Here is a 72,089-nt window from a genome sequence, read left to right on the forward strand (position 1 = left end):
TGTAGAAGAGCAAGGAGGACCAACAAAGGGAAGAAAACCAATAAATGTTCCAAGTACAAGATTCTATATAAAACCCAGAAATACCCTGGAATAAAACATGCACTTGAATATCGTAAGGTATTTAAGCTGCCAGCTAGTGTTGCAGGGCAGCATGTATAACCCTTGCTTTTAAGGGCTTGACAAACAGTACCAAGGTTCTGACCTTAACCTGAAATTCCTTAAACTCTCTGCACCTGTGATCACACACCCAACATTCCTGCCCCCAGTATGCACTTTACCAGTCACAAGAAGCCATCATTAATGATTGTTCTGGTAGGAAGCATAACTTACAGGGAAGTTAACAACTTCTGAGAAAGAGGGAAATAAACACAGACAGCAAACCACTATCTTTGAGCAGTTCATTCTGTAAATATGTTCAGATCCAGACCTTTTAGTTTCACTTCAGTGATCTGCAAAACAGGAACCTTGTGTTGGCCACTATTCCAGGTAACCGTCTCTCTTTCTGGGAAAAGATTTTCAGAGGCACTCTAAGGACCTGATTTGTTATTGATTTGTTCTTTAGGTAACTTAACTCATGCGTTGGAAAGATTTTCTTTAAGGGAGTGTTACCAAAATCTTGAGTACTTATAGTTATTGGTCAGAGATACAGAAGTAATCCATTTTATTAGTCTTATTTCTTCTTTACTTAGTTCTGTTGTTACTGAAGTACTATGATGCAATGTAATCTTTGCTTAACTTTGCTATGCTGTAAACTTTTTAAAAATACAAAAATGTCATTGGCAGCAAAATGCTGACAGGATTAATTTAACACATTTCTTTACTCTTATCTGCAATGACACTTGACACTTGACGGTTTTCCATTGCTGAACAATGTAGACAGACCATCTTAGAGTTTATTTTGGTTCCTCTGCTGTAACATCTTACTCAGACTAATACCTACATCTCTGTATCTGTGTTACTTGAATGAAATGTATCTGAAAGATTTAGGTCTGGAATATATTAAGACTTTGCTCCCTATTTGCTGATAACCTGGAGTCTGACAGCTAACGCACTTGTAGTGAGGTGGTAATAATGAAATACTGTGTCCTCGCTCCTTGCTGAAGTAAACCACACCAGAAGAGTAGGAAGTGATTGGAAAGTGAAATAGTGGCTTTCTTTGTTTATCTTTTAAACTGGATCCTACATCATTTCATCTATTCGTGCATAATCTCTCTTTATGGACAAAATTTGAATGTTCATTTTTCTCTCAGTTAATATCCGAATCTATTTGCAACATTTGAGCAGAAGAGAATGCAACTCACATGCTCAGTGTTTATAAATTGTTCATCACCACACTCTCTGATGGCCAGTTCATGGCTCCATCTGCAGCTTCACAAATCACTTTGCTCAGATAAACATGGTGGAGTAAATATAGGTGCTGATTAAGATGTATTTGCGATTAAGGAAAAAAAAGAAGACATTTCACACAAAATTTTCATGTGTATCATTTTAAATTTTGTAATTATTTACCTGCCTTTGTATTCCTGTGTTAGATCCCAGGAAAATAAATGACTTCACTCATCTCATCACATCAACCCATATGTAGGAGTATATATAAATGACATTTAAAATTTTTCTTACTGAACACAGGAGGAGTCTCATTTCAAGAAAACAGACAAACAAAACCTCTAGGAAGGAGAACTTCCTTCCCTCTGTGATGTGAGTTACTGTGACCTGTTAGGCTCAATGCAAAGAACTAAGATCTGTTGGATTGCTTATAGCTTGGATGTTTTAAAACAAAGCCATCAAAACTATTACTTTTTTCTTCTTCTTTGATAAAGAAAGAAATGTAAATCTCAGTAGGAATGCCATGTGCTTTAAAATCAACCTTCGCCAGAGAGTAGGTTAAAGTCAGTCCTTCATGCAGACATTAATACCTGTGAATGCTAATAACATGAACTTCTGTTTTCATGCAGGGAAGTTGAATTCTTTGTTTGAAAAAAGAACAAATAATTAACCTCTTTCCTTTAGCTAAAATATGAAAATAAAGAAAAAATACAAGGTATATAAAAGCTCTTTAGAGCAAGCAAAATCTACTAATAAGAACAAAAAGCATTTTATATCCATCTATAATAGTGTGTAGGTAGGATTCTGGCTTGTAATATATGTCTCCTGTCACTGCTGAGCTGGAAAATCTACTGATTTTCTTTTTCTTTTTTTCAATTAAAATTCTCTGTACCTTACAAGACTCTGCTATGAAGCTTTTAATAAAAAGAAAAATTATATTAACCCACATTGTCTCTAGGTGCTGTTGTATTAAAGTATTAGACTGGTGAGTTATTTGGATTTTATTGTTTTAAACATGTGTTTCAGTTGGTGCTCTCGGACCCCCAATGTGAAGAATATGAAATGTAAGTAAACACCAAAGGGCATTTTCAAAATTCAAAGAATAAGAAAAGGGCTTAAGTCATTTAAGAAACCCCAACTGAGTTTCAAATGACCAGTGTAACTATGTAAGAAAAGAAAATTGTTCTAAATGCCAATGGCTCAACTTTTCTAAAAGCAGAAAAATACACTTTTATTTTGATTAGCTTTGTTAAATAAATAAGGGATTTAGTTGAGTTTTAGGTGTTTTTGCTCACTGCCTTCCCACCATTTAGATTTTAAGGTTCTTTACATTCATGAAAGAACCATTACATCGTCCATGGCTGTATCTACACCTATAAATCACATCGGTGGATAATCTTTATGGATAACCTAGCTTCAAATATAAACAAACTAATGAAATTTCTAACCTGTATTATGTGTATATTTCAAAGTGCTTTTGATATACAGTTGTGGGTACTAAAAATATATATAAGATGTTTCCTCCCACCTTCTAAGTTTTTCTAGCTGGGCTAATAATTAAATTAACAGAGAAAGATTAAAAGGAAAAAATAAAAATTTTAATATATGTGCATGGGGAATTAACATAGCATAAAAATATTCCAAATTAATTGGGGCAAAATAGGGATGTATGTTATTTTGGACAAAGGAGAAAAGGATGGGGTTTTATTTTATTTTATTTTTTTAATAAATTTTTATTAATGTTAATGGGGTGACATTAATAAATCAGGGTACATATATTCAAAGAAAACATGTCCAGGTTATCTTGTCATTAAATTACGTTGCATACCCATCGCCCAGAATCAGATTGTCCTCCGTCACCCTCTATCTAGTTTTCTTTGTGCCTCTCCCCCATCCCTCCCCCTCTCCCTCCTTCCCTCCTGTGTCCTCCCTTCTCCCCACCCCTAGTAACCACCACACTCTTGTCCATGTCTCTTAGTCTCGTTTTTATGTCCCACCAATGTATGGAATCATGTAGTTCTTGGTTTTTCCTGATTTACTTATTTCACTCCGTATAATGTTATCAAGATCCCACCATTTTGTTGTAAATGATCCAATGTCATCATTTCTTATGGCTGAGTAGTATTCCATAGTGTATATGTGCCACATCTTCTTTATCCAGTCTTCTATTGAAGGGCTTTTTGGTTGTTTCCATGTCTTGGCCACTGTGAACAATGCTGCAATGAACATGGGGCTACATGTGTCTTTACGTATCAATGTTTCTGAGTTTTGGGGGTATAAGGATGGGATTTTAGATTTAAAAAATGAGACTGGACTAATCACAAGTAGTTGAGCAAGAGTATAACACACAAGGCAGGTAAATATTTGCTAGTTAACTCAGAAACAATGTGACCCAGAGTATCTAGCTAACTGGCCTTTGACTGAAGCCCTCCTATTTACCTTACCTAATTCAAATTAAACTAAAGTTAACATCCTATGGTCCCCTTCCTTGAATAGGCTTTTTCATCTGAATCTCTTTGACAGGAAGGGGTAGGATCAAAAGATCTTTCTGAGTTTTTTGTTTTCTAATAAATAGCTTAAAATCAATATCCCAAATGGCAAAAATGGGATACATTCTTGAATTTATAAAGGTAATGAGTTTGTAGTTAATCTTAGGTTCACAGATTCTCAGCATTGAGAACAGTAATAAAGATCAGCTCCTCTAACCATTTTCATAGAGCAGAAATCATCTTCACAACATCCAAGTAAAGTAGAGCCCTAGTTATTTCAACGGGGATAAAAATGATCTCCTTCAACAACTACTTCTAGAAAAGGCTGATACTGGAAATATCTTCTGAAACATATGGTCAGATCATACTTTTCCCAGATTTTTTTTTTTTTTTTTTTTTTTTTTGCTTTTTGGCACCATTATCCCAATTTGACCAAGTGTATACAAATCTCTGAGTGATAACTTCATCTTTAAAAAAATAAATAAATAAAACTTTTTCTACACTGAAAATCTTACATGTAAAAATTTGGGTAATTAGATTATTGTTACAGTTCAGATACTTTTTTTAAATAACTCAGAAAATTTCTGTTTAAAAATTGAACTTGAGAAAGACATGGAAATAATGGTGGGGAGGGAGGGAAGTACACAGGATCAGAAGACCTATAAGCTAGTTTGAGTTCTCTGTGCATCCAGACTATCAGTGGTAGAGTGTGTAAAATCCTAAGAGGGAAGTAAATGATCCCAAAGGTGCCTGCAATTCCTAAAATAGATGATCACTTTGCATTTCTGCAGCTAACTACTTCTTGACTTTTTTTTTTTGCATATCAGAAAATTCACCAGTAGTTGCACAGGGTCAGAAAGTGACATCCTGGCTGGGTAGCTCAGTTGGTTAGAGCATCATCCCGATATGCCAAGGTTGAGAGTTTGATCCCCGGTCAGAGCACATTCAAGAATTCAACCAATGAATGCATAAATAAGTGGAACAACAAACACATGTTTCATTCTCTCTCTCTCTCTCTCTCTTTCTCCCTCTTCCTTCTCTCTCTGATCAATAAGTAATTGTTTTTTTTAAAAAAGACAGAGAAAGTGAAATTAGTTTGCCTAATTGTTAGCACAGGAAAAAATATCGAGTGGCTCAAAAGTTAAAGCTAGGAAATAAAATGAGAAAGTTAAATTTAGAATTGACATTAAAATATGTATATGCTCTATCTTTAAATGTAAAGAAGAGAAGCAGAGATTTGTATATGGGGGAAATGAAGCAATCCATACCCCTGGTCATGAGCTTAAATTTTAAGACTCATAACAAGCACCTTCTTCTTCTTTTATTTAGCTAAGTCACCTAGAAAAGTTTTTTACATCCATCTCTAAAGTGAGATACTACATTTTAAAACACTTTTATATTTTTAGTGTAATATTTTAAAATTTTATGACTACAAAAGTAATGCATGTGCATTATAAAAATGTAAACAAACCTGACCTGTGATGGCGCAGTGGATAAAGCGTCGACCTGGAAATGCTGAGGTTGCCGGTTCAAAACCCTGGGCTTGCCTGGTCAAGGCACATATGGGAGTTGATGCTTCCAGCTCCTCCCCACCTTCTCTCTCTGTCTCTCTCTCCTCTCTCTTCCCCTCTCTGTCTCTCTCTCTCTCCCTTTCTCTCTCCTCTCTAAAATGAATAAATAAAAATTTTTTAAAAAATGTAAACAATATAGAAATGTTGAAAAGATAATGTGCTTCATGACACCAGCTGCAAGAGAAGCAAGCATTGTTAGTAACTTGATGTAAATGTACATATAATTCTATAGTGCCTGTTTAGTGAAATCATCACATATGTATAAAAGAAAATGTATGAACAGTATAAATGAGCACTCTGTATTATTTTTCTTATCAAGGTTTTTAATTAGAAATATAAATCTATATATTTTTTGATGAATGGATAATAGTCCTTTAAAAGAATGTGATGTTATTTTTAGAATCCTTTATTGATGATCACTTATCTGAAAGTGCTTTTTTAAAATCATACTTCAGCTGCCTTTTTTTTCCTTAGCCATCTGTACCTCTGTATTTGACTAACCACTTTAGGTGCAAAAACAAACACCCCAAAAACTTGTCCGGGTAACTGAGTTTTGTCTTAAATATTTGGAATAAAATTAGGTTGATTTAAAAGTCATTTCTGGAGAGAAAAGCAATAAACAGGACACAATTTCTCCTTAGATTTGCTGGGACCAATAAATTAGCTGACATTTATGAATGCTTTCAAGCTGAAAAATACCGAATATTATTTTAAAAATGGCTGAAGAACACATGATTAAGTGCTGCTACATCTCAGAAGCTTATCAGGTCATGATGAAGAGGTTTCCACTCTTTAATCCCAAGATACTTTCACAACAGTCCATCTACTGTGGTATGAAAAAAGTCCATCAGCAAACATACAGTCAAAGCATTCTGTTTGGCACAGTGAGGAACTCTGGGATGAATAGCACATAAGTGTCTAACACTGAATTTTGTTTCTATATGATCTTTTAAACTTAGGAACAACTAAGTTATGTTGAGGCACACAAATATTGTAGTTTGACCCTCTCAACTGAACAAACCAACTTCTAACTTCTTGGTAAATGGTATGTATGGCCACACTCATTCATTTTCCTTTTATCCTAACTTCTTTTCCAAACAGGATTGTAGGGCTGCTATTCCCTACCAAGATATCAAAGATTAATAGATACTATAACCTTCCCTGGAGAATTTTCATTTTAAAGAACTCTAGGTCTCTAAGTAAGGTGGAATGATTAACTCCTAATACCTATGACCTAATACCTATGACACTAACCCTGAAAAGTTAGTTATTATCTCCTTCCTCAATGTACAACAGTATTTGTAACTCCATCATCAAACCTAATATTGTGAAATTATCTGTTTAAATATCTGAAGGTTTACACTTACATGTATCCTCAGTGCCTTGAATAAAGTTGGTATTTGGTAAACATTTGCATAATTGTGTTGGGGGAACTTACAGTGGATAAGTGATTGCTGGGGAAATAGGTACAGATATAGTCAGAACAAATATTATGGTCCAAAAGAATAGTTTTGGATCACTTAGAGGTCAAACACTAATTGTTCTTTTTTTTTTATCACCAGGTGCATAAACTATAAAGATCAATACCCTGATGACTGGTATATTTGGTAAGGACATCTTCATTCTGTTTTATAACTTTTGGTAGTACATACATACTATTTTTCCTAAATAACTGATATAGCACATGAAATCATATACGGTATACTAAGAAAATAATAAAGATCATGTGAATCAATATACATATAAACGTCACTTTTAGGTTGTTATCCAGTGTTTACTTACATACTTTCTATAACAAGGAATCTTAACTATTTTTCAAAATAGTAGTTTATTCCCTAGTTGGAAATCTTCAAAGGTAAAATTATTGTTCCTTCTCTTGATATCTCCTGAAATGCCTCCTCCACTGATTTTAATTCTGTCCTTTAAAGCCAGAACAAATAAGAGTGCTGCCTCTTTTACAGGCTGGTCTTTTAGAAATTTTTTTTAAAAGCTAGAGAGAGGGACAGACAGGAACAAACAGACAAGAAGAAAGAGAGATGAAAAGCATCAATTCTTTGTTGCGGCACTTTAGTTGTTCATTGATTGTTTTCTCACATTGCCTTGATTGAGAGGCTACAGCAGAGCAAGTGATCCCTTGTTCAAGCCAACAACCTTGGGCTTCAATCCAGTGACCTTTGGGCTAAAGCCAATGACCATGGGGTCATGTCTATGACCCCACACTCAAGCTGGCAACCCCATGCTCAAGCAGGTGAGCCTGTGCTCAAGCCCGCAACCTTGGGGTTTTGAACCTGGGTCCTCAGCAACTCAAGTAAGACATTCTATCCCCTGCCTTTAGAAATTTTGAGTTATGATAACCTCCTAAATGTTGACTTCCATATTTTCCAAACAAAATATTACCAATTTCTTCATTTATACAGCTCCTCAAAGACAGAGACTAGGTCTTCTTTTGTCAACTTTTGAATTCCCAACCCCAACATCTAAAATCTTCCCAGGTGCTTAAATACTAGTTGAATGAATGGATTTATGGATGAATGAAAAGAATAGTAAATAAATGAATTAAAGATCAAAGATACTGCTCCTTAGAACAACCTTCCAATTCTCAAAGAGAAAACAATATGATCACCTGGCAAGATCAACCCATTCTGAGAGCTCAGCAAACATTCCAGGTTCAGTGAAAATGTGCCAGTGGTGGTGGTGGCATGAGTAGCTGCTGAAGGAAGTCAGCCTCCCAGATTGCTCACAGTCTAGCTGAGTTCTTGTCCCCTTTTCAGGAAGTAATGGGAGCGCTTAAGTTCCCTGCATGCTCCACCTCACTCCTCTCCTGATTCTTCTGGCATCAGGTTCTTGCTGCTCGTTGTCCTGGTGGCTCTGCTGTGTGGGGCAGTGCTCTTCTGCCTCCACTGCTGGCTGAGGAGTCGCAGAATTGGTTCCTCAAGACGCACTGTGGCTGTTTTTGCTATTGGAGATGTGGACTCTGTTTATGGTAAGCTGTCTGCACATTTCTGGACTTGCTTTTCAAAAACTTTTGGTTTCCTGGTGAATTAAAAAACTAATCTCTGAAAAGCAGATTTGTGAACTGACAGCAAGACACTGTTTATTGAAGATTCAAACGCATACACTGGGAAGGAAGTATAAGTGAGAAAAACTCAGAAGAAAGGAGACCCCAAAAGAAAAAAGTGTGTCTTGGGGAAATGATTTATAGTTGAGTATGGGGCTAGAACCTAAACAGTTGCTCAGTTTGAAAAGCATAAAATAAGAGATATACAATGCTGGTCACTTCAAGTGAGAGCTAGGGTTTAAGGTACAGAAAAGTATTTCTGAGACTTCGTTATCAGTCTACACTACCCTGGGTTCGTAGCCTAATTTGCTAAACTCTCTATGCCTCACTTATCTACAGTAACATTGAACCACACTTTCCAGATTGTCTGCTACCAATGCAGAGTCTGAAAACCTTGGAATCATTTCAGGGGAGTATCAATAATCATATTTTTTCTCCCTAAACACATTGGCGGCATTCTGATCCTGCCCTGCTGCCACCCCCATACCCTAAAACAATCCCTTCTTATTACTTTCTAGTCTGCACTGCACTGGGAAGTAGGGAATGGAGGGAATTGAGGTCTTTGTGTTTTTATTCATTCTAAGCATTGTCTCATCCAGAACACTATTATGAGACATTCCCTCTAAGTCACTTCACTGTATACCAAATTTACCTCAAGAGTGCTTCATAGAAATTAATAGCTGCACTTCAGAAACTTGAGCCAGAAAGATTTCCAATAGATTGTGTAAGGCATTTCTTGGGAATACTAACAGCTAAATAAATTAAAAGCGGGATAAAAATAAACTAAAATGTTTTAATATCAAAATTCATTATTTTAAAGTTTAGTGATTATATTCACTATTGGCTTTTTAAAGGCATTATTTACCAAGGGAAACATTGTCAATTTGAGAAATGGTTGTTTTGGAGAAAATAATTAAAATCTCCAAATGAAAATAGTTATTCATCAGCCTGACTGGTGGTGGCACAGTGGATAGAATGTTGACCTGGGACACTGAGGTCCCATGTTCAAAACTTCAAGGTCACTGGCTTCAGCACACGCTATTCTGGCTTGAGTGCAGGCTCACCAGCTTGAGCACAGGTTCCCTGAAATGACCCCAAGGTCACTGGCTTGAGCAAGGGGTCACTGGCAGGGCTGGACTCCCCCACCCTCTGTCAAGGCACAAATGAGAAACAATCAATGAACACAACTAAAGTGATGCAACTATAAGTTGATGCTTCTCATCTCTCTCCCTTACTCTCTCTCTCAAAAAAAAAAGATTATTTCTCTTAAAGTCAAAATTACTTTTCTCTAAACACAGAGAAAAATAGAGTCACAAATGTTTTAATAAAATACATGAATCAAGGGGGTCAATATGGTCACATTTATTTTTCTTTATTTAACTAGAGGTAATTAAATAAACAAAAGCAATCATATTCTTTTAAACTTACTTGAGTTTCTAAGTAGGAGACTTCATGTGTCCTCTTAGCCTTTTTCTTACTCTAAGAAAGACTTTTTTAAACTTCCTTCCCAGAATCTTAAAAAAATATATTTTAATGTAATTTTTACCCAATGCTATAATTTTAAGGCAATTTATCTGCTTGATTATATCCCCATTTATCTAATATTTTTACATTTCCTGGATGGTGGTTTATAGATGCTTTTGAATTTGCCCGAATTTGCCTGAGTGGGTATGACTGAGAGAAGGGGTCAAGGCTGACATGTTACTTCTAATACATATCTGCATGTCATGGCACTGAGTTAGAATCACATTCTCTATATTTTCCTGAAGTCATTGTGGACAAGAAAACACTTGAGAAAAATATTTTTCTTAAAAAAATGACACAATCACAATTTACTTTACTTTACCAAGTGCTACACAGTAGGTCAAGGGCTTCTTAGATATTATCTCTAGTTTCTAAATATCAGCTTGGAAAATGACTCTTCTCTTAGAGGATGTTATCTACTTTTCTCACTCTACTGAATAAATGCACCACATATATTTTTTGCTGTAAATCAATTAATATACTTCATATTGTCCAGAATGAAGGGCAGGAAGCCAAAGAAAAGTTGAGCAGAGCACTAATTGCTTAGCCACCTACACTAAGTATCCTGAATTTCCAGATATCCTGAATTCTTAGCTATTTCCATATTGCAGTTTCTTAATGGCAGAGATTGCTCTCCAAGATCCTCATGCCTTTCCCCCACTCCTCCTTAACTCCACTGGTACAGCTCTAGATCTCACTTTGGTCAAGGAACAATGAAACTGTCCCCAAGCTTAAGTTACATGATGAAGTTCACTTGTATTGGTTTCCATCTTAGAAACCACAGGTTCAGTTTCCCTTTCCTATAACTTTTTCCTTCACTTACAGTGCACTGAGTGTTAGGTTATCCCATCATGGAACGTCTCCCACCCTGCCCCTGGATGTTTAGGATGGCCACACAGACAGTGAACACTCATTCACGTAGCCTTAGATGTAGATGTAGTTTCCTGAGTTGTGCTTCTTGACTTTTTTTTTGCTCCTTTCTAAAACAAAATATAAAAAACTAATTTAGAAAGTAGTATTCCCTGTGATCTCCAGTCTTTCCTTCTTAACCAGTAATTTTTGCCTATAAATTGCAGAGAGTAAATATATTTCTTAATCTTTTTTTATTCATTTATTTTTAGAGAAACAAGAAGGGGGGGAGAGAGAGAGAGAGAGAGAGAAACTGATTTGTTGCTTGACTCATTCATGCCATCATTAATTGAATGTTTTATGTGCCCAGACTGGGAATTGAACCTGCAACCTTGGAATGTTGGGAGCACACTCTAACCAACTGAGCTACCCAGCCAGGGAGGAGTCAGTATTTTAAAGAAGTCTGAACCCTAGATCCACACTGGTTTCCTTTCTCCACTGGCTCCACAGTATGCTTTCACTTCTCTGGACAAATGATTTTTCCTACCCAGTATTTCTACAGAAGGAGCTGCTTGTCTCAAAAGGGAAGTGAAGAAACCACTACCAGGATCTTTTTATGGCTAAAGAGGGAGGGAAGGGTCAAAACCACAGCCTCTACCTTCACAACTGTCACGAACTATGTGCTCACGGCTTGGAGCTGAGTGTGGTGACTGTCGGCGTCATAGGCTACATTGCAGGTTTGGGGTACACCTCCGAGCCTTCCTCATGGCCACTGTTCCAAAAAGGGAAAAATGAGAACTCACTTGGGGACACTGGTAACATATTAATCTATGAATTAAGGTTTCTGCATTCCCTTTGAGCACAAAGGGGATGATGGGTTGTTTCATCCTGAATATAGACTGTAAGAAATGGGTCATTTAAAACATTTTTATGGAGGGACTAGATTTGCTATATTAAATTTAAATTAAAGGTTCTTCTTAGACCTTTATTTTATTTTTTTCAGAGCATATTTCATGTTATTACCACTATTCACTGGATACCACCATTAGCTGAAAGAGTGCTGCTCTTTTGATCTGTGGTTGGGAGGTTTCACTCTTAGGATTCTTTTTTTTTTTTTGCTGCAGTACTTTATATTCCTCACACTGACATCTTGCTTGGGCCTAATATTCTCACATGACAGTAGAAAACTGAAATTTTTGTCATCTCTTAAAGAATTAAGAATTCTGTACAAAAACCTCACATAAATTTAAAATAATAAATAAATTTACAGGTGTAAATGGAAACCATTTTCTAACCCAAGACAAGTAACAATCCAAGAGTTATGACAGGAAACATCAGCTAGAAAAAGAAAATGGGTCCTAATGCTCAGACCCTCCTAACCCTGTCAGACCCAAGAGGAGAATTTTGACTGAGTCTTAGAGACTGGAGTGAATTGAATTTTACTGATGTTAAAATATACAAAATGGGAGCTTTCTCTCCCTAGAAATTCCTGACAATATTACATGGCTTGGGTTGTCAATTATCTCAATTAGAAATATTAAAGAGAGCCCTGGTCGGTTTGCCCAGTGGTAGAGCATTGGCTCGGGTATGTATGTCCCAGGTGCAATATCTGGTCAGAGCACACAGAAGAAGTAACCATCTGCTTCTCCTCCCCTCCCCTTCCCTTCTCTGCCTTCCCCTCCCACAGCTATGGCTTGATTTGTTTGAGTGAGTTGGCCTTGGGCACTGAGGCCGGCTCTGGGGTTTCCACTTCAGGCACTAAAAGGGTGGCTCGGTTGTTGAGCAACTGCCCCAGATGGGCAGAGCATCCCCTTGTAGTGGGCTTGCCAGGTGGATCCCAGTCAGGGCACATGCGGGAGTCTGTCTCTCTGACTCCCCTCCTCTCACTAAAAAAATAAATATAAAATAAATATTAGAGAAAGAAAAAAATTGGGGGCTTGGGAACTTTGTCAAAGGTGTTTAAGGAAGGCCTTATCAGCCTAGCCCATCTGAATGTCCAATGATATTTTTGTCTAGGAAAGGTACTTGGAAATTTCAGCCAACCACCTGGCCCCCAATAGCATCTCCTGGGTCAGTAATCATATCTTTTCACAGTTTTCTGCTCATGCGGTGCTCAGATTGCTGGGTTTTTTTTTCCCCCTTTCAAAGGATCTATGTTTCAAAGTACATAAATGTATGACTAAGCTCTTTATGCACCCAAAAGGGAGAATTAATATCTCTGATACCTCATGGAAGGTAAGAAGAAAAAAGAGGGATTGCTAGAGAAAACAGAGGAGGAGAAAGATCCGAAGAAAGTCAAGAAAGAGGAGGAGAAGGGAAAGATAAAGATTTGGAGAAGGAATTTATAGTTTGAAGTTGAAGATACTAAAAGGACTGAGACTAAAACCTATTTATTTTATGCAATTCCTAAAGTCATGTTATTTTTCTCTGCTTCATCCCCAACTCCTCTTCCTGGACCCAACCCCAGGATCTGCTAGATAGTTCCTTCTTCCCCTGTTATCCTGCCTCCATCCTCAATGCATCTGACCCTCCTCTCTACACCATCTCTGCTATAACCTAAGAGAGGACCCACTCACTGCTCTTGTGTCTTCTTGGCTGGAATGATCCATGAAGTAGTCTCTGACACCTTCTTGCTTTCCTCTTTGAACCATAAGAAACTAAAAATTCTAGTACAATTCAGGTTTGAGTTTTTTGTTTTGTTTTGTTTTGATTTTAGCATTTGTGTCAGGAGTAAAAATAATATAGTGTTCCAGTTTTTTTTTTATTATCTTTTTAACCTCATTATTTTACCTATGTTAGTAAAGCTTCTAAAATCCCTCCTTTCTGAAAATTCAACAGAAAATACAGATTTACAACCTGTTTTTTTTCCCCCTTCAGATGTGTAATTGGAGAATGAGAACACATTGGGCCACAGAGAGCGATTTTTTTAAAGAAATTTATTATTTTTTTTAATAAAGATGGGATGGAAGAAGAGAGGATCTTTCAAATTCTCACATAACCATTTGTTTCACAAATCTCTATCATCTGTGATCAGTGCACCCCAATTTGTAAGACCAAGGGTTACACAACAAGGAGAATAGGTAGAGAATACACCTCATTGAATGAAGAGGAAAACAAAAACGTTTGGAATTCGTTAGATTAATTATTTTTGTTTAGTTTTTAAATTAGTGTTTGAAGAAATAAGTAATGACAAGTCATTAAAAAGAGTTTGAAAGTTTATTATTAATTAGTTTTTTCATAATTCACTGAAAATGTGAATGATTATAAGTTTTCTTTGAATATAAGGTTCTTATTAGAGATAATAAAGACAAATTTGGGGTTCGGGAAGTGAGAGAAGAATGAAAGGCTAAAGGCAGAAAACAATTCAGTGTCTATCAGAAAAGAGAACATTTCAGAGCCTAAGAAAGGGATTCCTGCCATTATCTCTCCAAAATTAATAAATTACTATACAATCTATACTGAACATTTTCTATTCCATGGGTACCAGAGCTGGGTCCCCACAGCCCTGACAAAGCAGCAAGCAGGTCCCCTCTCAGCCTCTGAGGAGGTGAGACAGCGCGCCTGGAGGACCACCCCTTCTGTCTTAGCTCCTCCTAGGGGCTGGTCTCCATGGTAATACTGCCTTTCAACTCTCCAGTCTCTCTGACCCCATTTCTCCTGCTATTTCAGATAACAATCTTTCTTTTTTTCCTATTTCAGGACAAATAGAAATATCAGTCCTCTAGCAGTGATTAAACACAGTTGCTCCAAGTCTAGGAGGAGAAAGGGGTCTGGAGAGAGACTGACAGGAGCAGCCTCTCACTCTCTCCTCCTTTCTCTCCCCACCATATCCAGGGTCACATCTTGTGTTAGGATCCTGTTTTAAATGTCACTTCCCTAGACTTTATGTTCTGTATGTAAACATTCTGTGATTCATTTAAGTACAGAAAGACTATTTTATTCACACACTTTCGTGGGAGGGCATGATAATTGCAATTCCTTACATTTATTGAGCAGTTACCATGTGTCATGCTCTGTGTTAACAATTAACAGCTCCAATTTTATTTATTTTACCCTATACCACTTTCATTCTGGACATTTTAATGATGGAACAAAGACACTTAGAGATTAAGCAACACAGTTAGTAAGTGAAAGAACTGTGACTCAAATTTAGGCATTCTTAGCCACCCTCATATAAAAGAAAATTATGAGATAGAGAAGGAAAAGATCAAAAGGAGGCAGAAAAAACACATTAAAATAAGCCAAGTTCATCAGAGTGATTCTTAATTGTGTGGGAAATCTGAAGTCTGCTTACATAAAAACTTAGCAGTGAGTGTATTGGTTTTACACAATTAAACAAAAGACTTTAATACCTTCACCAAAAGTTCTGTGAAATCACAAGACTTTTGCCTGGCTAGTAGTGGTGCAGTGGATAAAGTGTCTGCCTGAGATGCTGAGGTACCAAGTTTGAAACCCCAATGTTACTGGCTTGAGCACAGGGTCATCGACATGATTCCAAGGTTGCTGGCTTGAGCCCAAAGTTTGTGGCTTGAGAAAGAGGTTACTGGCTCAGTTTGAGACCTCCAGTCAAGGCATGTATGAGAAGCAATCAATGAACAACTAGAAGTGATGAAACTATGAGTTGATGCTTCTCATCTCTCTCCTTCCTGCCTGTCTCTTTATATCTTTAAAAAAAAGGATTTTTGCAGGGACTTTTACTGAGGTCTCTCAGATTCATAATTTGTGAAGAGATAAAAATAATGCTTACTTCCTTCCAAAGACACAATATTATACATAAACATGATTTGAAAAAATTTAAAATTGATATGTGTTTGATTTTACAAAAGCTTTCTGAACACATTGTCTTATTTATGTTTATCAAATGAATGCCTTGTAATTTCATAGTAAGTTTAAGAGCAATAGCCAAATCTGTAGTAAGGAGGTAACAAAAAAACTTTCCTACCACAGAGGGCAATTGTCAATATCTTATTGCCTGGAGCACAGTATTGATAATGGCAGTTTGAACTAATAATTGAGTCAAGTCAACCTGGTTGACTGACTTTAGACAGAGTGATAGCTAAATGACCATTGACTTTGTATTAAACACTCCAGGAGCAATTCACCTGGAAAATGGGGATGCTTAGTACAAACACCTGTCATGGAAGGAAGTGCTGGGGCAAGTACACTTGATCAGTGTTAACTCTGTTTTATCAAATCCTTCAGACTTAGCTTACATCATCCTAAATTCCCTAACCACAAAAGACTAACACCACAAAATTTTTCACTTAATAGTGACAATGATTAAAAGATTATTTGACCATTAAAATAGTATAGGTTAGGAAATAATATTATAAATAGAATAAAATATCCGTATTTTTAGAATAGTAGACTTTTTTTTTAGGTGAGAGGAGGGAAGCTAGTGAGGCAGATTCCCACGTGCCCTCCAACCAAGATCCACTCAGGATCCCCATCTGGGGCCGATGCTTGAGTACTGAGCTATTTTTAGCATCTGAGACTGATGCACACCAATTGCGCTACCATCATTGCCCAGGGTCATACTTGAATCAGTTGAGCCACTGGCTGAGGGAGGGGAAAAGAGAGAGATAGAGGAAAGGAGAGGAGAGGAGAGGGAGAAATAGATGGTCACTTCTTATATGTGCCCTGACATCCATATGCTGGGCCAACATTCTATCCACTGAGCCACTGGCCAGGGCCAGTATAGTTCTTGATACGTACTAATAATACTAATATTTATACTGATAATAATGATAATTAACCATAATGAATAATTACTGTATGCCAGGCTTTATTTTAAGAACTTTACATCTATTTTGTCTTGCTTTTATAGATGTAGATATGATCATTATCCTTTTAATACCTGAAAGAAAACTGAGGCACAGAAAGCTTATGTAATAGTCTTGGAGTAGATTATTCAATTAAATAAATAACTCTTTTTTAAAAAAAGTGCTGAACTAGGAGGCCAGACTTATTCCAAAAATAATTCTACCCTTCACATATTATATTAATATTTGAGTTATTATGCTTTGCAAACCAGTAAGACACAAAAATACAAAAATCCATGATTCTAAATAATCATTATCCACTCCAAAGTAGTTATTTTGAGCAGTTTACATATGAATGCCGTTATTGCCTGATACAAAACTATTCTAAATTGTTTTGATAACTGGCATAATAAAAGGAATCTCCTTGGTAGTACCAAATCTTAATCCTTTAAAGAGGTGTTGGCAAATTTTTTCTACTAAAGGACAGATAGAGAATATGTTTGGTTTTGCAGGTCATAGAGTTGCTGTGGGACTACTTACCTCTGCCACTATAATGCAAAACACAATATATAAATGAACAGGCATGGCTATATTACAATTAAATTTAATACACAAAAGCAGTCAAAGAATTTGACTGTTTAGGTTAAGAACCTATTTTCTTCTTTAAAGGTGAATCTATAGTTGTTACTATTGTTTTGGGAAGAAGTCATCAAACCATTTCTAGACAAAGAAAGACCCATGTAAAAAAAGAGAAAAATATAAAGAAATGGTTATAAAATATTACTATTGATTTCTTGTGATTTCAAAATAGTTTTTCAATAAAATACTAATAGAATATTTCCAAAAGAGCTACTGTAATAAATGCATAGCCTCTTGAGGTGATCAGTTTGAAGAAAAAGAAATGCTTGTTTTGATATTTAATGGCTTGTAGTATGCATAATCTAAAAGTCAAGAACTTGATTTCAAAATTTAAATTTAAGAAAGGTTTTTCTTTATTGTGTGTGTATACTTTAATTATAAACTTTTCACAAATTAACATTTTTACTATTCGTTATAAAATATTTTACTTTATCATTACATTAGTTGCATTTTTCAGAGCATAAATATAAAATAATGAAGTTTAGATGTAATATTTTAATTTTTCTAGTGAGTCTTGAATTTCCCATAATGGGAGCATTAGCTAAAGTGCCCTTAGTGTATACAGGAATCTTGTTTTCCAATCTACCCAAAATGGTGTTTCTTCTAGCTTTGGATGTTAAATTATAAATGCTTCTTGATGGGTTAGTCAATCACGATATTCAGTAGTCTCTACTTTTCCACAAGAGATACGTTTTAGGACCCCTGTTGGATGTTGGAAGCTGTGGATAGTAGTGAATATCTATACTATGTATACTGTGTTTATTCCTTATGCGTATATACTTAAAATAAAGTTTAATTTATAAATTAGACATAATAATAAGAGATTAACAGCATAGCAATAAAATAGGACAATGATAACAATATACTCTAATAAAAGTTATGTGAATGACTTTGGGGACATTATTAAGTAAAACAAAAGTTACTTGAGCACAGCACTGCAGTAGCTCAGTATCAGTCTGATAACCAAGATGGCTACTGAGCGACTAGTGGGCAGGTAGCAGTACAGCATGAATATGCTGGACAAAGGGATGAGTTACATCCTGGGCAGGACTGGGCATGACGGCTCGAGATTTGAGCACACTACTCAGAACAGCATGCAATTTAAAACTTACGAATGATTTATTTCTGAAATTTTCTATTTAATACTTTTGAACCAGGTTGACCTCAAGTAACTGAAACTGTGGAAAATAAAACCAAAAATAAGGGACAGCTAATATAACCATTTCTTGAGAGCAAATTTTCTTGCTATGGTGACTAAGATTATTGCAATTTTTTTCTCCAAGTGTACAAATAATTTTCTTTTGTTCCAGTGACTCAAGAAATGTTCAATTTTACTAGGCACTTTACATATACCTCTTTTATGCTGAGTAGGAAGATTACAAACTCCCATCGTTCTCTTTCCAGGGACAGAAGCAGGTGTGAACCCAACTGTTGGAATTCACCTTCAAACTCAAAACCCTGACCTGTATCCTGTTCCGTGTTTCAACACTTCAAGACCCCCTCCTCCATATGAAGAAATTTCAAAAACAAGTTGATTTTAGATCTGGAGCATCAGTTGAAAATATTAGAAATATTTTAAAGCCTAGAACATTAAATTTAGGAACATCTTTTTTTTATTTAGTGGGAATTTCCAGAGATCAATTAACATAGCCTGAATTTTGGTCAGGAAGATGTTTCAGTAGGAAATTAGTGAATTCCGTGTATCACTGCTGTGTTATACTTTTTCTTATACAACTAAATGTTTCCTCATTAATACTTATAGATAGTAATTAATGCTCAGAGTGGTCTTAATTAAGTTTAGGATTTCACTCTAGGACACATCATAGCTTCTTCTGCCTTAATTTCTTCATTTTTATCTGACTTTTCCCCTGGTATGGAGTCAATAAAAATTATTATAATTTAACAATAACTCAAAGCAGAGATTTAAATCTGCCCAGGGGCAGAATTAGAAAGAGAAAAACAAAGAGTTGGATTAATTCCTCATAAATAAACTATAAATAATGCAAATAATTAATATTGAGGTTTAAAATGGGTATTATTCATATTGATCAGCTGGGCAGATGAAGAAGTCTGTGTGAAGAAAGGTGGTAAGATATAATAAGAAAGCTATATCTTAATCGCAGATTGTGGAAAGTCAATGAATAATATCTAAAATTAAAAGAAAAACCAAGAAATAATGGTAAATTACATCATTTGGAAATTAGGTCACAGATATCTGAAGCAAAACACTCAAGAGTTGAAAATGATTGCCCAAAGAAGTAAGAGTTAGAGATAATGCTATGTGAGATTGGGTAGAGGAGAATAATGTGCTGCCCTCTTCAATAAACATATAGTATGAATGCATGCATTACTTTAATTAAAAAGAATTATAAAGTTAAACACACTTTGGCAAAGTTATAGCTTGAAATTGCAAACAAAAAGAAAGTCATCCTGTATAGAAAAATAAAATGTAAAACATGAATGTGTTTGTAATAAATCTACAAGTGATTTTATTATTTATTCATGTTTCTGAAGTTTTGTTCATATCCCATAAGTTATGTGCATTAAAACCTGTTCCAGTTACAAGACAGTCAGTGGTTATATATAACACCTAGGTAAATTGTAAGCACATCTGGCAATGAAGCTACTAACTCAGCAGCTGGAGTAGTTGTTAGAAGTTAATGAAAGTCCAGTTTAAGTGATCAGAATTTATTTATTTATTTTACAATTTTTTTTTTCAGTGAGATAGTGAAACAGACTCCCACATGCACTCCTACCTGTATCTACCTGGCAACCCCTGTCTGGGGCTGATGCTCGAATCATTCCAACTATTTTTAACACCTGAGACCAAGTTTTGGACCAACTGGGCTAGTCTCAGGGCCCAGGGCTGCCATTTGAACCAATCAAGAAGGAGGGAGAGAGAAGCAGATTGTCCTTTCTCTTGTGTGCCTTGCAAACCAGGAATCAAACCTGGGACGTCCATACGCCCGCCAGGCCAACCAACGCTCTATCCACTGAGCCAAATGGCCAGGGCCAGAGTTTATTTTTAAGAGAGTTGCATTTATATCTCAGAGCAAGTCTAAGCAAACCACATACTTGGCTTTTGGTTGCTTGGTTTGTTTATCTGGCTGGGGGAGAAAATGTGGGGATGGAGTTTAAGTAAGTGTATAGGACTGGTAGCAAATGTATTGGTTTGCATAGAAACTTTTCTGAAAAAGATCTCTTATCAAACATTACAAGCTTTATTTTTATTTTTTGGCTGAGAAATACTTACTGAATTACTATTATATGTTAGTTATTATTGTACAAGATCTGAATATATTTCTCCAACAAACTTAGTATTGCTTTTAATGGTACTACAGTTTCCACAACTTGGCTCTGACCTTCAGACAGAGACTTGGAAGTCCCACAGCAGATGTTGTTTATGGTGCACTGAAAACTATTGCAAACAATACAGTCACAAAAGTAATTTGGATTATAGAATTATCACATTAAAAATTTTTAAAAAGATAAACCTGGGTTCCTTTTTCTGTCACCTCATCTCTGTAAATCTTTGCCAGGATTTTATTTCATCAATAAACTTATAATTTTCTATTCAACCCGGTGTCTCAGATTTTAATCCTGACAGGACTGGATTGTTTTTCTTTCCATGTTAAAGAGCATTCATATTTTCAAATGAGGTTTTCTTACTGCTAAAGGTGTGGTGTTTTCTTTGAACAACCAGCAGAGGGCATGAAAGCCTACCTGTGATTCCAGCCCATTAGCTGGATTTAATTTAGTGGTTAAATGAAACCATACAGCCATATTACTATTGATATCAGATACTTAACTGACCCTAGAGGAATCATGGCGTTCACATTTGCAAAGAAGAACATAGGACTTCAGTTCAACTTGCTCACAATGAAGCTGAGCATCAAGAGAGACACCCGTCAACAGAAAGTCTAGTAAATTTGAAATCTACTCCACCTTCTGAGGGTGAGACCCGTGAGTTTGAGGTGCCTGCAAAAGCAGGGTAATTTGTATATAAAATGCACACATGGTGTGTAATCTCTGCAGCACCGATCCTGTGGGTCTAGCCTATTTCTTTTTGTCTGGTCACAACTTCCAATTTAATTTTCAGTTTGTTGTTTCAATTTCTTTTCCCTTTGTGCTAAGGACACAATGTTATAAAAGACAACTTTAAAATTCAATATCTTTCACAAAAATGAAACAGAACTGAGATAGTACTGAAAAGCTTTCGTGTGGACAATGAAATGAAACTCAATCAGAAGATTAGGTTAAAGCTAGAATGTGAAATATTTCAGGATGGAACAGGAGAAAATGGGACAATGAACGTGTGCTGGTTATGAGATCTCACTTGCAATAGAGAATGACATTTTTAAAAGCAGAACAAAAAAAGGTAGTAGATCTGAATAAATTCTTTATTTTAAAATTCATTTTGCTTTGTGATTTTAAACAAAATAATACAGGTTTATTATTTTTCTATTTAATACAGAATTATGGAAAATAATATAGTTTGTTATTTTACTAAATATAGTTCTGGGAAATGGAATGAAAGTACACTCTGTTTATAAAATGTAATAGTTTGCTAACAAACAAAACATTCATATTTGTGCATTTAGAAAAGTTATGTTTTCTTCTAAAATTATGCCAGTTTATACCATCTATCTGATTCATAAAGCAAATAATGTACATCAATCAAGATGTCAGATTTTTATATGACTAAGTTGAAAAATGGTGTTGCTCAGAAGCACTGAAATTATCAATGAATGCAGATTAAATTATCAATAAATTCAGATTTCTTAGTTTTATTACCTTGTTTATTGGGGGAAGGTTTTCTCTTTGGAAAATCGATTTAAAGGATGTAATAAGCAAACTAAGAGAATTTCTCTTTCTTTAGTAATTAATTTAATTATGTCTCTATATTTAATAGTTTTTATTTTTTCATCACATGAAAACTGAAGTCATGTCAATTCAAATTATTCTCTCCGGTGTATCTAAATCTGGATAAATTTATAATGTTAAAGTGTCTTACATACCACTGACTAATTACCTTCCTGATTTAGCAGCATGGGAGCTATTATATTTTTATTGAAGAATATTGAAAGACACAAAATAGATTAAAAAAAAGTCTAGGGAGGACAATTGCATACTTACCTGATAGCATGCCGAGTGCTTGGCATCTGTGATAAAGCCAACAAAATAAGTCAATGCTACAGAGGAGAATAGGATGAGGGAATGGAATGTCATTTTCTCAAGGAAAGCTAAACATTAATGGAGTGCTAAGGTTTTTCGTCAAATGTAAGGATTTTTTCAAGGGAAGTTTGTGGTTGAAAGGAATGCTTTGACCAGCTGCTAAAAGCTTTGACAAGCTGTTATTGGGTGCCAACCGTGGGACATCCAATAACAATAGGATAACAATAGGTTGTCATTAAGAAGGGTGATTCCATGGCTCTGGTCAGGTAGCTTGTTTGGTTAGAGCATCATTCCAAAGCAGAGGCATTGCTGGTTTGATCCCAGTACAGGGCACACACAGAAACAGATGTTCCTGTCCCTCTCCTATTCTCTCTTTTCCTCTCTCTAAAACCAATAAAACAAATATATATATGAAAAAAAAGGTGGTTCTATGTAAACTGCAAACCTTTTGTTCTGTTTGAGGTATACGTGTTTGGGACCAGAAGTAAAACTGTTTATTGCTTTAGAGGAGAGTTGTTTACTTTAAAAATACATTATTTACCATAGATTTTAGCATAAGGAAAGGATTTCAGTGAGAAGACATAAACTCAGAACTGGAATATTAACTCCATGAGATTAAGCAACCATGTGTTGCTGCTTCAGTGGTTGCTGATTATCTAGAAAGAGGCTAGATCTGTGAAGGGTGTATATATCTAGAGCTAGCATTGAAACTAAATTTAATCAAAGTCATAAGGAAAAAAGTCTAGGTCTTTGATGTGTGTATATACAGAGAGCTATGATTTAAAACTAAATTTAATCAAAGTCATAAAGACCCTTGGTTTCAACACATATAGCTACTAAACTGGTCTCCAAAAAAAATAGTAATTTTACATTTTCACAAGCAATATATGAAAGTATTTGTTTCCCCACATCTTTATCAACACAAGGAATTAACAATCTTGTTAGAAAATTTTACTACTAACAGAGATACAAAAGTGGGCAGTAGGTATAAAAAGGTTGACTACCCCTGGTCTAGAGGTATATGTTACTCTCAGGATTCCAGGAAGGGAGGAAGAGTTAAAATCAGTGTAGGATATGTAAATATTGTTTCTTATTGAAAAGGAAAGGAAGTTCTTTAGATAACCTTTATTCTTTCAGAGAACTCTAGTTAAACTAAATGACCCAGTCGTCCTTGTAAGCCAGGGAGCTCCCACATTTTTCTCCCTCCATTCTCTAAAGAAAGAAGGGGGCAAGAGGCCTGAATTTTCCTCTTTAAAATGGTGTTGCCAATACTAAGTTTTACAGTTCTTTGGTAACTTATCACATAATAAAGTACTTATAAGTGAAGTGATTTGATTTCTGATATCTGTTTTATATAGCCAAATAAATAAATAGTCTTGTTTTCTTCTTTCTGGGCTCTAGAGAAAGCTTTTTTTAAAAACATTTTTTTTATGTGTCTGCTTTTAACGAGCAATGAAATTTAATAAACTATTATAACTTTTGCTAAGAGTAGATTTTATTTAAAGAATACTACCTTGATTAAACCATTGCATACCAAAGTTCAGTCACTCAAATATGGGCTTTTTCATTGCTGACATACTGGAAAAGCACTTCTTACTTATTTTTATTGAATGTATTTTAAAATCAATTCAGCTTCAAACTTAAATGTATTTTAAATACAAACTTTATGTTGTATAATAAATGGAAACCTGATGCTGTTCTAAATCCACATTAAAAATAGGTGTCTAAGGCCCTGGCTGGTTGGCTCAGTGGTAGAGCGTCGGCCTGGTGTGCGGAAGTCCCGGGTTCGATTCCCAGCCAGGGCACACAGGAGAGGCGCCCATCTGCTTCTCCACCCCTCCCCCTCTCCTTCCTCTCTGTCTCTCTCTTCCCCTCCCACAGCCAAGGCTCCATTGGAGCAAAAGATGGCCCGGGCGCTGGGGATGGCTCCTTGGCCTCTGCCCCAGGTGCTAGAGTGGCTCTGGTAGCAACAGAGCGACACCCCGGATGGGCAGAGCATCACTCCGTGGTGGGCGTGCTGGGTGGATCCCGGTTGGGCGCATGCGGGAGTCTGTCTGACTGCCTCCCCGTTTCCAGCTTCAGAAAAAAAAAATAGGTGTCTATAAAATAAAAGTAGGTATGTACCACAAAACATATTTTAAATACCATTGGCAGTAAATATAACAAACCTTGAGAAGCTCACTAACATGTGTTTTGAAACTGGGGATACACAATAGCATGGAAATAAAGACAAAAAAAGAACTTACAATTTTCACCTAAAGAAATAACTAGGTCCTGGTCAATTGGCTCAGTAGTAGAGCTTTAGCCTAACAGGTGGAAGTCCCAGGTTTGATTCCCAGTCAGGGCACACAGGAGAAGTGACCACCTGCTTCTCCCTCCTCGCCCCCCACCTCTCTCTCTCTCTCTTTCCATCCCGCACCCATGGCTCGAATGGTTTAAGCAAAGTTGGCCCTGGGTGCTGAGGATGACTCCAGGCATCATCTCAGGCACCAAAATAGCTCAGTTGCCAAGCAATGGAGCAGCGACCCAGACAGGCAGAGCATCTCCTGGTAGAGGACTTGTCAGTTGGATATCAGTAGGGGCACATGCAGGAGTCTGTCTCTCCCTCCCCACCTCTCACTTAATAAATAATAATAATAATAATAAAATAAATAAAGCAGTAACTATTCAATTAGTAATTATTTTACAGTTGAATATGCTCACTTTAATTAAATTAATGTGAATCAATATACCAATGTAATATCATTTTTTACCCACAAGATTGTTAATTCCTTGTGTTGATAAAGATGTGGGGAAACAAATACTTTCAAATATTGCTGGTGAAAATGTAAAATTACTATTTTTTTGTTGTTGTTGTATTTTTCTGAAGTTGGAAAAGGGGAGGCAGTCAGACAGACTCCCGCATGCGCCCGACCGGGATCCACCCGGCACGCCCACCAGGGGCGATGCTCTGCCCACCAAGGGGCAGAGGCCACAGAGCCATCCCCAGCGCCCGGGCCATCTTTTGCTCCAATGGAGCCTTGGCTGCGGGAGAGGAAGAGAGAGACAGAGAGGAAGGAGAGGGGGAGGGGTGGAGAAGCAGATGGGCGCCTCTCCTGTGTGCCCTGGCCGGGAATCGAACCCGGGACTTCCACACATCAGGCCGACTCTACCACTGAGCCAACCAGCCAAGGCCAATTACTATTTTTTTGGAGACCAATTTAGTAGCTATATGTGTTGAAACCAAGGATCTTTATGACTTTGATTAACTTTAGTTTTAAATTATAGCTCTCTGTATATACACACATCAAAGACCTTATGACTTTGATTAAATTTAGTTTCAATGCTAGCTCTAAATATATATACCCTTCAAAGATCTAGCCTCTTTTTAGATAATCAGCAACCACTGAAGCAGCAACACAGTGGCCTGGACCTAACTAATTGTCACAGGGTCCTGACCTCTGGCAGGCTAAAGATAACATTTCTTTTCCTTTCCTTTTCTTTCCTTTTCTTTTCTTTCCTTTCCTTTCCCTTTCTTTCCCTTTCTTTCCCTTCCCTTCCCTTCCCTTCCCTTCCCTTCCCTTCCCTTCCCTTCCCTTCCCTTCCCTTCCCTTCCTTTCCCTTCTTTCCTTCCTTTCCCTTCTTTCCTTCCTTCCTTCCTTCCTTCTTTCCTTCCTTCCTTCCTTCCTTCCTTCCTTCCTTCCTTCCTTCCTTCCTTTCTTTCTTCCTTCCTTCCTTCCTTCCCCCCTCCCTCCGTCCTTTCTTTCTTTCTTCCTTCCTCCCTCCCTCCCTCCTTTCTTTCTTTCTTTCTTTTTCTTTTCTTTCTTTCTTTCTTTCTTTCTTTCTTTCTTTCTTTCTTTCTTTCTTTCTTTCTTTCTTTCTCTTTCTTTCTTCCTTTCCCCCTTCCTTCCTTCCTTCCTTCCTTCCTTCCTTCCTTCCTTCCTTCCTTCCTTCCTTCCTTCCTTCCTTCTTTCTTTTTTATTAAGTGAGAGGAGGGGAGGCAGAGGCAGACAGACAAACTTATGCATGCATTCCAGGGGGATCCAACTGGCAAGCTCCCTATGAAACAATGCCTTGCCCATTTGGGGCCCTTGCTCTGTTGCTCAGCAACTGAGAGGTATTTTTAGCACCTGGAGGCCACAGGAGCCATTCTCAGTACCTGGGGCCAATCGAGCCATGTTCGTGAGAGGAAAAAAGAAAGAGAAAAAAGAGAGGAAGATAGGGGAAAGCAGATGCTCACTGAGTACCCTGACTGGGAATTGAACCTGGGACATCCACTGAGCCAACTGGCCAGGGCCTAAAAATAAAATCTTGATTTAAATTATGTTTCAGTTTCTGAGCTTTAAGGTGAAATGACCCCTGGCTGTTTCTCTATGAAACCAGACTAAGGGATGCTGGAAAAACTGCAGAGCTGTTCTCAAGACCTGGAGAAACAATTTTTTGTTACACTTACCTCACAGATGACCAATTAGTTCCCAACATGACCCCAAACCCGCTAACTCACTCTGTCTTGTGATTTAGCTCTATATATATCTGTAACCTATATGATATCAGGGAGTTTGGGGGTTAGCTTCATGGTCCCCTGAGTGGTGCCATTCATAACAAAAGAGTCCATCTTTTTCCACTGAAATTCTTGGTGTCTAGAGTTTAGTTCTGCTAGTGCTGGGTGAATGAACTCTTTTTACTTTGTAAGAGTATCAAAGTTAATATATATTTACACAGATTCAGCATTATTATTTTAACATACAGTTAGAACACAACTGTTTTTATAACTCTAAAGAAAGGCAAAGATGTTTTTAAAAGAAACGTTTATTTCAATGTTGCTTATAATAGCAAAAACAGGAACAATGGAGATGTTTAAGGGAACAAATTAGAAAAATAAGGGTACATATGAACAATGAGCTATGCAGCCTTTAAAAAGAATGAAGTGATATGTAAAACTGCCAATAAATACATAGTGTAACAGTATGGTGTATACCAGGGGTCCCCAAACTACGGCCCGCGGGCCGCATGTGGCACCCTGAGGCCATTTATCCGGCCCCCCGCCGCACTTCCGGAAGGGGCACCTCTTTCATTGGTGGTCAGTGAGAGGAGCATAGTTCCTATTGAAATACTGGTCAGTTTGTTGATTTAAATTTACTTGTTCTTTATTTTAAATATTGTATTTGTTCCCTTTTTGTTCTTTTACTTTAAAATAAGATATGGGCAGTGTGCATAGGAATTTGTTCATAGATTTTTTTATAGTCCAGCCTTCCAATGGTCTGAGGGACAGTGAACTGGCCCCCTGTGTAAAAAGTTTGGGGACCCCTGGTGTATACATTTTCAAAGGATCTATATATGCTATATATGTCAATAATTTTCTTTGAAAGTATGCAAGAAATATGAGAAGATACAACTCTTGGGAGAAAGATAGTGGGGGAAGACCATAGACACAGGTAAGAGAGGCATTGTTTAATACATTTCTGCACTGTCAATTTATTTATTTATGTATTACTTTTTAGTGAGAAAGAAAGAGAGAGACAGACAGACAGACAGGGACAGACATACAGGAAGGGAAAGAGTTGAGAAGCATCAATTCATAGTTGCAGCCCTTTAGTTGTTTATTGATGGCTTCTCATACGTTCCTTGACCAGGAGCTCCAGTTGAGCCATTGACTCCTTGCACAAGCCAGCGACCATGAGATCATGTCTATGATCCCATGCTCAACATCGAGGTTTTGAACTTGGATCCTAAGCATTTCAGGTTGATGCTCTATCCACTGTGCTACCACCTGTTCAGGCTGTGTTGTAAATTTTTTGAAAAATATGCACATGTAATATTTTTTTAATTCCAGAGAGTCTGAGGGTGCTGAGACAATTGGCTTTTTTTGTTTGTTTTCTTCCTTATCTCCTGTTTTAGACAAATAAAGATTATTTCAGTAAAAATTTTAAATGACAAATTACTAGCTTTTCTGAATGGAAACGGTTTAATCAATATTGGATTGCACATTATATTGTATTCCAATTAATTACTGCACATCAGGAGCCAACATTATTCACTTGAGAACAATTATTTTTGAACTCAAAAACCTGCTCCAGGAATGATTTTTTTTTCTAATTGCGTGTATTCCCTTAAATTGAGATAGGAAGTGTTCACTCCTACATGACAATGTTGACATAAAGAAAGAAAATTTAAAAAGCAAAGAATTGATTTGAAAGACGATTATAGTGTAAGGGAGATAGTATGGTAGGAAGAATAGTTTGGGAGTCAGAATGATTTTGGTGATGGTGAAGAAGGGCTTGATAGGACTTTGCTACAGGATGATGCCTGAAAGAGGCTGACTGCAGGAGGGATACCAGGATGGTACCGGCAGAATAAAACTACCACTACATGAACTTGGATTGTTTTTGTCATGGTAGCATTGTATAATAGTTCATGGCATTGAGGGCAAGCAACCTCATCTCAGTTTTTCAACCCTGAATAGAGGAAAAGTACTGTCTTCTCATGGTTTTCATTTTAAAGTAATTTGTGAATATCAAAACCTCCTTTCCTGGCCCTGGCCAGTTGGCTTAGTGGTAGAGCATCAGCCTGGCGTGCAGGAGTCCCGGGTTCGATTCCTGACCAGTGCACATAGGAGAGGCGCCCATCTGCTTCTCCACCCCTCCCCCTCTCCTTCCTCTCAGTCTCTCTCTTCCCCTCCCGCAGCTGAGGCTCCATTGGAGCAAAGTTTGCCCGGGCGCTGAAGATGGCTCTGTGGCCTCTGCCTCAGGCGCTAGAATGGCTCTGATTGCGGCAGAGCGATGCCCCAAGATGGGCAGAGCATCACCCCCTGGTGAGCATGCCGGGTGGATCCCGGTCCGGCGCATGCAGGAGTCTGTCTGACTGCCTCCCCGTTTCCAACTTCAGAAAAAGAAAGAAAGAAAAAACAAAACAAAAAAAAACCTCCTTTCCCCCAGTTATGCTCTGGGGACATGAAGCTGATTGTAATGTTTAGCACACTGGTTGCCATCTCTTGATTATATTTTTGTGCATGGTTCCTTTTAAAATTTTTTCTCCCAACTTATTTTCTACCATCATTCTTTACTCAACCAAAAATTGCCTCCTCTGGAAAGCCTTCCCAGACTCCACAAGTAGAGTTTACTTTTCCAATGGCATTTTCTATATACCCATATTATAGCAATTTTATTGCAATAAAAGTTTTATTGCATTTCAAACTTTTTTTAATGTCTCTGCCCACCCCCCGCCCCCCTATACCTTAGGCTGCTTGAAAACACAGAAATGGCTTCTCAATTGAACTGCCCAAATGTATGCATAAAAGAAGAAAGAAATAATATAATGAACAACTAAATTTCATGCAATGGATTTATTACTTTTCTTGGCCAGGATATTACTGCCATTCATTCACTCCTTTATTCACAATTATGTACTGAAGGCCTACTATGCATTAGGCATTGTGCCAGGTACCGGGAATAGAACAGTACACAAAGAAGGAAATGTATCACCCTCTTAGTTTGTAATCTTCATAGGAAAGTGAGGTATGAAACAAGACACCACATATATGTGAAGTGCAATGGGAACAACGAAAGCAGAGCCCTTGGCTATTAGAGAGGTGCCATTATCTAACCTAGTGTAGTGGGAGGGCTCCCTGAAGAAGTGTCATGTTATTAGAGATAGGAATGATGTTAGCAGTAAGAATTGGGGAAAGGAAAAGGTGTTTTAAGCTTAAAAGCAAGAGAAGCATGGAGGCTTTTGAGGCAGGGGAAGAAAGGCAGTCTTCTTGGAAAATGATAAACAAGGGAGAGAGTGGAAAAAGAAGAGTGGTAGGTAAGGGACCCAGGAACCAAGTCGTGGCCAAGTTTAAAAATCGTGTTAAAATTCGTGTTTCTAAGAAACAACAGGAAGATATATAAGCAAAGGAGTAATAGCGTAATTGGATATGTGTTTTTAAAAACTCTATCTAGCTGTGGTGTGAAGCACAGACTGGAGGAAGAAAAAGAGGAAGTTGCAGCAACCGACCAGGAGACAGAGAACAGTTGGGGCTGGGAGGAAGATGACTTGAACTAAGACAAGGAGTTGAGGGCTTTTATGGAGATACAATCTTAAGCATTTAATGTTTAATTGGCTGTGGAAGTGAAAGTGATGAGAGAGTCAGACAATTTTTTTATTTTACTTTTAAACATGAAATACCTGGCATCGAGTCCACAGAACAATGTGTTTTTGAATTAATTAACAACAGACTCATCAATTTAGACAAAGTATTATTTATCATGAGTAAGATTTTTGTTCTTTAATACCATTCATGCATATCAGAATAACTAGAATGAAAAAATATAATACTGGGCATTGACAAAAATGTGGGCATCATACTGCTGTGAAAGTATAAACTGCTACAAGTACTTTGGAAAACTATTTGGTAATATCCACTATATCTAAACATATACACACCTATGATGAAGCATTTCCAGTCTTAAGTGTCAGAGAAGGGAGTGCACATGTATTCCAAAATCATGTAGAGGAATGTTCACAGTAGTACTATTTATAATAGCTAAAATTTGAAAACAAACCAAATATCCATCACCAGTAAAATGGATTAAACATTGATGGTGTAATCATGCAACAGAATACTATATAGTGATGAAGATAAGCAAACTAAACTACATGCAACAATATAGCTGAATCTTGAACTAATAGCATAATAGTGAGTGAAAGCAGCTAGACACAAAAAATTTAAATATACAGTAGCTCAATCACAGGAAAAACCAACCTGTGGTGTTAAAAGTCAAGATAATAGTTATCAATAGGATAGTGAGGATAACTGTGAGGCAGAGTTGGGGAAACTTCTGGGGGACAATAATGTCCTATTTCTTGACAAGGATACTGATTATACAAGTATATTTAGTTTGTGAAAAATTCATATTGCTATCACCTTATACTTTTCTGTAGGTACTTCAACATTACAATTACTGAAAAAAAATTTTTTTGAAGTACTGTATCTGGAAACCACAGAAGCCATCTTGAAAAAGCCCTGTCTGACCAAAGTTTAACAATTTAAGTATACAGATAATAATCATTACAATGAATTAAAACACAGTACATCAATGAAAATCCATAAATCAATATGGTACTCAAAAATAAAAAATATTCAAAAATTGTACTCTCACCCTTTGAGCTAAAAGAGTGACCACAGACCCTTGATTTCCCAGGAATGTCCTACCTTAATTATTAATGGTACTCACTTTTATCCTCAAATTGTTCATTTCAATGATAAATTATATATTATCTCACTAATAAATCAGCTCCTTACTTTGTAATAGTGAATTGGCAAATAAAGGGAAATAATTCAGCATTTATCCTGCCTTTTTAGGTTTACCAAACAGACTTTGATGAAAAGTCTAAGGCTTATTTTTCTGAAAAATTCTTACTACAGATGTAGATAAAATAGAATTAGAAGTGGGATGGCTGAGTCAAAAGGCAGTTCCATTTTTAATTTTTTGAAGAAATGCCATACTGTTTTCCACAGTGGCTGCACCAGTCTGCATTCCCACCAGCATTGCAGGAGGGTTCCCTTTTCTCCACATCCTCATTGGCACTTATTATGTGTTGTTTTGTTAATGAGCGCCATTCTGACTGGTGTGAGGTGATTATCTCATTGTGGTTTTAATGTGCATTTCTCTAATGATTAATGATGCTGAACATTTTTTCATCTGCCTATTGCCCATCTGTATGTCCTCTTTGGAGAAGTGTCTATTCATTTCTTTTGCCAATTTTTGATTGGATTGTTTATCTTCCTGGTGTTGAGTTTTACAAGTTCTTTATAAATTTTGGTTATTAACCCCTCAAATACCATCTGATACAGCCATCTCACTTTTAGGAATATATCCCAAGAACACAACATCAATGATTCAAAAGGATAAATGCACCCCCATGTTTATGGCAGCATTGTTTACAATAGCTAAGATCTGGAAACAGCCCAAGTGTCCGTCAGTGGATGAGTGGATTAAAAAGTTGTGGTACATATACACAATGAAATACTATGAGGCCATGAAAAAGAAGGAAATCTTACTTTTTGCAACAACATGGATGGTCCTGGAAACTATTATGTTAAGTGAAATAAGGCAGGCAGAGAAAGAAAAACACCATATGACTTCACTTATTTGAGGAATCCAATGAACAATATGAACTGAGGAATGGAATAAAGACAGAGGCGGGGTCAAAGAGTCCAGAGGGAAAGCGGACAGAGGGAAAGGGGATGATAGGATGGGATGAGAGCAGAAAATCAAAACCGAGGGGGGAGGTGTTGTTGGGAGGAGGGTAAGGGGGATTTGGTGGGAAACATGGGGGATGGAGGGACAATAGAATCATGTACACCCAATAAATTAAAGTTAAATTAAATTAAAATAAAAAATAGAATTAGAAAATGGTCTTTCTCCAAGTCCTAACTAATGTACTCTCTTAGAAAAGGATTATCAATTGTTAAACTATTAGTTTAAAACTATTATTATGGTAATTAGAGAATGGGATATTCCTATAGTTTCAAAAATTACATCACTTATTTTTGTCACTATAGGAAAACATATATGACTGAAAAATGAAGAGATTGGATTGTCATCACCTTAATCCAGTGAATAATTTTAGCATAATTAAGGCCAAATCAACCAGATACTAGGTTTATGTGTATGCTATCACATCGTATATGGTATATTCAAAAAAATTATTTAATATGATTTCATCAAGCCTTTCAATTAAAACTTCAATTTACCAGAAATACAGTTATAAAGAGAAACTAAATGACAACACCAGACAAATCCAGAAGGTGGAATAAACTATAGGAAAATTGGTTCAGTTTTTTTAATATATATTTTTTAACAAGTCAGAGTCTATGGCAAAAATGTACCTTGATTAAAAGAGACTTAAGAGGCATAACAACCAAAGGAAATGCAGATTCTTGTTTAGACAAACCAATTGTATTAATGCATTTTAAGTAACTTGGGGAAATTTAAATATGGATCAGTTATTAGATAAGATGAAAATTTATTGTTAGGAAAAGGCAGAGATAGTTAAAGGGAAAAACTGATTATAGACAACACATAGAGAATAATCTCTAAAAAAGAAATATATGTGTATGTGTGAGTGTCATTGCGTATATGATATAAATGCATATCTGGAAAGCTATGCAGATATTCAAAAAAGGTAAAGAGTAGTGATGTTCTAGGTGGAGAAAATATGGTGCCATGCCAGTTAAATAAGATATGTTTTTGGTTGTTTGAGTTTTCTGACTGTCCACAATGTACACATACAACTTTTATAATAACAAAAGTCTAATTTTAATTTAAAATTTGACATTAGAAAGTAATAGTTAATAAAGGGACAAGTGAATAAATTTGTCTAATTTTATAAATAAAATTTTTACTGCAATTAACTGGACATGACTAAATTATAATATCCAGAATATAGCGGGCTATTTTAAAGTTTCAACCTAGTAATCTTATGTGTGTACACTTTGGATTGGTATTATTTTTTTCTTTCTAAGCATGTCAAGTTACCATCAAGTCAATGATTTTTTTCATCACTGCTAAATATTTGTTTTGTTGTTTACTAGTAGTTATACAAAATATATTTTTTGTTATGCTTTGTTTGGGAATGCTTTAGTAAATTATAATAAAATAAAAAATATTCCCAAGGTAACTAAAGAAAAGAAATGCTAATATTCCTCCCGAAATATACAAAATGTTTTTATTGAGAAAAATTTAAAACTGTCATAGATGCCAATTATTGCCATAATCCTTTGAAATATGTCCTTATACAAATAAACTTTTTAAGGAGGAAAAAATTTGTAGCTCTAAAATCTAATGGCCTACTTAATTACTTTTTATCCTGCCTTTCCCCAGAAAGATTCAAGAGATGTATTTGAATATATAAAAGATAACAACCATATATAATAAAATAAAAGTAAAAATAAAAATAAAAATAAAAACTAAGGTTGACAAAAGAACAAGACAAAATAAGTTTTAAAATGCGTAGAATTATATCCTTACAACTAGGAAATATGGATCACAAATAATTTTTTCAATGGCATTATACAGTTAATAATACCTATGAAATAAAAATGAAGCAATTGTCTTAATGCTAAGATTAGATTAAAATTTATTTTGAGAATACTAGTAAAAAATACCTTTTGAAACCATGAACACTGTTCTCAACAACAATAATATATGTACTAGGCTTTTATCATCTCATTTTCACATTATTTTTAGTTTTTTAAATTGAAAACACTTCTTTTGAGATCTTCTGAAATCAACAACTAAGTTTCCATTTTCTAAAGAACTAATTTCCAGTTTAGTCAATAGTTCATTAAGGTACTGCAAAGGAGTTAATGCTGTTTATGTGAATTACAAGGAATGAGAAAGCCTGAGATTAAATTTTATAATCTTCTAAAAACTTTCTCATTAAAAAACTCAAGATGATTATATTATGAATATGAATGATTTGCATTAGCAATCATTAATTGTCTACAGAATTCAGTTTTTCTGGAAAAAAAATTTATTGAGGAAAATTGATTAGTTAATTAAAGGATTTGAGGCTTTATTTCTTCCAATCAACAAATATTTGTTAAATTTTATCACATGTCAGCTAATTTGCTAGTAGTCAAGGATCTAGTTGTGAGAGTACACCTGAATTAGTTAATTCTAATATGTTGTATTTATAAAATATATTTGGATGTCTAAGCAATAAATGAGTAAATATCTTTCTTAGCAATTACTGTTGTAGAAATATAGGCAAAGAGGAAGTATGATAACAATATACAGATTTCTTATATTGTTAATGAGGAAGATAGTCACCACTGACTCCAGTATTAATTTAACATTTGCTTTCTACATTTGGAGTATGAAAGGAAAACCTCTTATCCTTAACTCACACTGGTGACTGGCACATAAAGTTATTTTCTTTCTCTATTATAACAAAATTGGAGCAATAGTAGGCATTGATAAACTAGCTTGAATTTAGAAGTTATCAAACAATTAATTCAGTTGAGAATATAAAAAATTAACCAAAAGCCAGAGAAGAGTTAAGAGCTTGTCAATCCTTTCAAAGATCAGAATCTCTGGACTCTTTTGAAGGTTGCTTTCTATTCTTAATGTGCTATTTTATTAATTAATTAATTTATTTATTTATGTAACAGAGACAGAGAGAGGGACAGATAGGGACAGACAGGAAGGGATAGAGATGAGAAGCATCAGTTCTTTGTGCTGCACCTTAGTTGTTCATTGATTGATTTCTTATATGTGCCTTGACAGGGTGGCTACAGCTGATTGAGTGACCCCTTGCTCAAGCCAGTGACCTTGGGCTCAAGCTGGTGAGCTTCGTTCAAACCAGATGAGTGTGCGCTCAAGTTGGTGACCTTGGGGTCTCAAACCTGGGTCCTCCACATCCCAGTCTGATGCTCTATCCACTGTGCCACTGCCAGGTCAGGCTGTACTATTTTATTTTAATATTACCATGTTTCCATCTCTAATGGCAATATAGAAATCATAAATATTTTTATATCTTAGCAACCTCATCTTGCTATATAGAGAAAACATGTGTGTTTGTGTAAGAGAGACAGAGAGAGAGTGTATAAAAAATGAGAAAAAACATGTGAATAATAGAAAAGAAGCAGTGACAGACATTTTGATTAAACTGCACAATTAATTTAGTTGAAGATAAAGTTCAAGTAATTGTTCTTGGGTTTACCCGCTTTTTTATTCACTTCTACTTATTAACTGTTTGGTTAACTAAAATACCAAAACAAACTGATATGGAGCACTTTACACCCTTGTGTCAACAGCATACATTTTGGCAGTCTCTGTCCGAGGGGCCACGTATGACTTGGTCATAGATACAGCTGCGTTTGAATAGGCTTTCCTCATGGAATAAGGATACGTCCTTTCAGGTCCCACATCTGTTTGGGAGAAGTAATTGTAGAGATATAAAAATAACTGTGGCTGAGTATACTTTGGAAAATAAAATAATGTCATTTTATATATTCTTCCCACAAAAAGTCAAGGATATACATATTCCAAGAAGGAATCATCCAAGAAGACCACTAGATGACAATCTAGATTTTTATTCTGAAAGATATTTTTAGATTTTTTGGCTTGCCTCTCAGTCTATTTTTCTGTTCAACTCTAGGTATAAATTTAATAGATTGAGTAAAGTAAGTCTTGTAAGATTATGACACATCAAAGTAATCACTATTTATATATTAGACACAGTTGTACCTATGGGTTTTTATTTTTTACTTTTTGTTTTTTGTATGTTTCTGAAGTCAGAAGCTGGGAGGCAGAAAGACAGACTCCCGCATGTGCCTGACTGGGATTTACCTGGCATGCTCACTAGGAGGCAATTCTCTACCCATCTGGGCTTTTGCTCCATTGCAACAGGAGCCATTCTAGTGCCTGAGGCAGAGGCCATAGAGCCATCATTAGCACCCAGCCAACTTTGCTCCAATGGAGCCTTGGCTGCGGGAGGGGAAGAAAGAGATAGAGAGAAAGTAGAAGGGGAAGGGTGGAGAAGCAGATGGACACTTCTCCTTTGTGCCCTGGCTGGGAGTTGAACCTGGAACATCCACATGCCTGGCCGACCCTCTACCACTGAGTCAACTGGCCAGAGCCGGGTTTTTATTTTTAATAAATATACCACTATCTGGGTAATAAGGTTTGAGTATTAAAAATCTGTTGTCCTTGAGTCACCAAAATATTTATTGGCAAAAGGTAGAGATCAAGTAAATAGCATTATTTTGGGCTGGTGAGATGTATTTCCATTGGATTGGGGAAAATGATGCTGGAGGCAAGTTCATATTTCATTTTGTTCTTACCTTTGAAGAGGTATAAGCAGCATGTGAGGACAGCCCCAGCCAAAAAGCAACCCAGAGACCCAGCCATTCCAAGCCAACAGGACCAACCAAATTTATACTGGATGCCAAGAAATATATTGTGTAAAACCAGAGAAGTACGTTCCACATAAACATCAACAGCATACCACACAGAGCCAATAATTCCTGGAGTGCCTGAAAGAAAGGAAAGATGTAAAAAAATAATGCAGGTCTTTTCCAAATTTAAATTTTGTTACTCAACACAGTTGGCATCATTAAGAGGAATAATAATAACACTATGGCTTCATATCTTGAATTTTAGTCACCTCTTCTATGGGTTCTTTTGTTTTTTTTTAATCTTGCATTTCTTACAAATTATAGTTCAGAAATACAAAAATAAAATAGTGTAGTACTCACGTGTTTTTGAAAACCTAAAATGGTCACTATGGTTTTCTTTAATTTTTCTGCCTTTCCAATGTTATTTTAATATCAAAGAAAAAACAATATTATAAACAAAAGAAAATCCAAAGAAGAGAAAGAAGTCAAAGTCCAAGACAAATAACAAAGAGCATATGTTCTTTCTATATTAATATTTTAATCAAAGTAGATGTCTCTAAGAGCATTTAATTGCCTCCTGTCCCACCACCCAGGACCCACAATTGAAAATGTAAGCTACATAAACAACATTTATATAGAAATTATGTTCTTAAAAAGCCATTCATTTTAGTGTGTTGGATTTAAAAACTAGTAACTGAAGTAAAATTTGTCTTTATTGTAAAATAATTCCTTATCTATCATCCCCACATATGAAAAAATATATTTATTTTAAATAAAATCTAATACTCATAGATTAGTCTAACTGATACTTGACTGACTTGAAGTGATGCCCCAAAGGTCTTCTTATTTTAAAGGAATAAATTGCATGTCAGGACCTAGATGCAAGAAATAAAGATGGGGAGATGGGGGATGAAAAGCTATGTGAATAGGACTTTTCTGAAATTGGTAGTGTATAGAAAAACTTTCAAGCTAGAGAGTTTGTGATATCTCTTTAAGGCACTATTCATTGCATTCTTCTCCCAGATTTTTAATGCAGGAGGTTTTAAGGAGAAACAGATCATGAACATATAAACTTCAGAAAACAGGATATAAATTTCAGCCTTTTCTAGAATATTGTAACCCAGAGTTTAGAGTAGAAATTCTTCTTTTGAAACTTAGAAACTATATAGTATATAATGGATTATATCAATATTAAATGATCGTTCTAAAAATGATGGTTCTAAGGCTTTGACTATGTCAGGCAATTTAACTTAGTCATTTTTTTTCAGCCATTCAAAGAGATTTTCTTTATTGACTTGATTTTCTTTAAATTTAGCTTATTTTGTTGTTTTATTTTTAAAAAATACAGAAACTAATGATGTCTCAAAAGTAATCTGGAGCAGAATTGTATAGCATTAACTAATGTTTAAATTTGTTAAATACAATAAATAAATAAATAAATAAATAAAAATTTGTTAAATACAGTATAGCACATGGTTATATACAAAAGCTTCATGTTATTAGTCAGTGAATATGGAATGTATATCTCAAAAAGAAAAAATATTACTAAATTCTTGTGACTTTTTAACATAACTTAGGGATCATTAGGGCCTTGACTCAATGTTTGTGTATAAAAAAATCAGGAAGAGCCTGATTTTGAGACTGTGGAGGAGTAGGCTTTCTGCTATGAGCTTGCTCTGCTCACTGGATCTTCACAAAAGCAATCCAGAGTAGTTATTATTACTGGGAACTCAGGCTATTTTGCAGATCAGAAAATGGAGACAGGTTAAAGCAACTTGTCTGTCTCACATCCACATGTATCTTCAAGTATTTTTATTTCCGCAATCTCTATCCATTCACTACCTAGCATGCCTGGTCAGGTTCCCACTTACATTTGCTTGCTAATTTTTTTGCTTCTACCATAAAAGAAGATGGTTTTCTCTCTTGGAGTGTTCTTGTTGGTTTCCTCAACAGAATAATTTCTCCCAACTTGCACTGAGATCCAAAGAAGGTATCATGCTGCGATAGAAGAAAACTAAGCTTTGAAGTTGATAAGAAACCAGAGTAAAATATCAGTTTTGTTGTTTTACTAATAAAATCATGTAAAGTGTTTTTTATCTTATGGTTTATTAGTCATGTTTGATTTCTTAGTCTTCAAAATTCCATCTTTACATCTACTTCTTAAATAAAATAATAATATTTTCTATTTATTGTTTCATTTGAGATCCAATGGGTTGGCACATGAGATAAGTCTAATATAGGACTTGGCACAATACAGTGCATTGCTAAATATATAGTAAGAAGGCTTAATTAAGCTTGGGGCTTCATTGAGAATTTACTTCAGGAATAATCAAAGAGGAAATTATTTTTTCTATTAAAGCACTATAGAGCTTTTATGGATAGTTAAAAATAATTTGAAGACTTTGATAAATCTTGATCTGACATATTAACAATTAAAGATTAATTATCTGATTCCGAAGCTAAAGAAAATACAGCTGGTGAATGTGCTCTTTATTCCTTCAATCTAGAAAAGCAAGTCACATATGATCTTAAGATGAACTGCTTCAGACCATCACTCTTCTCCTTCACCTCAAGCCCTTAGATGGATATCTCTACCTCTATCACTAGTCCAGACCAGTACCTGCTATTAGTAATGTGGTTCCAGCAACAAAGCAGATGCGGACTTTGATATATGGCTCATCAGGGAGGAATTTCACGCAGTCAAGACCAAGTAGTAGGGTGATAAATCCAAACCCAGCTAGAATATCTGCAGTAATCATCAACGCCCGAGTAACCACCAACTTCACTGGAAGACCAACAAGGCATGTGGTTATAGCACAGTCAGAGGAAGGAAAAAATGTTAACTCACAAAACTACATTAAAAAAAGACATCACCAAGCATTAATATAGACCACTGAAAGAGTTGTGCATTTAAATTTGTGTAAACTTGGAAATGAATACCCTTAAATTTGTCATAAAGTGCATAAATAATATGAGACTATTGGTATTATTTGTTTAAGCACTGATTAGTATTTACTTAGCCTTGTTGGCCTACTAGCAAAATGCCTGGCATATGGTGAGGACTAAATAAATGTTTCTCTTTTGCTTCCTGTTCTGGAATGAGATCTGTTCACAAATATGATAAATAAATGTAGAATTGAAAGTAAAGTATCTATTCTGCAGAAGTTACTCAAATATTCAATAAGTAAATGATCAGTATATTTAGAGTTTTATTGTAAAAAATTAAAAATAATTTGAAAAATTTGATATGGGGAGCAAGATACAATACATGAAAATGTCTCCTGTTAATTTGAGCTGGTGGGAAAATTGTCATTAAATAGAAGACTTGCTGGAAGTCATCATATTCTTTTTCATTTTGCAAGTCATGGACATTCTTGGTTAAGACTTTGTATTGACCCTTTTATATTGATTTGTCAATTGAGTATATTTTAAAGCTACAGCCAGTGAGTCTCTATGGTAGATGGTCTAGGGAAGAAAAGATAAGATAATTGGAGTGGAATAGTAGTGGTCAGCCCTCTGTAATGGAAGCTTCCTCAACTGGGAAAGCCTCCTGAACTGAGGCACAGTTATGCTAAGTGAACAATAGGGAAATTTTGTTACAAATAGAGAATTAATTACCCAAGGTCAGAACTACTATTCTTTTAGCTGCCTAATGAAAAGGAATAATAAAATATACTCCTTTAATAGTACAGTAATTGTTTTTTTATATTCATAGTGATTTAAGGTTGCCTTACATTGCAAATAATTTTTCCCTAATGATGAGATTAGTTTGGGTCCTATTAAGTAATAGGTTGCTTGTGAAAATGTAGCCAATTTTTCTTAGTTAAAATATAAAATATTTTTATGATCCACATAAGAAAAAAATACATAAAATCTGCTTTTACCTTATTAATAGGTGAATATGCTATATGTAATTATTGTTATTAAAATATCAGTATTCATTTCTAGAATGGAATTTTTAAGATCTCAAAATTTAGCATTATTTAAAAAAATAGGTTCAAATTTAGGCCAAATCTAAGGCTTACTTTTCTCAAAATTGAGGGAAAAAATATGTAACTCTTTAAGTAATATCAGTTTTTATATTTTGCATTGGTTTTACAGAGAAAGAAAGGGAGAGAGAGAACACTGACTTGTTGTTCTACTTATTTATGCATTTATTAGTTGATCCTTATATGTGTCCTGACCAGGGATCAGACCTACAACTTTGATATATCAGGACAATGCTCCAACCATCTGAACCACCAGGCTGAGGCCCAGTTTTTCTAGCCCAACAGATCCTCTTGCCCATCAAATAATATATACAAGTGGGACTGCTACTCAGCACCTCAAGCCCAGGTGTCCCACACTTTGGAGTATCTCCCTTGAAATTTTCTATGTCCCTTTTTACAACCTGGGACTACCCAGTAACAGAAGTACCATCTGGTCCTGGTTGGCCCTTCTGAGACCCTCAGTCCCAAACAGAGCTTTATTCAGATGCTCTTTGGAACTTCAGGACTCATGCTTAGGGGTCATTGGAAACTCCAGGGCCAGGACAATTCTAAAAAAGCACTCAAGCAAGTTAATAATGTGGGGAGCCTGGATTTTATTTTTAAGGATTGTGTGAGATTTAGCTGCCAGGATAGTAACAAATATATTCTAAGTTGGGGGCAGAAGGAGGATTCAAATTATCTATATCAACAGAAACCCTGAAAAAAAAATAGTGTTTATCTGGGACTGCATACTCTGGGTATACAAGGCAATGGAGAAGGTTATCTAAGGTTAATTATGGTTGTGTAAAAGATATCCAAGACAAAATAAAATCCTACTCTCTTTAAGTAACACACTAACTTGGAGGGTATACTTATATTTTCTTAGAATACATTTTTATCTCTGTTTTCCTTAAGCATATAATAAACTTTTCAAAGAAAATTAATATATGTCTGACTAGGAGGTGGTGCAGAGAATAGAGTGTTGGCCTGGGATGCTGAAGACCCAGGTTTGAAACCCTGAGGTAGCAGGCTAGAGTGTGCGCTCATTTGGCTTGAACACGGGGTCGCTGGCTTGAAGCCCAAGGTTGCTGGCTTGAGGAAGGAGTCACTGGTTCAGCTGGAGCCCCCCAGTCAAGGCACATATGAGATGCAATCAATGAACAACTAAAGTGCCACAACTACGAGTCAGTGCTTCTCATCTCTCTCCTTTACTGTCTGTTCTTGTCTGTCCCTCTCTCTCTCCCTTTTTCTCTCTCATGTGTGAGCATGCATGTGCTAAAAACAAGAAAGAAAGGAAAGAAAATTAATGTATCTTTTAGCTATTATTTGCAACTAACAGGTAAAACTATATCAAAAGAAAAAAATGTGAGCTAGTGTAAGTAAAACAAAATTAAAACATAAATAAAGATGTTCTCTGTGCAGTGTACTTATGAGTCATTTTATTTTTTTTTCTTACATAGATGTTTAAAATTGAAAGATTTCATCTTATTTTCTTCTCAACTGTAACCATACCACTGTATTTCTGGAAGAGCCTAGTGTCGATATGAATTTCTATTACCAATGACCAAATTACGCTTCTTTGTAGCTAAAACTAGGTTAGCACAGGGAGGAGAAAACAAGAAAGAATTAAGAGGTCTTTTTTAAAAAGTAAAATAAAAGCCTTATAAGTTATATTAAAAATATTTCAGGCACTTAAATTCTAAAAGGCCAGGGAAGATATTTTAGAGATTACTCCTTTTATGTTCTTTTCTCTGGGTGAAATAGCTGTCTAGGGAAAAGTAACATTCCAAGACTTACTTTCCATTTATCTTGAGAAAAGAAGTTGCCACGTGGTACCATTACCTGTCAATTACTTTGAAAGAAACTAAAACCAATTTGCTTTCTATCTGTCTCTTTCTATCTCTGTCACTCTATCTCCAGCTCTCTCTTTTTTGGCAAATCTTCCATTGAAATACTGTAACGTTCCTATTTGAATAAGTCACAGTTGAAAGACATCTCTGAAATGCTTTTTATCTAACTTGTCAATTCAAATCATAAAATCAGAACAACCTTCATTTCCATTTTAAAAATGTTTACTCTCAAACTAGTATGTATAAGGCACTAGACCACATCTTTTGGGAAAAAGAAAAAAAATGAATAAGATAATAGTTTTACCCTGAAGAACTTACAAATACATGGAAAAGATGAAATATGCTTAAATGTTTCAACTCACATTTCAGAAATAAACTAAATTTCTAATCAAAATATTTAAAACTAGACAGAACCTTAATACAGTATTGTAGAAAACAAAACAACACAATGGAAACCTGAGTTCAGCTTTCCTTGGTATTCCCTTCTGCAAAGGGAATATCTGAGGCATACGTACAGGGGTGTTCAGCAAGTATAGAGTCATACTCATCACAGGTGCGAATTCCATCGAAAGCGTTTGTGACACACTCCCACCAGAGGCCTCGGCATTTTGTGCTCACCTAGATATTGGAGAAGACACCATGTGAAACAATTCATGCAGACACACTTCAGTTCCCTTCGATCAAAAGAACTTGGCTGTTGTGAATTTGTACAGTGGTTACAAGCATGATCAGCATTTCATTTATAACAAACATAATGCATTTTAGGATATTTTCCCTTAAGTACTACCAATTAAAGGCATTCCCTACCAGGAAATGAATTCACTTCCTGAAGAAGGGTGGGAAGGATAAGTCATGTCTAAGATGGATAAAAATAAAAATCAAAAGTAACTATATGCAAATGCCTATGGCTGGTTCCATCATGCAGTCATAGTTGAACATGGAGACAATTCATTTCACTTTCCTGTGTTGACATTTACTCACCCCCTCCCAAATCAATATAACAATAGATAATAATTGTTGACATCTTGAGTTTATTAGGAATGTACATTAATTTGTCTTTATCATAAATACTCTGTTCTATAAATAAAGGTGTTATTACATTTGAGGTTCATAAATTTATAAAAATTACCACAGAAAGCTATATATAAAAACACAAATAAGTGAAATATAAAGACTTCACAACTTTTTCCTCCTTGTTCCACTGACAGACAACAAATGCTTACACTATGATCTGAATGTAAACAAACTGAGCATTAATTTTGTACAACCTGACAGCTGCAAACCACTTTTACTTAGAAATGCTGTGCAAATTATTCTTTTCCCACTTAGAGCTAAAAGTTACCAGTGTCCTGAGCCTTCTCATACTTTATCTCTAAATTGTAAGTCACAATAGCTTTCTTAGGATTGTAAACATGCCAACAGAAAATAGTTTCCAGTATCCTTGACAGAGTTCATGCATATGAAACAGAGCTAATATGATTGCTTCTTCTGGCTCAATTACGGATTCACATTACCTTGGAAATCTGGAAATAAGATTTAATAAGGAGTATCTTGGAAAACGAAAACAATTCTTCCTTATAGAAAGAATACGTAACAGCAGAGTGGGGAGAAAAAGGCAAAGACAAGGGTTATAATTGGTGTGAAAAAGAAAGGAAGAAACATAAACCTTTGATTTGCAAAAGAAAATCCTATCTGATAGTATTTGCGTTATAACACTCACTGCTCCCTGTTTTGTTTAGAAGCTATGGTGTGTCAAATAAAACTCTACTGAATTCTACTGCTGGCTACTTCATCACAATTTTGAATGTGGTAACTTCTGTTATCACTTTCTATGTAAAACACATCTAACTGGTAATAATACTTTGATATTGATTCTATACCATAAAGCGGTTATTGTTTAAACATATTATTATTTTATTTATTTTTAAAGGACCCTGTGAGATATTATAACTGTTTATTTTACAAAGAAAAAAAAATGAGGCACAGGAAAGTTACGTGATTAACTCCAAGAAGGCATTGTTAATAAATGGAGAAGCTAGCACTCAAACACAGCAGTCTGGCACATGGCCTTAAGCATTGTGGTATACTTAACATACATTTTTTTTAATTCCAAAATCATTTTAGGCTAAACTACTCTAGAATGTAAATTAAAAGATAGCTTTAGGTAAAGTAGGAAACTCTAAATTTATTCTCATCCTATGGTCATTATTCTACAATATCTCACTTTAACTTGCTCTTTCAAAGGTTAAATCTAGAAGTAATGTTCTCAAATCTATGGATTTTTACCTCAGGAAGCTGAGAAATCACAGAAACCAAAAAATTTAACAAAGAAAATTTGTGTTGTAAAATTTAACATATTAATTTCTAAAGAAGTCTGTGAAAATATAAAGTTATATATGAATAAAATTTAAGTTAAAGAGGGCCCTTCGTTTACCGCAATCTTGATATACAATGTTTTGAATATATGACACTCCATAAAAACTTTTAAAAAATTGAGATGTGAGTGTTTGGGCAATGTTATTGGAAGATTTAGAAAAGAAGAAGTCACCAACCATGCAGGCTAGCCTGGAACAAGTCTTTAAGAAGGTAGAGATGTCTGGAACAGGTCCTGTAACCTCTACATCAGCTGCTTCTCTAGATGAAACACCTGTAGTACAGGTAGAATCATCTCCAGCATCTCCTGCATGTTCCTTAGGCAATCCTGACTCACCTGACCCAGTATCTCCAGCACCTTCTGCAGGTTCTCCTGCCTCTCCAGCTTCTTCCTCCCAATAAGTCACTCTTTCCCACCTTGCAATGCCCCTTTCAGTGTGCAAGCCAACCACAGGAATAAAGGTAACAAAATTTTTTTATGCTCATTTTTTTGGTCATTTTTCTTGTTACTACAATACAGTGTATAGTACAATATGTTTATGTCCTTTTCCTTTTTTGGTGGCTTAGTTGTGTTTTTATGTTCTACATTATGATTTTCAATTGTGTTAGGATAAATAAGTGACAGGCTAGGGTGTGTTTTACCTTACACCAAAATTTGGGTTTCATCACTGTCATAGGAACAAAGCTATGTCCTAACTTGTGGAACCCTTTTATAGTTGATGACTTTAAATATAAATTGACACTTATTAGTTGTGTTGTATTTTGGGAAAGATCTTACCTTTTTTAACCTTTATCTTCTTATCTGTAAAAAGGAGATAATGCCAGAATGGTTCTATGGATTAAAAAGTACAAACACACACACAATATAAATGATTTGCTCAGTAAATGATAATATTAATGAATTTCCTAGATGTCATATCCGAAGTCAGGACTGTGTTCAGTTTACTAACTAACCATAATGACAGTGGAGAAAGGTAGATGTAATGGGCTGAATGGTGGTCCCCCAAAAGATATGTCCATGTCTTAACCCCTGGAACCTTTGAATGTGACCATATTTGGAAAAAAATATTTGCACATGTAATTAAGTTAAGGACCTTGAAATAAAAAGATCGTAGATTACCAGGTGGGTCTTAAATCTAATAATGTGTCCTTATAAGTGACAGAGGACACAGACAGAAGGGAAGGAAGCAATATGACCATAGACATGAGATTGAAGTGATGTGGCCACAAGTCAAAGACTGCCGCCAGAAACCAGAAGAGGTAAGAAACAGTTCCTTCCCTAGAGGCTCTAGAGACAGTGCTGTCCTGCCAACACCTAGGTTTCAAACTGCTGGCCTCCAGAACTGTGAGATAATAAATTTCTCTATGTAAACATGGAAAAAAGAAATTGGGATAAAGGGAGCTCTATAATAAACCTAACAAGTCCAGTGATGAAAGTAACCTCACAAGGTAATCTGATCATAAATTTCTAACTGGCTAGTTCCCGGCACGTGGTCACACCCCAGGCATAGAACTTCTTTAGGAAAAGGTTTATCTGTCTTAAGCAAGCCCTGTCCATTGTTTTCATGCATTTATCTTAACACAACTTTGAAATGCCTCTCTTTCAGACCCTTTGGAAATATAACCACTCAAGAGAACATATACCCTTGTTAACTATATTACAATTCAATCCTCAACTTGCCTTCTTCTACCTCCACATAATCTTCTTTATGTTCCCTCCTTAATTCCAGATATACAAGAGAAACTGCAAACTGTCATTCTCTGGAGCATTTAAGATCTTACTTCCTGGTAACTGTTGTCAGTTTGGCTCAAATAAACTAAAAAAAAAAAAAAATACTCTGAAGGTTTGGACATTCTTATGTTGATACTGAGCTACCAAATTTGTGGTAATTCATTATGACAGCTCTAGAAACAAGTACACTAGAGATTATTTGTACTGAACTATTACTATACTATAACAGAAATGTGCTGTAACTATTACACTTATCATAACGGAAAACAGACTTTCTCATAGCCTACTGCCTGTCAGTTTCTCAGTTAACAGAAACACACTGGATCCAGTTTATTCCAACTTGAACTAGGTTATGTGGATTTGAAGTCACTTCTCTATAATCTGCATGACTGTCTCCCATTTCCTTCTAACTCACTAAAACCAACAAATCTACTATGGCTATGCATGTTATATATCAGGTTATTTAGAAAGTTACCTGAGATATATAAATGTGATTAGTTATTTTACATAAAAAATATTTCTTTCTTGCCAAAATAATGCAGTAGTAGTGTCATTTTCAAGGCTATTGATCATTTACCTGCAATGACCATATTTAGAAAAGCAATGAGCTCATTAGAGGAAACAAGGAATCCAATTTCATTAGTTATTAATGCTCAGGGGCACACTATTAAATTGCTTGGTATTCACACTCAGTTAAGGTATGTGAGAATAGTGGCTGTAATTAACTAAACTTCTGTGTTAATATAGCACTTACTGGAGACACCCTTAAAGGTGCCTTTGTGCACAAAAAAACAAGGTTAAAAGATTTTATGCTATTTGTCATACTTAAGAAAGCCTTCTTTGTTTATAATATATAGTCTTCATTTATCTCTCTATTTTACAATGGCTTATTAAGAGCATTATACAATTTCTAAAAGGCAGATTTAAGTTCTTAAAATTTTTAAGACAAGGTTCTTAAAAAACTGACCAATGCTTAGAATATATGGTTAACTTTTCTTAAAGGGCAAAAATGCAAAATGTTAACTAGTGATTTTTATTTTACAGGGCTGTCAAAAATAGAGGACTACAAATTTAAGCTTTTTTTCTTTTCATGTGTGATTTATATATTAATAAATAACATATAATGCCATACTAAGAAATTTGCATATTATTTCAATGAATACCTATTGATGATGAAATAAAGAAGATAATATCACTGAAACAGGGAGTTTATCCTAGGTACAAAGATAAAAGTACAACTCACAAACACAAGACCAGCAAAAATCTCTTAATATTAATTAGTTGCCAATAGTAATATATAGAACTTTTATAAAACAGTTCAGATTTCTGACTTCCCATGGAACCTTGGTCAGTCTGGCCACCTGCACTCCCTGGTCCAATGTAATAACAGTTACCATGAGCTGAGTAGTGGTTCTTATTAAAGCGGGATTTGTGTTCCTCACTGTCCCTACCTCGTCTGCTTCTCTCACAAATGTTGGCTTCCTTGTTTCTCTTGGCATTTGAGTTTTCCTCTAATAGTATATAACAATAAGGGTAACTCCCCTTGTTCTCAACTTGTCAAATTTCTACCATTATACAAATTCCACTTATGAGATATATCTTCTTCCATGAGGTTTTCCCAGGCTTTCAACTAGACTTAATCTCTTCCCAGATCCCACAGTAATTGTCCATATTTCTCTAACATTTAAAGTATTAAATTATTGCCTGACCAGGTTGTGGTAGAGTGGATAGAGCATTGGCCTGAGATACTTGAGGACCCAGGTTTGAAACCCGAAGGTCACTGGCTTCAGCACAGGGTCGCTGGCTTGAGCAATAGATCATTGGCTCAGGTGGAGCCCCTGGGTAAAGGCACATATGAGAAACAATCAATGAACAACTAAGGTGCCACAACTGTGAGTTGATGCTTTTCATCTCTCTCCCTTCCTGTCTGTCTGTCCCTGACTGTCCTTCTCACTCTCTCTCTCTCACTAAAAAATTTTTGAAAAAAATATTAAATTATCTTTTTGTATGTGCATTTATGTACATATGTCTCCCAAGCCTAACTGTTGTCATCTTTCAAATTATATTGATTGAATGTCTGTTATTTTTCAGTCATCAGGTTAACTAAATGCTATGGATACAGCAATGACCGAGACTGGTATAATACCTTGCGTAAAGGGGCTGACAGACCCTCCTTCTTGGTAAATAATAGATGCTCAATACATGTTTATTGAGAGGGGAAAAAATCTGTAAATCTCTCTACTACACTCATACTAACTCTTATTTGAACGTCAGTATAGAAAATGGTTATCCATAGAGTGTATACGCTGTATGTACTGATACTTAGGTGCTTTCAACTTAACTAAATAGACTAGGATAGCTAAATCGAAGAGTCAAAGAACTCTTACTTAGACCAGAGAGTTTATACTGATTTGGTGTCAGCCTGGATTCTATCTACTCATATTGCTCTGGAAAGTATTTTTATCACAGTACTCAGCATGAGCAGAATACCACTTGAAAAAGCTTTAGGAAACCATATTGTGGTTGACCTTCCCAGTTGAGTTTATAGTAGCATGAATTAGTTCCTTAATTCTGGGGTTCCTCATTCTGATCTCTTTACTAGTTTCCCAGAAAGTTTCTCTATCTTAGTCTTTGCAATTTCTCTTTCTTATTACTTTCAAAATATAAGCAGCAAGACACAATTTTGCTTGCCTGGTCTTTTTTTTTTTTTTAATTTTATTATTGATTTTATTTTATTTATTTATTTTTAAAATTTTTAATTTCTATTTATTCATTTTAGAGAGGAGAGGAAGAGACAGAGAGGAGAGACAGAAGGGGGGGAGGAGCTGGAAACTTCAACTCCCATATGTGCCTTGACCAGGCAAGCCCAGGGTATCGAACTGGTGACCTCAGCATTTCCAGGTCAACGCTTTAGCCACTGCGCCACCACAGGTCAGGCGCTTGCCTGGTCTTTTTTTACTGCAGTTTTGGGTGTGTTTGTTTTACCTCCACATATATATCAAATTAGAAAACTTTAAAAATACTTTAATTAATTGGCATTTATTTCTCATTCAGTTACATAAAAAATTATACACAGTAAGCTTAATAAATGTTCATTTTTGGTTGATCATTATCAAACAATTTTTTTGTCAATATACACTAGGTTCTAAATTCATATGTTCTTTGATTTCTGTGTAAATATAATATACATAGGAAGAAGAATGCATAACCTAAAATAAAATTTAATGTTATGTAGGTATATTTTAAAAACCACTGGGCATACGCATATTGTAGACCAGGGGTCCCCAAACTTTTTACACAGGGGGCCAGTTCACTGTCCCTCAGACCATTGGAGGGCCGGACTAAAAAAAAAAACTATGAACAAATCACTATGCACACTGCACATATCTTATTTTAAAGTAAAAAAGCAAAATGAGAATGAATACAATATTTAAAATAAAGAACAAGTAAATTTAAATCAACAAACTGACCAGTATTTCAATGGGAACTATGCTCCTCTCACTGACCACCAATGAAAGAGGTGCCCTTTCCGGAAGTGTGGCAGGGGCCGGATAAATGGCCTCAGGGGGCCGCATGTGGCCCACGGGCCGTAGTTTGGGGACCCCTGTTGTAGGCAATAATAGTTCAAACAAAAATTTATTATCCTTGTGTTAACATACTTTATATTAAAAATTCAACCCACCTTTTTTCAGTATTTACTTAAACATATATGTCAACATGTAAAAGTTTTTATTTTAATTTTAATGTTTAAATTAAATATATTGGGGTAACATTCGTTAATAAAATTAGATAGGTTTCCAGTACACAAATCTACTATACACCAGTTGTATTTGGTGTTAACTACCTACGTTTTAATAATACTAAATAACATGTTCTACTACTAAAACTTGAAACATTTCTAACTTTAACATGAAATACATTTAAATTTTTATGCTAGGATTTTAAACTTTTTATTTTAACATTTTATTTTATTTTTCTTACTTTCCCAGGGTCTAAAAGAACTCAAGACAATCATTTATAAAGACAAAGGATCAAGATTAAAATAAGCATGACTGATACCACCTTTCCTTTTGACTTCATTATGTACCATGAGTTTATTTGCTAAAATATATTTGCTTCAGCTCTGCTTGCTTATTTGTGGAGCACTGGCTAAAAGTACAAATAGCAAAAACAGGATAATACAACCTTATTAGGTAAAATATAATTTTTGTGGTCTTCACAGTTATATTACTTAATTTACGTATCTGAACTATTTAAATATTTCAAATTTAACATTCATTGTTTAATATAAGTCACACATTTAATAATTTTAGAATGCTTATGAAAGTATTATATTGAAATTTTAGAATGATTACTGCCCAGTAACATCATAACTTATGTTGAATGAATAATAAAATACTAATTTTCTTTTTTCTTTCTTTTTCATTTCTTTCTCCCTTTGAAACACTAGGCGGAAAAGCTGTGTTCTTTAGACCAGAATATACTCTTCAACTTTACTATACAATGCAGGGAATTAGAATTTTATTCTTATTTTATTAAAAAGAGAAAAGAAATACATATCTTGGGAAAATTGAAATTATAGCAAGATAAAAGATCTTGCCTAAAAAGTAATGGTGGTCTCTCTACAGACACTTCTCATTTAGGGCTCAAAATGAGTTTCTTTTTTTTTTTTTAATTTAAACTTTTTCACTTTATTTTTTTTATTGATTTTTAGAGAGAGGGGGGAGAGAGAGAGAGAGAGAGAGAGAGAGAGAGAGAGAAAGGGGAGGAACAGGAAGCATCAACTCCCATATGTGCCTTGACCAGGCAAGCCCAGGGTTTCGAACCAGCAACCTCAGTGTTCCAGGTCGATGCTTTATCCCACTGCGCCACCACAGGTCAGGCTCAAAATGAGTTTCTAAAGATCATTTTACATTGTATTTCATTCACATTCATTTATTCATCTTTTTAATAATTACATTAACAAGTCATATTAACAAATACATCATGAGTTTCCATTATTTGGAAGTTCATGTTAGGTGCTATAGAAGATCATGAAATAATAAATGAGAAAATTTCTGTAGTCTCAGATGTCCACTGAATGAGTTTGAAATCAGTTGGAAAGTAAAACTAGTATATAAATAATCATAGCACATGCTAGAAAGAATTATTTTAATATTTATTTTATGTCTGAAAAAAATGTAGCATCATTAGTGCCAATAGAAATCCCAGAGGAAAGCCTGGTGATAGGGGTAAAATAAATTCAAATGTGTGAAACTTTCATTTGAGGTAATAAAATTTTAATCAAAACAGTGCTTGGTATATAGCAGTTTCTCAATTAATAATTAACAAAAGAGTAACTGAAAAGAAATAATCTTATGAAAACATTTTTTCCCTTTTTGATTATTGAGAGACTAGTCATCTTGTGAAGAAACTACATTTGTATTTTAGTGTGGAAAATGAATAATTATATCTTATAATATAGGTAACACATGAATAATTTCATTTATTCATAGTGTATTTTCTTTTTAAAATGTATTTAATACCTAACATATGCTATTTTATCATTATTGTCTATCTAGTCCCCTGGTTAGACAAAAAATAGAAAACAAAAAGAAATAAAAACAGTTATAAGTATAAAAATGGGTAAAGCACAGACTAGAAAAGTAAACAGAATTTTTCCAAGAGAATCAATAGTGAAAATAGGAATAGAACTTAAATCTCATATCTCACCTTTAAGTGAATATTATACAAAATGTCATCTCTTCTTCCAGAACAAAAACAAAACAATAAACTGCAAATAGATAGTAATATATCTAACATTTATTGACTGATTTGTATTTGCCTGGTACTGCACTACATTCTGTAGGCACCCAGGCTCATTTAATTCTTACAAGACACATATCAATATAATGTTCATATTTTATTCTCTCTGTACAGAAGAGGAAATGTGGTTTATAGCAGCTTAGATACTTGTTGAAATTTACACAGCCACTATCTGGCAAGGTGGGAATTAATCTCAGGTTCTTCTAACATCAAATTCCACCTGTAAGTTTCCTGACTATATAGCATTATATTACTGTCCCTTGAAGTGCTGTGTGAAAATCTAAGCAAGATAAAATATAGTGAGATGGTTCAGGGACATTTCTGCCTGATGACTTCTGTATAGAAGTCATCCATTTAAGCTCTAAGTGAGTGAGTCCACCAGTTCTGCAATTGCCCCAAAATAGTAAATAATTTTAACTTTGACCCCTCTTTATCAGCCTTCATTCTCTACATGCAATGAATTACCAATGCTATCCATTCAAATTCCTTAGTTCCCATATCTTTTTAAGTCTCCTTATGCTTACTGCCATCCTTCCTTAGACCATCACTGTTTCTCTCCTGTTCTATGACAAAAGGTCTTCTAGTTAATATCCTGATACTTCATTTCATCCCTTCCCAACATTCTCCGTAAGAATAATTGATCTTTCTAAAATACTTGTATGCTTTCTTACAGTAAAACATGCTTTTCTATGGTGTACTATCTATATTTTACATGGTACACAAAGCTCTTGAGACCCTGTTCTTATACTCTTTTTTCTACTTTACAAACTCTTATCATGCTGAAATATATACAAAGCCACAAAAATACAATGCTCTCATACCTGGATCTCTGCCCATATCATTTCCTGTGCTTGGGACATTCTCAGCTTCTCCTTCTTCACTCACCTGTACTTCAGGTTTTTATTTCAGACATTTCTTCTTCTAGGTAGACTTCACCACTTATCCAGGATTGAGTCATCTGGCTACTCAGCATTATTTGTGATACCATACTGTAAGTATCAGTTCACTGTTACCTTCAAATTATGCTGTAAATAATGTAAGGAAGACCCAGGTCTCTTCCTCCTTCCTAATCTTATACCCACGGCAGTATGAGGTAGAGAGCAGGTGTCAAAGAATATTATTTGTGAAATAAAAAAAGATAGAAAGAAAAGGGAGAGCAAAAGAGAGAAATAAAGCAATGAAAGAGAAAGGGGAGGGATAAAGAAAAAGAAAGGAGAGGAAGCATAATGGATAAAAGAAAAAAGGTGGAAGGAAAGAAGAGGACGAAAGGGGTAGGAAGAAAAAGGAATGGAAAGAGGGAAAACAAAAAGGAAGGAGAAAGAAAGGAGGGAGAGTGGGTGAGAGAAAGGAAGGAAGAGCTTATGAAGTTACAGAAAAATGTAGACTATTCACTCTAGATTTTTAGTGGAAATTTCTGGGAGGCTCTAGATGCCATCACTCCTTGGGTGAATGGCCATCTCTCTGGGATAGCAGACATAGTCAGGAAGTTCTGATGTTAAAGAATGTAAAAACTAAAAAAGACTTTAAAATATCTCGGTTCAACTTCATCTTATAATTGAGCCGAAGATAGGAGATGTGACTTGCTCAGTAGAGGACAAATAAGATACAAGCACAGGCTGGAATAATCTCAAAACCCAAGTTCTCTTCACCACACTTGTCTTCTCAGAGACACAAATGAATCAATAATGACGGAACAGTGTGGTAGCTTTGGGTGCTGGGTCCCTGATTTGGGGCTATGCACCCTGCAAGGCTCTGTGCTAGTTCTTTTTCCTAATGTTTCACTTCATGCAGAGAACTCCACTCTTCTGCGCAGGTATAAGTAAGGCAAAATAATGTTTTGTGGTATTTTGAGTCTCTTTCTGCCTCGTGCTCCCTGTTACTTACCGTAATACTCTAAAAAGCCCCAAGTTTTCCCTCATGCTTCACTTTGTCATGTGTGTTCCTGACTGGAAGGCCCTGCTGCCATTTTCACCTTTTGAAATCCTTTATATCCTTTTAAGGCGTTGTTCAAATGCCTTTTTCTCCCCAAGGCCTGCTTCACTCTCTGACAGGAAATAACCACTCTATCTTCCCCGTTCCAATGGTACTTTGTTCGTTTCTTTCTCAAATAGGAATTGGATTATGCCTTTTATTGTATATTGCTCACAAAAAAATTAAAGGATATTTTATCGCTTTATATTCATTTTAAAATATCCCCTAATTTTTGTGAGCAGTATAGTTTAGGTGCATATTTTCACCCGCTAAATGTGCTCTCCTGTCAGGCTGGACTCATGCTTGCTCTATCCATATCTCCACTAGTAGAAATTAGCATAGTACCTTTTATATGACATACAGCTCATGATTCTTTATGTTGAATTGAGTTATAGAATTCATTTTCCAACTCTGAAACCTATATTATCCTGAAAGATTAACAAAGCTAGAAATTTATAACACTGCTTTTAAAAGAAATTTTCCATGGGTATGCTTTTTTTTTTAAAGCACTTTTGTTATGCCAATTTTTGTTCAGCAATTGTTTAAAGTGAGCTGTTAATATGGACCAAAGGTAATATGTACAAGGAAGGAAGCAAGAAGAAGCAGTATAATTGAGTCAGTGAGTGTCATAACCTCCAAATTTGTGGATAACAGTATGATTTCATATGCTAGCCCACTGAAGGAGCAGTTACTAGGCAGTTTCATGTCCCTTAAAAAATATTGTCCAATAAAGAGATTGTTGGAAGAGAAGGGACCTCATTTGTTACAGATTTCTTCTTTTAATCTAGAGGCATCTTGAGGAATTTTTATAGCAATATATTTCAAGTATGAAAAATAAGGAAGAACCTAAGAAATACTCACTCATGCTTTCTAAAGGTTAGCAAGGATTTACTCGAGGGGAATAACCTGCACTGCTCATTGCATTCGTTGTTACTAGAAGTGTTCTTGCCCAGAGCAGATGGCAAATGGTTGGATGTAGTAAAATTAAAGCAAGAAGGCACTTTAAATGCCAGGACTCCCAACCTCTCTCAGCAAGGCTTGACCCTTTCTAAACCTCCATTTCTTATCCAGTGAAGTGAGCAGGTCCATTAGCTTAAGCAGAAAGATTTTCAGATTGTTTTGGAAAATATTTTAACAATATTTTTAGATAAAATTTTGTATATTTTTAAAAACATAACTTTAAGTCTGCTCAAGTCCAATATATTTCTGTATTATTCATCTACTACTGACAGTCCGGACTTGCCAGTGAGTGGCAACAGAGGTAGTTATCTGCGCTTCTCCCTGACCATTGTTCACAGGGCAGTGTTTCCATCCACTGCCTATCTGCGGGACCAGATAAAACACATCACTGGACTCTTGTGCAACAGACAGACTTTATAGTGGTTAATATTATCAAAATTTTCAGACATATAATTTTTTTAGCACAAAAGAAGTATTTAGAACTCCATTTTGAAGTGCCATGTAGTAGTCAGAAGATAATTAAAAGCCCAAAGAAAAGAAATAAATGACAGAAATAATACACAGCAAAATAGAAAGATTATTACTGTCTATTTTTAACTCCAACTTGAGAGTTGAATAAATAGAATTAGGAGAAAAAATATATACACACTAGCTCTCATATATCTTTCTGAAACTTCATAAAGGTCACATTATAGCATTTGCTAAAGTAAGTTGTATATAATAGTGCATATTGCATTGCTGTATATTCTTTATTGGAGTTCCTAATATATTGTTTCTTTTCCTCACCTACGTTTTCTGAAACCTTACTAATGAATAGTAGCTGATTTTGATATTCACTCAGTTCTAGCTCTCTCAGATTCCAATAAGCACAGGTAATGCTTTTAAAATCCAAAATTATCTTTCTGAGCTTCTCCAGTGAGAAAAATAAAATCTTCACATGTCAACCACTCACTCATTCTTGTACAACAGTTGGTTCCCAAGAGCAACTCATTTTTAAGAGAGGGTTTCTTCAATCCATATCTGTTCCCTGCACCTGGGTCACATTGGAAGACATGCTTTCCCCTGGAATATTTCCTCCTACTTGGAAACAACTTAAAATAACTTTTTCCTATTGCATACTTATTGAGTTAGTTTTCTATGCCTTGAGTTTGATTACTCAATTTCTTAGATTTTCATTCTCAGGAAAGTCTATTGGTTGTTCAATTTTTTAGAGTCCCATTCTTTAAGAAAGTCTATCACACTACTTTTAGTGCTATCATCAAGATTAACAAATTTATGTTTTAATAAAAGATGTAACTAGAACATCTAAACAACAATGAAGGAGTTGAAGTTTTAGAGGGCTCAGTGACAGGGGTTATACCATTACCCTTGTATGAATTTATCCTTATGAATAAAGAGGGATTATTCAGTTACTTCATCTGTAAAATGTAATAAGAACCACACCTACAACATAGATTAGCTGTAGGATTAAACAAGCTAATAATGTGAAAATTCAGTAAATTGTGAATAAATAGCTAATCAGTTCATGTTGGCTATTAGTATCAATAGTCACAGTGAACACAGTGAGGCAGTGGAGATTAGAGAAAATTTAGAAGGTCTTGGGTGAAGAAAAGAAGTTGCTGACTTCTTACCTCCAGAGAATCATCAGCATTCACCATCCAACAGTCTGTCCAGGTGGCTACAACCAAGAATCCAGTGGAGAAAAAGGCAAAGAAGCAGGCAACGTACTGAAGAAGATCTCTCATTGTAGCGAGCAGCCTGTCTGGAAAGGATGCATGGGAAGCTGCCAGCCCTTAGTCCACTCAGGTGGCTGGAATGTTGTCAATCTCCTGTGCTTCTGGTACCTTGGGATGTAAAAAAATACTGGTCTTTTCCTGTCCCCTCACACCCCACTGCAGGTGTCTTGAGTTGTGGAAAGAGTTATACAAACAGGCTATAACCCACAGAGGGGTCCTGGAGGTCATTATCTGAAACAACCAGCCTCCAATCAGGAGCCAGGTCGGCAAAAGGACTGGGTATGTTTTGTGTGAGGAGAAAGGGAGCCCTGGTTATGCTGCCTGGACTGTGGGCTAATAATGTGCGATGATGGTCACCAAGGCACATGCCAGGATCAAGATGGGGAGAAGAAAGAAGGGTCAAACGCTGACGCTTGTAAACCGATCTTTCTCAGGCCCTCCAGGGAAAGTGAGCTATTCTCCTCCCCCTCCCTAAGGAGGCTACACGGTTGACTGAGTGCTATTTTATTATTAGGACTATTTTAATATTCGCTGACTACCTTAGACAGACAGGCCATTGGTGAAACTATGCCAAACAAGTGCTTGCTCAAGGGAGTTTGCATTCCAAAGTGTTGGGCAGAACAGCCTCATGAAGGATTCCAGCACCTGGGCCCCAGGTAGAACCACGGCTCCTAACTTTTCGGCATCACAGAGCGGGAAAGAGCATACTTTTATCCTGACAGCTCTGGGTGGAAATCCTTGCTCTGAAGCTTATAGGCTCAAGGCACTTGGACTGCAGTTTCTGTAAAATGGGAGTGTTAATACTTTCTTCATAGGATGTTTGTGAAAATTAAATAACATTGTGCCTCTAAACCATTTAGAATAGGGGCTGACAATAGTAGGTAAATGATAAATATTAACATGACCAAGAATTCTCTATATGTTACTTTTCTCCCAGTATTTGAAAATATATCTGAAAAAAAGAACAATTGTTTATGTTAGGAAATTATGTATGTATGTATATACATATACACACACATATGATTTTTAATACAGCAGGACAATTATAGTTATACTTAACTTAAATGGGTAGCTTCCTGAGTAAATATTGCATAATCAGTAGCCTTTTAAAAATACTTAAAAGAGCAAACATACCCTTATTTTATTATCATCAGATAGATTTATCTATAGTAAAATCCAAATTTCAGCAATTATCAGGAAATAAAATAACATTTTAATGCAAAAAGTAATAAAAAGCATTTTAATGCAAAAGAGATGAAAAAGGTGGGAAAGAGAGATTGAAAAAGGAAGAGAAACAGGAGAAAGGATTATAAATAGGTCATTATTCTGAAAAGAATCAGCTACTAAGTTATTTTAGTAACAACGGTGCTTGAAAAGAATAATTTTTTCTATTTATTGATTTGTTCTTAGTGTTTAGGGTAAAAGGCTAAAATCAGTAAGGATGTGCACATTAGCAGTAGTTATTATTAGTTTGTGAGGTTCATTACAGATGCTTTTAAGTTTGCTTATTTTATTTAATTTATTTTACCTAATGATTGGGAAAAATAATACTTATTTTTAAATGTGTTCATTCGAATAATGCACACATGTGGTGTGAGTCAGCTGCAATGCACACATACTGCTTTGGTGACTCACAGGGGATCTTTTCCTGTGCCCTAAAATCTAAAATGCTCATGCTCTATTGATCTGAGAGAGGAAACTAATTCCAAAAGCTTATGCCTATTACAGGAAAAGTCCTGGACTTAGCTACTAGTTTTCCACCCAGGGACCTTTCACGTTGTACTTTTCCTGCTAACAGTGCACCCCAGGGCAATGGATCTTAAACTTGAGTGCACAGTGGAATCTCCAAAGCCATTTGCTATTGATATAAATGTACCTGGGAGCTCAACTCTCAAAGATATGGACTTGGGAAATTGTGGGTGGAGGCCAGGAATTTACATATGTCTAGAAGAAAATTCTGATTCTGAAATCAGATGACCATCCTTTGAGAAACTAAGAAGAAAAATCGACATTGAAACCAGCATACTACAATACTTTTCAGTCATACACTACAGATCACAGACAAATTAGTGCAAAGGGGATTATCAGAACTCTGTCCCTGGTGAATAGATTTCCCTGTCTAGTATCAACAGCACTTCCCAAATCCAAAGACAGAACTTAATGGAAAGGATTAAGGAAAGGAGAAGTCATTGAGCACATGTATGCATTCAACACACAAAAACACACATGTACACACTGAGCTCTGAGAATCAGAGTCTTTTCAGAAGAAAGATGTAGACTGTAACTGATTTACCATATTTCATTTCCTTGTTTGTGGTTGAAATTGGAGGGGGGGACTATAAATGGAACTATAAAACTGTTCTAAATCAAAGTTTACTACTTTTAGAGACTAGCATTAAACAATCATGTTTAAATGTTAATTTCTGTGAGTGAGGCCATAACATAAAAGGAGATAGAAGAAAGGAGAGCCACGCAGACTGACAGTGTAGGAGGATTTCATGGGTGGGAAGTGAGGGCACATGTAAGAAGAGAGAAATGTGCAGGGATCTGTGAGGATGGAGGATGCAATTGCAAAATAAAGCATTCACAAATCTATACAGACAAATCTTGTTCACTCTCTGCCCATGTTTGAGCTTCCAATATTTAGCAGCAGTGAGAGGACCAGAGCCAGGATCACGGTCTGAAGTGAAGAGCCTCGTTCAGGTAAATGATTACAGCCTTAAATTAGAATACCACTCCCAATAATAGTACGCAGATACCTCAGAGAGAAATATACAGGGTTTCCAAATGTAGAATAAATGCAAAGGACAACAATCACTCTGCTGATGGCTCAGGAGTGCTTACAAAGTATTGCCAAGTACATCATCTCATCTAAGCTCCATGAAGACAGACAGATTTGTTTTTTTTCACCAGTATCTCTCAAGTGCTTAAAGTTCTGCCAGGCCCAGTCAGGTCTCAACAATTATATGTTGACTTTAATTTAGTCCTCTCACTTTTTACAGATAGAGGAAGTAATATTGGGATTGCTCTTTCAGAACTATCCAGGGTTCCCAGGGATAAACACTAAGCTGGCAGACATGGCTTCATCTCTGCAGTGCCAGAGCTCTTGGTTCTGCACAATCCCTAGGACATTTTTGTTGATTCATATAAAGTGTGTCCCACTCACCCAGTATTGCACTGCTCCTGGCTAGAACTTCAGAGCCACCTGGTGATGAGGTTAGTAATACCCTCAGCCTGGCACCCTAGATATTGGTTTACAAAAGTAGGTTGATTGTCCTATTAGAAACACTGCAATTGTCCCTCTGTCCTGCAGGTGGAAGCAACTCTGCATTTACAATTGAGAAAAATAGCAAGTTGTTTTGTATTAACTCTGTGCTTTCTGTTAGTGTCTTAAACTGTTCCTTCTCTATTCATTATAATAATACGAGTCCTTCGAAGAAATATGCTCATATATACCACATCTTATAAGCAATCTTCTCAATCCTTTTTAACTGCTCAGGACCCATTAGAAAAACCTAAACAATATAATCAGTTGCTATTGTCAAAGGCCATACTGATAACTAATGGGAAAATAAATCAGTGGTAAACAGTTGGACCTCAGAGTCAGGCAGAACTGAGTTCAGGCTGCGATATTAATATTTGTGAGATCTTGAGCAAGCTACTTGATAGCTTGCTCCATTAAATAAAAATTATAATTTCTGTCTAAGATAGCTGTGAAAAATCAATAATGTTTGTATAGGTCTAAGTACAGTGCCTGAAAAATAATAAATAACACTGGGGAACAAAATTTTTGTTGCATCCACAAAAACACTTGTTCTTAACTAACTTTAGTGTGCTGATCTCAAATCTGACATTAGTTTTTTTTCTGTAAGCTACAGTTTTTTTGCAATTTAAGATTTTCATCTTATTGTAAAATTTTCAACATTTAGTTTAATATAATAAAGTAGAATGTCTTCTTGGGCATCATCTTTGTGAAGATAATTTATATAATGCAGTAAATACACTAAAAGATATGATTGCATCAGAATTTGTCTACAATTTTGAAACAGAACATGTTAAAACACTTATTTTATTTATACGATTTGCACAAAATTTATTTAAATTCTATTCAGGCAAAAATTTGCGTTTGTAGCTCTTGCGATTGTGTACTTATTGAGGACAATCTCGTTTGATGCTCCAGCAGTAGTCTGTTCATCACTAACAGGTCCAAGATTTTCAGGAAACTTATCAAGGTGACTGTTCAGGAAGTGAATCTTCATGCTCATGTTACATCCAATGTCACGGAAAGGCAACAGCATCCTTTGAACCAGAAGTTCATAGTTTTCTGCTTTTTTGTTGCCAAGGAAGTTCTTTGTAACTGCCACAAAAGACTGCCATGCTGCTTTCTCCTTCTTATTCATCTTCCTGGAAAATTCTTTGTTACATATGAGGGTTCAAATTTGAGGTCTATCGAATACAGCTGCTTTTATCTTTTAGAAAAACAAGGCAGAAAAAGCAGAGAAAATATGTTGAAAGAATTCACTTTCTCTATTCAAAGCCTGAACAAACTGTTTCATTAAGCCAAGTTTGATGTGAAGTGGGGGGAAAATGATCCTGTCTCGATTAACTACAGGTTCAGTCACAATATTTTGCATCCCTACTCCAGAGCTTCACGTTTTGGCCACTCCTTCTGTGTCCAGTGTTTCTCCCGAGCTCGGCTGTCCCATAAACACAGAAAGCAAGGATACTTCGTGAAACCTCTCCGTTGTCCTAGCAGGAAATTTACCATTTTAAGAACCACACAAATGATGCAGTTATGCTCTTCATACTTCAGAAAGTCGAGGACATTTTTTATGTCTTTATAATCTTCTCGCAGATGAGTTGAATAACCAATTGGAACCGCTGCATAAATATTACTGTAGTAGAACATATTTCAGACTCCATTTAGAGCTGTCAAGAAATAGCCGCCATTCTGTTGGACTGTAAGTTGTAACACCTAGCTGGCTGAGAAGACTACTGATATCATGACGGTAAACAAAGTGTTTGTCTTTGGGAAAAAAGTCCACAAAAATTTGTTCACGCTTCCTGAAATGGGATACTTGAGCTGATCGGTGAAGTACATTCTTTTCTTGAAGCCTGGAGGCTAACAACTAAACTGCTTTATTTGATAGGCCCAAATCTCTTACTAAGTCATTCAATTCAGGTTGGCTAAACTGCTGAGGGGTTAATGACTGCTTGGCATCAGAAGACCCTTAAGATTCTCCAACCATTTCCTCATGCATCTTATCAAAATACACTTGATCACCACGTTCACTTTCTTCATCCTTAGAAGAAATAAAACCATTGAAAACTGGAACCGGGAGTGTCTCAGAGTGTGGGATAGGTCATATTGCTAAAAAATATTAGGATATGCGATCATATGCCATTTTTTCTTCCCAATGCCCTTTGTAGGGATCAGACAGAAAAACAGTCACTGCTGTGGTCCTTAGGTTCACGCCAAACTATGGGAATACCAAAAGGCATTCCTTTGCGTTTTCCTTTTGTCCAGTCATGAAGCATTTCCTCACAATAATGACACACAGTATGAGAAGCCCAATTCTTATCTTGATCTCCAAGGGGAACTTGAAAATTGGCAATATATGAACGTGTCACTAATGATGAAATATTGCGCCTTTGACATTGAAGTGTGTAACAGCCACATATATAACAGAAGGTGTCAGGACTGTTCTTACATTTATATCTACTCAAAGAAGCCATGATGCAATCTTAAAACAAAATAAGAGGGTGTTTTTATCAGATAATTTTTTTTACATTTAAAAACAACTACATTATGTAAAAGTGATGTTTGTGAAACATTAATTGCCTTGTGGTTATTTTCAATCCAAGAGTCATTGCTGTTTAACTCCAATTTAAAAACCAATGCATGCCATTAACTGTAACAAAAAGAAATTAAAATTGCATAAAAACTAGAGCATGCACCGAAAAAGATTTCAGATTTGGAATCATGTATATGTAGAAATATAATATACAGAAACGTTCTAAAACCTCATGCAACAGAAAATAAAAAAAATTGTTCCTCAGTGTAATCAATAGATTGTAGCTATGAAGATTTTTATGTTACTACCTTGCTCTTTAACATATGTAGCATATATGTATGGATATGTGTGTATAAGTATATATGTATGTGTATACAGTATATACAAACACATATATGTATATATGTGGATGTGTATGATATAAAATAATTTAGTAAACTGAACACAGAATAAACAAAAGGTATAATCATGAAGCAATTTTATTTTTGTCTCTTATGGTCTTTTCAAATCCACTTGGTTTGAGCCAATTCTTCCCTTCCCTCTTGAATAAAATCTAGGGTCAGTCTCATGACATTTCTGTCATTATGAGATAATAAAAATTCTTCCAGTCATTTCAAGTTACAAAAAAACAGCCTTATTCCAGTAGTATAAAATCTGTACTCTGTATGTAGGCCGAGACCATTGTATGAGGTCGTGCAGGCCTCAGAGCAATGTACCTAGCATTCTCTCTGCCCTTTAGACTTTTTTGGCTGAGACATACAGCAGTTCATTATGTCTCTCCATTATGTCTTACTTTATCTTATACCTTGCATAGAATTTGAGTATTACTTAACTCAAACTTCAGAGATGACTTGGTGAATCATTCATCAAAAATGATACTTCAAATTTAGGAGCAATGAATATATCATTATTCTTTCTGTAATTTATTTCTCTGTGAAAAACAAGATGTTCATCATGATAAAATGTATTCAAACCATCAGATGTGCTTTGTGTGAACCATGATGGAATAAACCTGCCTTCAAAGGCGAGCATTTTACTCCCTTTGAGTTAACACATAACCTATGAGGCCATCCTAATATAAAATTTTCTCCTGAATGGCCTGCAAACATTCACATGTATCTTTATCCTCATTACCACAATGTAATAGTCCATAAGAATCAGCCTTTTTCTTACAAGTTAAAATGTTTTTTTTTCCAGTTTACTCAAGCACATTCAATTGACCATTATTAATTTCTTTTCATTTTGCATTTCCTTCTTGTTTTCTCTCCCAGCATCAAAGTATTTACTATGAAGTTAGTTTCAACTCTTCTTTTTAAATCATGAAGGCTATGTGAATGGGGAATCTTCAGTGTATACTTACTTAAGTCATGTTGGGCAATGAAACACTGAACTGTCAGAAAGTTGTAGGAGATGCTTTTATAAGCTGTCACATTGTGTCCTTAGCATTGCTCTTGTGTCCACCAATTCAGTTAGCTTAATTGATTTATTCTTTTTTTTTTTTCAGAGAGAGAGATAGACAGGGACAGACAGACAGAAACGGAGAGAGATGAGAAGCATCAATCATCAGTTTTTCGTTGGGATGAATGAACACCTTAGTTGTTTATTGATTGCTTTCTCATATGTGCCTTGACCGTGGGTCTACAGCAGATAGAGTAACCCCTTGCTCGAGCCAGCAATCTTGGGTACAAGCTGGTGAGCTTTGCTCAAACCAGATAAGCCCGCGCTCAAGTTAGCGACCTTAGGGTCTTAATCCTGAGTCCTCTACATCCCAGTCCGACGCTCTATCCACTGCGCCACCACCTGGTCAGACAATTGATTTATTCTTAACTCAGCACATTTAGAATGGCAAGTGTCCCAAAAAAGTCCCTTATTTTATTATCATCAAATAGATTTATTTATAGTAAAATCCAAATTTCAGCGATTATAATAAAAAAACATTTTAATGCAAGAGAGAATGAAAAAGATGGGAAAGAGATTGAAAAAGAAAGAGAAACAGGAAAAAGGATTATAACTAGCTAGCTTTCTGTTTCATTCAATATGCCAGTGATTAATGACATCAGTGATAAAGTAATAGTATCAAAGGCCTCGGGGAAGGAGGACAAAGTAAAAGATAAAGAAGTAGTGGGTGCTCTGCTATATCCATGGTTTGGGATGTTTAGAACAATAACAAAATAAAGCTGTATTGAAAATTTATGGTCATATTATGAAAGATCTTCATTCCAGATTGAGAAGCATGGGTGAACTTGCTATTTGTTGAGGTTTTAGACAATTGAGCAAGAGTGGAATCACTTTTTACTGCTACTTATAAATCTAATACCTATCTGTCCCAATCTTTATTCTTTAAATCAGAATGATCTCCTACCACACAGGTGCAGGAGGTCAAATATAAACAACACCTAGTCAATTATATTTTAGGAAATGGCCCTGGGTTCTATCCCTTCACTCCCTTCCCTTGCTCTTTGACCCATATTGCCTCATTCCACTGTCTTTTAATGGCTTCCAATGGATTTAGAGTTGTGGGAGTTTATCTGACATTTAAACCCCAGTACTGACCCCTTGGACTTGAAACCTGACTGGGTTTTCTACATTTTACCTTTGGAGCTCCCTAGGGCACAGCTTGTACTCAGCATCCTGAAGTCTGAGCAACCACTTACCATTGTACTTAGCACTGGTTCCTGGGGCTCTACCTTGTATCAGTTAATTTGCAAGATTTGTTTCCTTCTGAACAGCAAGAAGAAACAACTCTATGCCTTGATTGTCTCTCTGCTTCTTTGGCATGTGACCTAAAATTCTAACATAGAAACAAATCCAGCAGCTTGATTTTTTTTAATATTCATAATTTATGCACACCTTATATATCCAGCAGTATTTTCATGGTCAACTTTGAGCTGGAAAATCAGGAGGATGTGAGAAAAGAGTAGGCATTCAGAGGACTTGATTGTTGAGAAAGGAGTTTTGGTGGGAACATTTTCCCACATTTCCTCAGTACCCCATGATGTGCTCCCTGTGGGTGACCAGTGTTGGAACCACAAATATTTCATGGTTTTCCGATTTATACCTTTGCTCATGCTGCTTTGTCCTCAGGAATGACCCCCACTAGAACTGCATCTCTACTTATCCCAAATCTATATATCCTTCAGGACGCCTTTTTTCAGAAAGCCTATTATTAATATGGCTGGATGAAATTTTTCTTTCCTAATATTTTCTCTGTATATCTGGTAATGGGTAATTAACTTTATGTATCAACTTGAGTGGACCACAGGATGCCAAGATATTTGGTCAAACATTACTCTGGGTGTTTCTGTGAGGATATTTTTGAGTAAGATTAATATTTAAATTGGTAGACTAAGTAAAGCAGATTGCCCTCCCTAATGTGAGTGGGTCTCATTCAATCCATTGAAAGTTTGATAGAACAACAAGCCTGAATCTCCCTAAGTAAGAGAGAATTCTTCCCACTGTCTTCAAAATGGGACATTAGCTTTTTCCTTCCTTCCAGATTTGAACTGATGCATTTACTCTTCTTTCTTGGTCTAGAGACTGCCAGTCTTTAGATGGAAACTATAGTATTGACTTTTGTGGATCTCAGACCTTTGCATTTTGGACCTCGTTCTCCCGAGTCTCCAGCTTACACACTCACTCTACAAATCTTGGGATTTTACCTGCCCACCTCTATTATATATTTATATAACACCCTCTCTTTGCCCCTCAATCCTCAATGGAGTGCTAACTCTAGTCATTATTCAATTACTTTCTTTTTTTTTTTTTATGTGCCTTGACCGTGGGCCTTCAGCAGACCAAGTAACCCCTTGCTTGAGCCAGCGATGTTGGACTCAACTAGATGAGCTCTCACTCAAGCTGGTGACCTCGAGGTCTCGAAACTGGGTCCTCCGCATCCCAGTCCGATGCTTTATCCACTGCGCCACCGCTTGGTCAGGCTAATTACTTTCTTAACCTCTGGTTATTTCTCTTTCTGAACATATGTTCACTCTGTTCCTTCTGGATTTAGTGCTTATTATTTTTATTGCCATTTTAGTATAATCTTAATCAACCAAGGGAAGAATATTAACTTCATAAAGCCTGACTTGATATCTTTAGCTTACTCTCCTGTCTGTTGGACTTGTAATCAAATAGTTTAGCATGTCACATTTCAGGTTTTCTATACGTTAGTTTGATGTCTCCAGATGATGTTTAATAAAACAAAATAATAAAAAGAATTTACCAGGTAGAAAGTATGTGTCAAGCACAGGGTTATGCAATTAATATCTGCATATAAATAAAACACCCTTCAAAAAGCAAAAAGTTTGCAGTCAAAAGAGAGGATGGATGGATGAATAGATAATAGATAGATAGATAGATGATAGATAAAAAGAAATATCTTATATTGAATATATGCTTTTGAACAATATACATTTCTAAACAATGTTTTAAAAGCATAAATGATAGAGTAATTAATATCTCTAGAAAATTATTACAAAAAGCTTACTGGGAAAAATGATGGCTGATTTAGATCTTAAATGATAAGAATTTGGTAATCACAAAAGAATGGAACAGAATATTCTTGACAAGGGAAACATCTGGTGCCAAAGTGAAGAGGGGTGAATGTACATCACATTATTGGGGAATAAGTTTGTGATAAGCATTCTAGAAAAAACTTGGGATCAGAAATCTTTTTTTTTTCTGCGTGTGCTTTAAATGATCAACAACATGAAGCACAGTGACTGTATCATTGTAGAAGCTCACATGCTGTGGTTGTTTGTAGATTTGTTTAAAAACTTAAGCCCAGCCTGACCAGGCAATGGCGCAGTGGATAGAGTGTTGGCCTGGGATGCTGAAGACCCAAGTAAGAAACCGTAAGGTCGCCGGCTTGAGTGCGGGATCATAGATATGACCCCATGGTTGCTGGCTTGAGCCCAGAGGTTGCTGGTTTGAGGCCAAGGTCATTGACTTGAGCAAGAGGTCACTGGCTTGGCTGGAGCTTCCTAATCAAGGCAATCAATGAACAACTAAAGTGATACAACTATGAATTGATACTTTTCATTTCCCTCCCTTTTGGTCTGTCTGTCCCTCTGTCACTCTCAGTCTCTCTCTCTCTCTCACTAAAAAACAAAACAAAACAGCAACAACAAAAAACCTTAAGCTCCATAGAACTAGGGACTATGCAGCTAGCTTTATTGACTGCTGAGTCTCCATAAATATATGTTAGGTAAATTAATAAATAAATGAATAAATTCTATGTGCCAGCCATTGTGCTAAGCAATAGAAATTCATTACAAATTAAATATCCTAGTGGGGGAAGAATATTCAATAATTTTAGGCTCTTAAAAGATATTTGTTGTCTCTCTGTCAGATAAAGATATGTATACTATAACCCTCCAAAAAAGATTCTTTTAAGTTGGCCCTGTAATACTATAGTTTATTTGGAATATATTTAATATTCAAGAGGTAGGCATTTTAATAGTAGATAATACTGGGCTGGCATTCTGTATACTTGGTTTCACTACAAGGTACACTTAATATTTTCTTATCATGTATTATTTGATAATAATACAGCTTTAAGAATTGCCCAATAAATTTGAACTTTGTAGATAGCTTCCAAAGGAAGTTATGAAAGCCAGTGTAGATGAGTCAGGAAAATGAGGGTTCTCCTGAAGAGAGGAGCCTCCCAAACCTGGCAAGTGCTCAGGGTCAGGCCTCTGCTCACCTGTTATCTGTTCAAAATCCTGACTTCTGAGAATTCTAATGCAGGATTCAGATGTAAGATCCTTACCACCATTGAAAAGAATGGACTCAGGGCCTGGCACTCAAGATACTTGGATTATCAACCCGATACTAGGAAAACTCTGTTGAAACTATGAAGCCAGTCACTGCACTTGTCTGAATTTATCAGTAAGATAGTTTCAACCAATCTGCCCTCAGGGAGGCAGTGAAACTGAGTGACATCTCTTATGAAAGGTGGAAGACTCTATTGTACTCTATATCCTATTTTATACATGTGAGGAAACATTGTGCAGTTCTACCCTTCTTCAGATGGACTTTGGTCCCATTCTTGTGTCTTCTCTCTCCTGTGTTCCAAGATACCTGCTGAGATTCTCTTCCATCTTTAAGGAAGTTTTTAGATGCTATCTTCTCATGAGTGCAGAGTGAAGCCCCCATTGGTATCTAATCCTCCCTTTGAATGAATATTAACTCTCTGCTATTATTACTATGAACATTTTTGAGGGCTTGTTACATGCTACTGACTGAACTAATTATTTTCCAAATATTATCTCTTTTCATTCTCCCCACAATCACAAAAGCTAATTACTGTCTGACCAGGTGGTGGTGTAGTGGATAGAGCATGGGACTGGGATGTTGAGGACTCAGGTTCGAGACCCCAAGGTCGCCAGCTTGAGCGCAGGCTCATCTGGTTTAAGCAAAGCTCACCAGCTTGGAACCAAGGTTGCTGGTTTGAGCAAGGGGTTACTCGGTCTGCTGCAGCCCCACGGTCAAGGCACATATGAGAAAGCAATCAATGAATAACTAAGGTGTCCCAATGAAAAACTGATGATTGATGCTTCTCATCTCTCTTCATTCCTGTTGTTTTGTACCTATCTATCTCTCTCTCTGACTCTCTCTCTGTCTCTGAAAAAAAAAAAAAAGAACAAAAGGTAATTACTATTATAAGCACACATTTTTCTGGATTAGGAAACAAATGGTTAGGGTGATGTTTTAATTTTTCCTAGATTTCATAACTAATCAAAATGCAGCCAGGATCCCAGGTCTGACAGGCTTCAAAAATGTGGTCCTAATACTACCAGGTGATATAGACCTCTCCTGGCTTTAGCATCGCACCTTTTTACTAGAAACCCATGGCTAGCACTGGAAGGTGTCTTGGAGATAATCTTGTTCTGCTGTCTCATTTCAGAGATGAAGAAACTGAAGCTTTGGGAAAATACCTTACCCAAGGTTACACTCTTACTGAATCCTGTGGTAGGATTCTCAGAAGTCAGGGTTTTGAAGAGATAACAGGTGAGCAGAGGCCTGACCCTGAGCACTTGCCAGGTTTGAGAGGTTCCTCTTCTCAGGAGAACCCTCATTTCCCTGACTCATCTACACTGGCTTGCATAACTTCCTTTGGATGCTATCTACCAAGATCAAATGTACTGGGCAATTCTTAAAGCTGTTCTATTATCAAATAATACATGATAAGAAAACCTGAAGTATATCTTGAAGTGAAACCAAGTATGTAGAATGCCAGCCCAGATTTTATGCTCCAAGCCTCCCTCACCTGCCACTTTCCATGATGCCTGTAAGACTCCTAAGGGTATGGAGGGCACATTCCCATCCTCTTATCACCCATAGCATTGCACACACATCTTGTTTATAGCAAGTGCTTAAGGAATAAATGTTATTGGATTTTATTTTGTGATTAGAGAGTACTAATTAGAACACAGATATCAAAGCATATCATGATTCTTAATGACATACATAGAATACAAAGTTCTAACTATAATTTAATTGCCTGTCTAAGGACACTTTAAAAAGATGATTAAAAGATTATTTTTGTGTTGTTTTTTTTTAACCAGGAACCAACTAAAGTCCACTAAGTTAAACTGATATACAGAGACTAAACTATAGTCCAAAGCGATCAAGTCCAAAATGAAGTCTAAGAGTGAAAATGTTTATGACAGAAGAGCAATGTGATGCTAGTGGTCGAGGCCAGGCAGGCTCACATTGAATTTGGGCAGATGGCAAAGGAACTGCGGAGCCAGAAAGCATTGATCGATTCTGTTTATTAGATTCTTGCAATGGCAGGCGAGCGAACAGGCAGGGGAAAACCACTTCTCATGGTGGCAAACAGAAAAACCACCCCTTGCAGAGACAGGCAAGTGATCTGCCAAAACCACCCTTCCTGGAGGCAATCTATGTCCAGGGAAGTACCTGTAGCCTTATATAAGCTACACACACACAAGCAAGCCTAACACAACCGTTTTTCCTACAAGTAATCATATGACCCCCCTCCATTTTAGTGAAATGTTCAAATCACAAAACATAAACATCAATGAGAAAAAATTCCTTGAGAATCAAATGCATTAGCAGCAAATCCTTGGTACCTCCTTGGCCTCTTTGCTTTCTGTTACCCTTTTAATTATTCCTGCCATTATCAGGATAAAATACAAAGTATTTAGCATGGCACGCAGATCTTTCATAATTTCACCCTCCTCTAAATCTCTAGATTCGTGTGTTATGACTCCTACCATGCTCATAGTTCCTTTATACCAATAAATACTCTCTCTGGCATCTGAAAAATCTCTTCCCTCTGCCTGTCCCCTCTCGCCTCTTCACTCCTTTGCTGCATTCTAAACTCAAGTTTCATTACCTCACAGCTGATTGCTTCTAAAATCAAACACTTTAATCATTAGAATCACCTGGGGAATTGCTATGAAAAGGCAGATACCTACAGAGGTTGTGATGTCCAGGCATCATGATTTCTTAAAATGTCTCTGAGAGATTCTGGGAACTCACTGGCTTAGATACATCCATATGCTTAAACTTCCCTGTTACTTCAGTTACCAACTTGTAATTGTCTGTGCTTCTCCTACCTACTGGGTTGGATGCTCCTGATTGGCAGAGATAGGCACCTTCCATTTCTCTAATGCC

General features: G+C 35.9%; 2 protein-coding genes across 2 annotated transcripts; one reads left to right on the forward strand and one right to left on the reverse strand.

Annotated features, from left to right (window-relative positions):
• Positions 1-299: 299 nt before the first annotated feature.
• TMEM207 (transmembrane protein 207) lies at positions 300-20,796 on the forward strand. Its single transcript, XM_066347245.1, has 5 exons — positions 300-486; positions 2,353-2,390; positions 6,949-6,993; positions 8,227-8,369; positions 18,623-20,796. Exons 1-5 carry the CDS (start codon positions 412-414, stop codon positions 18,751-18,753), a joined length of 432 nt encoding a protein of 143 aa, XP_066203342.1. The 5' UTR covers positions 300-411; the 3' UTR covers positions 18,754-20,796.
• Positions 20,797-33,148: 12,352 nt separating this feature from the next.
• Positions 33,149-58,009, reverse strand: CLDN16 (claudin 16). Its single transcript, XM_066347219.1, is given in 7 exon segments — positions 33,149-36,290; positions 37,206-37,397; positions 39,880-40,044; positions 43,593-43,695; positions 57,550-57,690; positions 57,692-57,733; positions 57,736-58,009. Coding segments are annotated over 7 exon segments (924 nt in total). The 5' UTR covers positions 57,883-58,009; the 3' UTR covers positions 33,149-36,156.
• Between the last annotated feature and the right edge of the window lie 14,080 nt (positions 58,010-72,089).

Source organism: Saccopteryx leptura, chromosome 8, assembly GCF_036850995.1.
Source record: "Saccopteryx leptura isolate mSacLep1 chromosome 8, mSacLep1_pri_phased_curated, whole genome shotgun sequence".
NCBI lineage: Eukaryota > Metazoa > Chordata > Mammalia > Chiroptera > Emballonuridae > Saccopteryx > Saccopteryx leptura.

Coding starts and splice junctions, on each gene's coding strand:
- TMEM207 (XM_066347245.1), top strand. CDS start 412: ATGTTCAGATCCAGACCTTTTAGTTTCACTTCAGTGATCTGCAAAACA. Junction 487..2,352: donor TGTGTTGGCCACTATTCCAG/GTAACCGTCTCT, acceptor CATGTGTTTCAG/TTGGTGCTCTCGGACCCCCA. Junction 6,994..8,226: donor CCTGATGACTGGTATATTTG/GTAAGGACATCT, acceptor TTCTGGCATCAG/GTTCTTGCTGCTCGTTGTCC.